Source organism: Peromyscus leucopus, chromosome 19 (genome assembly GCF_004664715.2).
Source record: "Peromyscus leucopus breed LL Stock chromosome 19, UCI_PerLeu_2.1, whole genome shotgun sequence".
Lineage (NCBI taxonomy): Eukaryota > Metazoa > Chordata > Mammalia > Rodentia > Cricetidae > Peromyscus > Peromyscus leucopus.
The window spans coordinates 72,360,878-72,432,018 of NC_051079.1; the positions used below are offsets into that span (position 1 = coordinate 72,360,878).

Sequence of the window (71,141 nt, forward strand, 5' to 3'; positions counted from 1 at the left end):
GGCAGTACAGCACAACCCCACCTGTTGTGTGGACTCTTGGGGAGACGCTGACCGGCTTACCCCAATGGGGCACCAAGGACAGACCGACCCTGCCGCAGTCCAGCTTGGGGGAACCAGTGGATTCATTAGGTTTTGCTTACCGAGTGTAAGAGAAGGATTCCTTCCAGGAGCATGGGTGACCGCTAAACAACTCCATCACTGGGCATTCTCATCCCAGCGTGGACGGTAACTTCCCCATAGCTGTGTAGACTGAGGTCCATTCAGCCTTCCACACTCTTCATGCCAAGAGACCATGTGCAGCTGACAGGGAAATTCAGGAGAAGCTCAGATCTCCCTCCTGTGAGAGTGAGTGTACCGACCCTCCCCACTCCCCTTTCTATGAGGAAACATCACTAAGCCTGATCTTGAGGATCCCCCATCAGGAGTTGCAGCTGCTCTGATGAAGTGGCAATGGCTGTTTGGGTTCAGTGGGGGACCGTAGTCCATAACACTGACAAATTTAACACAAGCAGAATTTCTGCTACAGGTACTGTCTTTGGATAAGGGGAAAAGAGCCCTCTTCCTGAGACCTGCTGCCACCCGGTGACAATGTTTGAATAGTCTCAGCGGCTCTACCTTTCCACTGATTGTATTAATCAGGGTTCTCTGGAGTAACAGAGCTTACGGAATGAACACACACACACACACACACACACACACACACACACACACTTACAGACTTTGGTCCAGCTAGTCAAACAATGTCTGTCTACCAACAGAAGGTTCAAAAATCCAGGAGTTGCTCAGTCCAGGAGGCTGGATGTCTCAGCTGGTCTTTGGCAGACAACAGAATCCTGAAATAGTAGTCTCAGTCACTGGTAAAGGAATAGACTTGCTAGCGAGAATGAGAGCAAGCAGGCAAAGAGAGCAAGCTTCCTTTTTCCATGTCCTTTACATAGACTTCCAGTAGGTGTGGCTCAGATTAAAGGTGGACCTTTCCACCTCAAAGATCTGGATTAGACGTGGGTCTTCCTACTTCAAATGATTTAATTAAGAAAAAAAAAAATCCCTCACAGGTTTGCCCAGCTACTTGTGTGTGTTTTAGTTAATTCCAGCTGTAGTCAGGTTGACAGTCAATGATAGCCACCACACTGATCCTTGGATTAAACCTCTTGTTTAAAGCAGAGCCTCCCTTCAGATTTCCTTTATTAATCAGATTCACCAAGGACCGACTCTCAGAACAGCACTGGACTGGGAGGACTGAGCGGCTCCTGAGCCTGGTTCTCCTGAGTGTCATGAGGTCTTGCTCTATATCCTGCTGACCTTCCCATTGACTTCATGGTGTGCCAAATTTGGGATGCCATGGGGGTGGCTGGGAAGAGGGACATCTGTCCATAGTAGTGCAAATGTCACCTTGAGGTTATATCAAGTCCCTGAGAGTCAAATGGACTCATGAATTTTTGTCTCATTCTGGGAAAAAATAAATGCAAGCAATGTTCAAAACAGTCTCACAGCGTTTCCCAAAAGTAGCTTTGTTCCCATTGGGCGTTTCTAAGTACAGCTTCACAGAGCTCTTCATCTTTTCCATGATGAAAAGTTATAGAGAAAATGATAATTTCATTTTTCCTTACAGAGTGTTTCTGTGTGTGAGACAGGAACTGAAGTCAAGTTGTGACATAAAAGGACCTGTAGGCACACTGGGGTTGACAGAGGCACCTTGGCAGGGGCTGGAGGCCCTTGGGGCTGTGAGCAGCCGAGAAGCACTCCAGGTGAGTGCTATTCATTGGGTTTACTCACTGGATTCAGCTTCCATGCATGCCTGCCCTGGGAACATCAGCTGGAATACAGAGGCCTGCTGTTCTTCTTAGTGGCTGATGTCTGTCTGTCTTTCTGCTCTGCTCCTGTGTTTGAGTTTGGAATTGTAACAATTTCAAACTAATTTTGGAACCTTACAAGGAACAATGCTAATTGGGATTTATCACCTGTTACAGCTTGAATGTGAAATGTCCCTCAAGGCTCCTGTATTGAAAGGCTGGTCTCCAGGTGGTGGGACTATTTTGGGAAGTTGTAGAAACTTTGGGGGGAGGGGCCTAGGAAGAGGAAGTTGGTCCCTGTGGAAATGTCCTTGGCTTGCTGTATGTCTTCATGTGTGTGTTTGGTGTGTGTGTATGGGGGGGGTGTCTCTCTAGATGCTGACCTTGAACTCTCCTTGTAGCCCAGGCTGACCTTGATATCCTAATGCCCCAAACTTGAGTACTTAGATTACAATATTGTGCCACCAGGCCTGGTTTGTGTTAACTACTGATGTTGTAAAATGCTCTTTTTCATGTCTCTTATGTTTTAAAGTATGCAAATATTTGAACATTATGTTTACTAATTCATCCAGAACATGCATCTATACATTACACACACACACACACACACACACACACACACACACACACACACACATTTACTTCTTCAAATTCATTCTGCATCAGTTATGTCAAAAGGAGCCAGATGCTGAGTTTAATTACTTTTGTTGCAGCCCACTTCAGACTGAAAAATACAGGGAATTAAACATGATAGAAATACATGCTCTCGCCAAAAATTACACTCCTTAGCCAATGTCTGTGGTGAATTTCTGCCAAAACAACCTTCAGATATTGCATGTGACATTCTGTGATTTTTTTCCTGAAACATCTTTATTTAGTCATAAGTTGGAGCAGTTTATTAAGGACAGCTATGAAATGATAGTCTGTGTTTTCTTTTCTGCTGGGTTCCTTCCTTTCTTCTTCGAGACAGGGTCTCACTGTGTATCCCTGGCTGGCCTGGAACTCACTATACAGACCAGACCAGCCTCAACCTCAGTTTGATCTTTCTGTTTCCAGAAGCTGAGAGCTGGGACTACAGGCATGTGCTAACACGACTAGCTAGTTGCCATCTTCCCCCACCCCTCTCTTTCCCCGTGTGTGTGTGTGTGTGTGTGTGTGTGTGTGTGTGTGTGTGTGTGTATGTCTGTCTGTCTATCTGTGTCTGTCTCTATGAGTGTGGTATAGGTACACATGTGTGTTCAAGTGCACACACCTGTGAGGAGGCCAGAGGAGACGTCAGGTGTTCTGATACAAGGTTCTGCCTGTGTTCTTTTGAGACACTGAATCTTGTTGATCCTGCCTCCAGCACATGTGTGTGCAGCCACACCTGGCCTTTCCTGCGGGTGCTGGGAGATTGCGTTCAGGTCCTTGTGCAGCAAGCACTTTACTTCCCGAGACATCCCCAGCCCTGCACTTCATTTTCTTATTGGAGAAGTGAAGAGCGTATTTGGGGATTTTAAAACATTCATCATTTGCATACTTTTTATTGTCATTTGGAAACTATATTCTTTTTTATAGGAAAGGGGGGGGGAATAAATCCACTATCCCGTTTCAGAATGTAAATACTCTTGATAAAGAGTGATAAAACTCTTGATAAACATAAGAAAATTGAAGCCACCTAACGTTTCTGTGCACATCAAGGGCCCTGTGTGTTTGCAGCGATAGCAATCTGACAAAGGAAGCACAAAAAGAGAAACAGGGACAAGACCTGCACATAGGGATCACACAGGGAGATTTTCCTTTCTTTGGGGCTAGCACTGGATCCCCTAGATCTGGCGTCCTGGATGTTGGTGAGCTACCATGCGGATGCTGGGAGCCAAACCCTGATCTTCCGCAAGAACACTGAGTGCTTTTAACCACGGAGCCATCTCTCCAGCCTCTAGCCTTTCATTTTAAAATATTTTTCAATCCTTAAAAGTTTTGTGAATTATATATATATATATATGTATATATATGTTTATATATTATATGAATATTATGTAACTATGCACATTAGGTTTAACTTATTTTATTTTGTGTATGTATAATATACTATATGCCCTTAACCCATCTCCCTCTCAACTTCATGTCTTTTTTTTTGTTTGTTTGTTTATTTGAGATAAGATCTCTCTGTAGTCCTACCTGGCCTGGAAGTCTCTATGTAGATCAGTCTGACCTCAAACTCACAGAGACCTGCCTGCCTCTGCCTCCTGAGTGTTGGAATTACGTGTTTGAGCTACCACACCTGATTAATACCCTTTAAAAATTTGTTAATATCCCATCAACGGAAGAATGGATGGAAAAAATGTGGTACATATACACAATGGAGTACTACTCAGCAGAGAAAAACAATGAAAGTATGAAATTTGCAGGCAAATGGATGGAACTAGAAAAAAAATCATCCTGAGTGAGGTAACCCAAACTCAGACAGTCATGATATGTACTCACTCATAAGTAGATTCTAGATATAAAATAAAGAACAATCAGACCACAACCCATAGAACCATAGAGGCTATATATATAGCAAGGAGGTCCCTAGGACGACTGTGGCTTATAATAAATCTCGGTTTTACTCAATTATTGAAAAAAATAGCCAAACGAATGGAAACACATGAACTATGAACCAAAGGCTGAGGGGCCCCCAGCTGGATCAGGTCCTCTGAATAGGTGAGACAGTTGATTGGCTTGATCAGGTTGGGAGGCAACTAGGCAGTGGGACCAAGTCCTGGGCTCATTGCATGAGTTGGCTGTTTGAAACCTGGAGCTTATGCAGGGACACTTGGCTCAGTCTGGGAGGAAGGGACTGGACCTCCCTGGACTGAGTCTACCAGGTTGATTGCAGTCCTCGGGGGGAGGATTTGCCCTGGAGGATGTGGGAATGGGAGGTAGGTTGGGGGTAAGGGGAGGGGATGGGAGGGGGGAGAATAGGGGAACCCATGTCTGATATGTAGAACTGAATGGTATTGTAAAATAAAATAAAAATAAAAATAAAAGAAAGAAAAAAAATTGTTAATATCTTCCTGAGTCCAGTTAGTTCTGCCTGAACGATCTGAAGGAAGCCAATGTTATTGAAAAGGGGCAAAGACAGGAAAAGAAGGCATGTTAATAGAGCCCAGGGTTGAGTGATGCACTTTGACAGAAAACTAAAATGACACACTAAAAATATTTATTTAAGCCGGGCGTGGTGGTGCACACCTTTAATCCCAGCACTTGGGAGGCAGAAACAGGTGGATCTCTGTGAGATAGAGGCCAGCCTGGGCTACAGAGTGAATTCCAGAACAGCCAGAGCTACATAGTGAGACCTGTCAGGTCCAGAAGAAAATGGGGACAAATTGCTAACTGTGGTCCGATTAGCATGCCAAAGTGGCATCCTGGCCTCCATGCTCTCTCAGCATCTCACTAAGTACCTGCTACAGAGTCTGCTCTGCCATCCTGGCTCCCTCCGCTCTTCTCACCCCACCCCTACCCTGTCCCCTAACTTCTCATTCTATACCCCGCCGTTTTGATCATTCATTCCCTCAGCTCTTGGCTCTCTCCACACCCCAGCTCTCTTCCCCCTCTCTTGCTCCCTACCACAGCCCTGTTCAGTGTACTCCTTCACCTCCCTGCTCTGGACTCTTTCGGATGCCGCTGGCTGCTCTCTTCCTCCTATCTACAATGAAAACCTGCTGTGGGATGGTCTGTATGTCAAATTACTCTGATTGGTCAATAAATAAAACAATGATTTGGCCAGTGGCTAGGCAGGAAGTATAGGCAGGACTAACAGAGAGGAGAAAAGAAAGAACAGGAAGGCAGAAGGAGTCACTGCCAACCGTTACCAGGACAAGCAGCATGTGAAGACACCGGTAAGCCATGAGCCATGTGGCAAGGTATAGATTTATGGAAATGGATTAACTTAAGCTATAAGAACAGTTAGCAAGAAGCCTGCCACGGCCATACAGTTTGTAAGCAATATAAGTCTCTGTGTTTACTTGGTTGGGTCTGAGCGGCTGTGGGACTGGCGGGTGAGAGATTTGTCCTGACTGTGGGCAAGGCAGGAAAACTCTAGCTACAAAAACCTTCTCTGTCATACCCTGGAGCAGCCATGTCCTCATTTTATATATGACACTGTCTCAACAAACAAGCAAACAAACAAAAAACAACAACAACAATTGTCTTATTTAATATGAACGCAGGTAATCATGGGAAGAAGCAGCCACAACACGTAGAATTCCAGTGGCTGAATGGCACATGTAAAGTCTACCTTATCAGTGCTTATTAAATGCAAATCAACTAACTGTTCTTATAAATGCAGAGTGGGTGAGACGAACTGACCCAGCTATAAAATGTATCTGTTATTGGAGATTTTGGGGAGTCCTTGCAGAGTAGGGAAGTCTGGGTCCCCACTTGAGATTCTTAGTCTTGTTAATAAAATAATTTAAAAGCAGAGTCACATGAGAGCTCTGGGACAATTCTATCACAGTTCAAAAGAGAGACAGGAGCCAACTGGAGATCTTGGCAGCTGCCTGAAGGAGCGTGATGGAGAAAGGAATAAAGGCTTGCAATTTGAGTTTTAATCCAGCATGGACTTTAACCATGTGGTAGAGAGGCAGACACATGGGAAGGGGAGCTTTGGAAAAAGGAGGAAGCCCTGGTGTTAGGGGAAGCATGCTTAGAAAAGAGAAAATCATGATTTTCTCAGAGAAGCAGAATGTCCCAACAAAACCTCAGGTGGTTCTGAAGCAAGTGCAAAAATGGCAGGCTTTCTGGGAAGGGAAGGGACACCATCCCATTTGAGGGGTAGATATTCCTCCAATCTCTTCAGGATGGCTTCATGTGACCCACCTCCCATTTGAGGGATAAATATTCCTCCAATCTCTTTAGGTGGCTTCATGTGACCCACTTCCCATTAAAGGGATAAGTATTTCTCCAATCTCTTCAAGATAGCTTTATGTAACCCACCTCCCATTAAAGGGATAAATATTCCTCATATCTTTTCAGGATGGCTTCATGTGACCCACCTCCCATTAAAGGGATAAGTATTCCTCATATCTTTTCAGGGTAGCTTCATGTGACCCACCTCCCATTAAAGGGATAAGTATTTCTCCAATCTCTTCAGGATGGCTGCATGTGACCCACCTCTCTGAGGGGTGGTCCCTTGGCCAGGTAATTAAAGGGATAAATATTACTCCTATCTCTTCAGGTGGCTTCATGTGACCCACCTCTCTGAGGGGTGATCCCTTGGCCAGGTAATTGAATGGCCCAAGTGGACTAACTCTCAAAGGAGCAGACAATGGCAGGTCTCCACCCAGAGGTAGATTCCGTTTTTTTCACTGTGACATATCTAGAGGACACATACCTTGAATTCAAAGATGTAGAGGGATGAAAGGAAAGAAAGGAGAAACTATACAGCACAAACAATATCCAAAAGGGAAACAGACTAACTCTATTGAGACAAAACAACAGACTTCATGAAATTGTTGCTACAGATAATGACATTTTATAATGGTCAGGGGTAAGACTTCAGAAAAACAAGCATAAGCATATAGACACCTAACAACAGAGCCCCTGATGACATGAAGCACAGATTGACGGAATTAAAGACAAAAGAGGCAATTCAACAGTAACAGAGCCTCTGAGGTTGCACTCTCAACAGCGGAGACCTCGCAGAAGATTGGGGCAAGAGAACAGAAGTCTTGAACATCACTATAGCCCAAGGGCACGCAGAACAGTTTGGCAAACGCATAACATGTTCTTGTCTCAAGCCCATTCTCTGGAATACACCGTATCCTGAGCCACAGAACAAGCCATAACAAGTTAAAAGAATTTATACACAGCCTCTTCTGACCACAATGAAATGGAATTGAAATAAATAAATGAAGGAAGTTTGGGAAAGTCACAAACATGTAGAAAATGGAAGAATATACTCTTTCATAAACAATGGGCAGGATTTTAAAGATCACAAGGGAAATTAGAAAATAGTTGAGATGAACCACAGCAAATACACAGCAGGTAAAATGTATGGGGTGGAGCCAACCCGGGGTGACAGTGGAGGAAGTGACTGTGAGAGAAGCTGAGAGAGGAGCCCAGGAAGATGGCTGACAGGAAAGTGCTAGCCATACAAGCATGAAGACCTGAGCCAGATCCCCAGAAAGCACACAAAAGAAAGCACACCAGGTTTGGTGGCATGCACTTTTCATCCTGCAGCTGGCAGAGACCAGCAGATCTCTAGGGCACACTAGGAATCAGCTGAGCAACTTAGAACCTGGCCCTAAAGAGAGATTTGACTCTAATAAGATGGAGAGTTCTTAAGGAACAACCTGAGGTTGATCTCTGCCTTCCACAGCCAGTGCACTCATACATGAATACACACACACACACACACACACACACACACACACACACACACACACACCTACCCTCCTATCCCCCCCAAACAGAAAAGGAGTCTTTGGGATAATGGGTCCATAAATCTATGCATGTGTCATAATTCAAAACACAACAGAGCCACACATAGCTAATTGTCCATATGTTGGTTTAAAAATAAAGTTGTAAAGACTGGAGGTGGTAGCTCACACTTTTAATCCCAGCACTAAAGAGGCAGAGACAGTCAGATCTCTGAGTCCAGCCTGGTCTATAGAGCAAGTTCTGGGACAGCCAGGGCTACAGAGGAGACTGTCTCGAAAAACCAATCAATCAACCAATAAAGTTGTAGAGGCTAATATATGCATTTTGCTCTGGGAAGAAGAAGGGCCCTTAAGAGCGACAAGGGCATTTCTGCTGATGGGCACTCACAAGACCCTTCTACAGAACTCCTTAAAGCTTTTTATGGTGGTTGCATATTTGCTTATGTTGAACAAATCAAGTATTGTATTTAGTTACAGGAAAAAATAACAAAGGAACAAAATATGGATGCCTAGTTCTACTGCTAAACAGTTTGCAAGAGAGTTTCCAAAAATAATTAAAGACATAAGGGCTGGAGAGAAAAACATGAAAACGTCATCCTTTATAAGTAGTGAAGGATGGAGCCTCCCATGCCTTCCCTACAGACAGATCTTCTGGTCTGAGGTTGACCTGAGTCTGGGAAGGAGTACATTCCTAAAGAACTCTGGATTAGCTGCCTTCCCATCTAAAAAAGGAGCTGCTGTTTAGCAACGAAAGTGACTGGGCTATGAGCAAGGCCAAAATATCAGGGTCAGGGCACTGGACGCAGCAGGTGTTATGGGACAGAAACCTGCTTTCTGGTCACACCACGAGAAGCCAAGCATTTGTCACCCTGTCTCCCACCCCAGGTGTCCAGGTCCTGCTGTGGACACTCCCCCTGGTCTCCCCTACATCCCTCCACAGTCTCTCAGGCTAGAGAAGCTGCAATCGCAGGAAATGGCCCAACTCAAAGCAGGAAAAGCACTGTCTTCCCGGCCCTCTGGGGTGGACACCACCAATGTGAGGCTTTCCCATTAAACCTGGAGTCTCTTAAATGAAGCGCATGTGGCTTCAGGAGTCCTGAAGGAAAGAATGACAGAATGAAAGGAGTTGGCAGCGTGGGTGGAAAGGTGCCCCTAATTGGTCGGCACCGATGACTCGAGCTTTGGCTCTTTGTTGTGGTGTTGTGTGGCTAGCACTGTTCTCGTGCATCAACTGGTCACATGCTGTACGCGTCTGTAATCCTGGGCCTTGGCAAGCTCAGAAAGTTTTGTAGCTATTTTTTCTAAGCCGTGACTCTACAAATTAGTTTCAATCAAGTATCTCTAGGCATGTCTTGAAGGTACATTGTTCTCTGATTTCATAGTAAGGAAAACTAACACCTGGGAACAAAAACTCCTGAAAAGAAGCTGTCTGCGGAGACTGGAGAGATTGGAATGTTGCAGGTCCAGAGGCCAGGAACAGCCACTGCTTGCCCATCTCTGTGTTAACATACTGAGACTAATGGATCATACCTTTGGAGTCTGTTTGTTGACTTAGCAGATGAACTGGCTTCCACCACCCTCAAAGCTAAGAATTGTCATCACCTAGGGTCTTAGTTAGGGTTACTATTGCTATGATGAAACACCATGACCAAAAGCGACTTGGGAAGGAAAGGGTTGATTGTATTCACAGTTCCACATAACAGTCCATCATCAAAAGCACTGAGGGCAGGAACTCAAGCAGGGTAGGAACCTGGAGGCAGGAGTTGATGCCGAGACCATGGAGACGCTGCCTTAAAAAGGACATCCAGCTGGGAGGTGCAGTGGTGGTACATGCCTTTATTTCCAGCATTTGGGAGGCAGAGGCAGGCAGATCCTTGTCTTAAAAAACTTAAAAAAAAAAAGCCACAGAGAAGTGCTGCTCATTAGGTCGTCCCTCACAGCTTGCTCAGTCTGTTTTCTTATAGAATCCAGGACCATAAGCTCAAGGATGGCCCCACCCACAATGAGCTGGGCTCTCCCCCATCAATCACTAATTAAGAAAAGCCCTACAGCTTTGCCTATAGCCTGATTATGGAGGCATGTTTTCAGTTGAGGCTCCCTCCTCTCTGATGGCGCTATCTTGTGTCAAGTGGACATAAAAAACATCAAGTTGACAGAGCCAGCGCAAATAGACAGAGCCAGCATCTTGGGCCTGTAGAAAAGCTCCTCCAACCTTGCTGTGCCTCTTCTCTTATGTGCTCACCAATAAATTTTAAGGTTGCTGTGATTTATGCCTTTCTTTGTTCGGTAAAACCATAAAACTTCATGAAACTGACTCCATGTTGGAATATGGAATTTGAGGTGGCCTATACCCGTATTCCCAGGCCATGGTCAGTCAAAATGGCTCCAGAATAAACTATCTCTTATTCTCTTTAAGATAAATGTTAGGACCAAGGGCATGCAAAGAATGGGGACAGACCACCGAGGTCTGTTAAACCAGAAGCAAACTTTGTTCCAAAAATCACTGCAGGGAAAGAGAGAATACCAGTTAACTGGGACCACAGTCAGAGTCCGAGATTCTGAAAACTGTGGCAAAGGGGTGGATTTCAAGCCCCTTTTTATAGCAAAAAGTAAGCATCAGGCAGGATATGCATGCTAGGAGCCATGTAGATACAACTACTAAAAGTTCATTTTGGTCCACAGCAGTTGTCAGCTATAAGGGAGTTATCGACTAGCTAACCCCAAACTGCAGAGAGCCATCGTAAAAACTAACATTTGGGTTGCTGACAGAGCTGCCCATCATAAAATAAAGATAGGTCTAGTTAAAGGTTAATCCCTATTTGCTGGTAAAGCTGATGGCTGTCAGCTTTCATCTCTTAAGCTTATAATTATTTTATTTCTGTATTCCTATCATTCCTGTCTTCCTGTCTTCCTATTCCTGACCCTTGCATGAGAGCTGTGGTTTTTGTGTTGACGCACAAATGGTTTATCAGAAAACTTTCCTCATTGCCTGTTTTCTCCTCTACTAAAAAGATCTGTTTTCTAGCAGAGTCAGAGAGATGTTTAGGTATGTATTTATGGTCATGCTGTTCCCAAGGCAAAGAGATCCAAATGTCCACCTTGTGAGTAATGGCTACAAACCATGATGGGTAATACATTACTCATCCTCAAAGGGAAAGATCAGTCATAGCAGTGTACACCTGTCACCCAAGAACTCAGGATGTGGTGGCAGGAGGATCAGAGATTCAAGTTGCCCTTGGCTACGTGAGATTCTGTCCAGAAAAAGAAAAATCCTGACACTTGCAACGTGAATGAACCTTGAGAACATTACACCCAGTGAAAAGGACAAGGGTTGTATAATTTTATTTACAGGAGGTTCTTGCTATCGGTCAGATTTTCATTACTATAACAAATGCTCAAGATAAGTTACAAAGAGATAAGGTTGATTTTGACCCATAGTTTTGGAGGTTCAGGCCATGATCAGTCTGTTGTTTGGGCCTGTTCTGGTAGTGTGGGTTCTTTGTGTGGCAGAGCCTTCCTTAGGTTTGGTTGGCTTTACACAGGGGTCTAAGGTGACAGATGGTCAGCTGCCACTGGAGTTACCCTGAGCCACTGGCTCTTGAATTTGTTGACTCCTGTTAACAGGGCATAAGTACAAGTATGTACAGAGAAGAGTGAGCAAGCCGAATTAAGTTGTTTTTTGTTTGTTTGTTTGTTTTCCGAGACAGGGTTTCTCTGTGCAGCTTTGCACCTTTCCTGGAACTAGCTTGGTAGCCCAGGCTGGCCTCGAACTCACCGAGATCCGCCTGCCTCTGCCTCCTGAGTGCTGGGATTAAAGGTGTGTGCCACCACCGCCCGGTGAATTAAGTTTTATTAAAGAAAAATTAAGAAAAACTGTGTGTGTGTGTGTGTGTGTGTGTGTGTGTGTATGAGTGGTGTGTGTGTGTGTGTGTGTGTGCATGTGTGGGTGTGAGTGTGGGTGTAATCCCTAGAAAGGGATACCATCACACTGCCTTGTTTAATGGCCTTTAATGGAATTGGATGGAGACTTGGGTCATCTTTATTGAGATTGGTCAGTCTTTGAGCACAGCAAGGACTGAACCAAGAGTATATCTTAGTTACTGTTCTATTGCTGTGAAGAGACGCCATGACCGTAGTACAAATTGTTGGAAGGTCTTATTAATAAAAACAAACCTGGAGCCAGGTACAGGCTGGAAGATCAGAGAAGCAGAATAAACCACAGCTTCCTCACCTCGCCAGGTCCTCAACTGATCCTGTTTTCTCAGATTGGAAGCCTCTGTGTCCTCATCTGAATGGGTCTCACCTGAACTGCTGCTAAAAGCCGAAAAGCTTAACCAGCCTAAGTTCCTGGTCCTCACGCCTTATATACCTTTCTGCTTCCTGCCATCACTTCCTGGGATTAGAGGCGTGAGTCACCATGCCTGGCTGTTTCCAGTGTGGCTTTGAACTCACAGAGATCCACATGGATCTCTGCCTCTGGAATGTTAGGATTAAAGGTGTGTGCTACCACTGCCTAACCTCTATGTTTAATATTATGGCTGTTCTGTTCTCTAACCCCCAGATAAGTTTATTGGGGTGCACAATGTATCAATCACACATGACCAAGGCAACTTAAAAGTGAAAGTATTTAATTAGGGCCTTGCTTACAGTTTTCACAGTTAGTCCATAAAAATTTTACAGGGTTAGTCCATGACCATCATGGATGACATGTGACAGTAGGCAAGACATGGCTCTGGAGCAGTGGCTGAGAGCTGCATCTTATCTGAAACTTAAAGGATGGTGTGGGGAGACGGGGAAGAGGAGACATAGACAGAGACAGAGAGAGACTGGACCTGGTGTAGGCCTTTGAAACCTCAAAGTGCACTCCCAGTGACACACTTCCTCCAACAAGGCCACATTTCATAATACTTTCTAAACTGTCCACTAACTGGAAACCAAACATTCAAATATATGAACCTACAGGGGCCATTCTTTTTCAAATAGCCACAGAGGGGCCGAATCACCCCCACCTTCACCCCGCCATCAACAGGAAGGCAATCATGCATTGTTCATCCAGGCAGGGAAGTGGTTATGAGTTGGGTCACCTTTATCCTCTCTCTCTCTCTCTCTCTCTCTCTCTCTCTCTCTCTCTCTCTCTCTCTCTCTCTCTCTCTCTCATTCCTTCCTTGTTCTTGGATTGCATGGCTATTCATGATCCACTATGAATCCTTACCTTACTTCCTATGGTAGCTGATTCCCATGCCAATGGCTCATGATGTAGGGAGCCTATGGGGGAGCAAAACCCAGAAAGAGACCATGGTCTCACCATACCTTCGGAGGGCTCACCTCCATTGACTAAATACCGCCCACAAGGTCTTGCCTCTTCAAGGTCCCACAACCTTGGTAATTTCAAGGTGGGGGCTAAGCCTTGAACATGTTGTACGACTTTGAGTGACACTTAAGATCTAAGCTATAATTTAGCTTGTGTCAACACAAAAGAGGTCCTGCTCCAAATAGAGTAAGAGTCAGCTTATTCTGCCACCATGGCCCAGAAACTTAAAGTCACATCTCACCAAGTAAGAGGCTACATGAACTTTCATAGTCTCAGAACAAAAGTTACTAGTAACTTAATGAGCTGCCAAGCACATTGGTGGGGACATCAGGTGGGCTGGTCCCAGTACAGTAGGGATATCTCTGCTGTAAGTCTCAGAACTGTCTGGTGACATTTTTAGCTTGGGGGCTATGAAAGCTGGTGGTCCGCTAATTGCTAATTAATACATTCCAAAGGTTCTACATGATAGTCAAAAGGATAGTAGATGAAGCACAGATACTGGTGATAAATGTCTATTCACAGAACTAAAGCCAGGCCAAGATAATTTGGCTCATGACCTGCAATACTCCAGTTTTCCACAATCTTGAGGTTCCAATCAGTCGATTGGTCTGTGGAATCTTTAACCTAGATACAGTTTCATTTCAGGAGATCTTGTTTATGTTTCCATTATCAAAATCACAGAGGAAAAAAGCAGAATGGAAGTTACCAGGGGATATGGATGTGGGAATGGGACTTAGTTCTTAATGAGTTTGAATCCGGGAAGATGAGGAAGACGGATGGCCGAGGCTGCTGGAGTGTGAGCATATTGACTGCCACTGCTACTTAAACTGATAGCATGGTAAATCTAATGTTATTTATGCATATAATGCAAATTTGTATTTTATAATGGGATGCTATATCTCTCTCAGGCACTTGCTTTATCATTAAATATTAATGTCAACAAAGGAAAATATATAATATCATTAATTTATTATGAAGTGCTTTCACAGTTCATCTTTCAGCGATGATTTTTTTTAATCCTTTGTCTCAGTGCCAGGATCTTTAGGAGATTTAGCACAGTGCACATGGAATCAGGGAGTGGCTGGGAGGGGCTTTCCTAGTCCTCATAAAAAGCTCGGTGGTCAAGAAGAAACTGTAATGAGCTTTAGGGTGGGAGCTGACGGCCACAGAGCAACGGCGGAGAGCTGACATGCTCTGAGAGCCACAGAGGCGTCTTAAGGACCAGCACAGGACCAGTGCAGTCACAGCTCATTTTTTTGTTTCTTTGAGACAGGGTCTCACTATGTAGCTCTGGCTGTCCTGGAGCTCTCTATACACACTAGGCTGGCCTCAAACTCACAGAGATCCATCTGCCTCTGTCTCCTGAGTGTTGGGACTAAACATGTGTGTTACCATGACCAGCATAACATTTTTTTAAAAATAAATTATTTATTTTAATTTATGTATATGTGTTTGTGCCTTCTTGTCTGTGTGTGCACCACATGTAGGCAGATGTCCACAGAGGCCAGAAGAAGGCATCGGATTCCCTTGAACTGGAGTTACAGCCAAGTTACAAACCCCCCAATGAGGTCCTGGGAACTAAATCTGGGGGTCCTTTGTGAGAGCAGCAAGTGCTCTTAACTGTTGAGCTGTCTTCAGTGGACAGGTTGTGTGTGTGTGTGTGTGTGTGTGTGTGTGTGTGTGTGTGTGTGTGTGTGTACCTATGCATGCACATAGAGCTTGGAGATCATCTCCCATTGATGCTATCTATATACCTCAGGATCTGTCCACTTGTTTTGTCAGGCCTCCCCTCCCCTCCCCTCCCCTCCCTTCCCCTCCCCTCCTCCCCTCCCCTGCCTTCTCCTCCCTCCCCTCCCCTGCCTTCCCCTCCCCTCCCCTCCCCTCCTTCCCCTTATCTCCTGTCTCCTTCCTTCCCCTGTCCTTTCCTGTTTCTACTCTCTCTTCCCTTCCTTTCTTCTGGACTCCGCCCATGCTTGGGATCGAACCCAGGAATTGTCACTTGCTACTCTGTCACTAAGTTACACCCCAGCCTCTGGGTTTGTTTAGTTGTGAGACAGGTTTCCCTGTGTAGCCCGGGTTCACTTCTAACCTACGATCCTGCCCCAGCATCTTAAGGCTGATATTACAGGTGTGTCCCACTAGGCCTGATATAAATTCCACTGAAGCAAATTTTACCTCCTTTCCTCCTTGGGGATGTTTTCTTCCACAAGTTTGCCATTTTCATGGTCCAGTGTTCTCCTGGGGAGTTTATATGGCTCTGAGTCTCGAGGCTGGTGAGGGGGAAGGGCGGGAAGGACATTCTTCTCAATAACATCTTGAGATGTGCTAGGAGGCATTGTGTTTGTCTTCAAGAAGCACTCTTGTCCCTCTCACACACACATGCACGCACGCACGCACGCGCACACACACACGCATGCACACACACACACATACACACACACACACACACACACACACACACACACCCCACAGGTGGTAGAAAATGAAGGGGTGGGGATAGGAGGAGTCAGGGGAGAGCACCAGGAGTTTGTCAGGAAGGGCAGGGTCACAGGATCCAGAGAGGACCAGGGGTTCCACAGTGTTAGAGCCCGAGGGACCCATGGGTACTGTGGGGACTGCCAGCCTGGCTCAAGAGAGGTGGGAATGGTCCCGAATTTGAGCTGTTTACAAGACTGTCAAAGATTCCTAGCTTCCTTTCCCCAGGTAGCAGCTCAGAGCTTGGCAGAGGCAGGAGAGAAGAGACTGAATTTAGAGACTATGCAAGGGCGAGCAAGTGGTAGTCCTTAAGAGAGGGAGAGGTATTGCCATGATGCCCTGGACAGAACTTGCTAATTGGAGGTGAGGCCAGAGAGGGCCAGCCCGGAGCACTTAATGCCAATGGCGCTCCTCAACACAAAGTCAACATAAAATAGTTCTTAAAATAGATCAAGGCAAAGGAGGTCTAACAGATTTAGGTTTCTGGTGGTGACAATTTCATTGCTTTTCATGAAATATTCCAAACAAATTATTTAGAATACTTTCAACAAGCCTTTTGTTTTTGGGCTGTCTTTGTACCCTAAGCTCGTGCCGACAGTGCTCATTACAGATCCACCAACATGTGTTGTCAGGGAGCTGCAAGTTAAAACAGTGAGAGACACTCCCCGTGGGAGCACAGATGCCACAGATGCCAGACTGAGGGAGCAGTGAGGGAGTCTGCCGTCACTGCTGGGGATGCGACATGGTGCAGTGGCCTGGGAAGTGCGCTGAGAAACTCCTCACGAAACCAGCCATGTTCCGCTGTGTGACCCAGCCCTCTCGTTTGGGCGTTTTTACCCCATGAGCTTCGAACGTATACCTACATGCAAATCCGCACGTGGATGTTTGCAGCAGCTTTAGTCATAGTTTCCAAAACTTGGAAGTAAACAAGAACATTCACAACAGGTAAGTGTATAAACTAGTCCATCTCCGTCATAGCATACTGCTCAGTGCTAAAGGTAATGAGGATTCAAGCCACAGGAAGACATAGAAGAAAGGTGACCCACACTGCCAACTTGAAAAGCTACCTATTGCTTGATTCCAGTGAGAAGGTCGGTGGTCACCAGGGGTTACGGGGCAGGGTGGAGTGACTAGAGGATCACCTGGTCTCTGAGAACTCTCATCTGCATTTTGGGTTCCAGGGCAATATGCCTTTGTAACATACCCAGAGTGGACCTTCCCAGGAACCATGGGCGCTGGGTAAGTATTGTTAGAAATAAGTTACAGAGAGAGAGAGAGAGAGAGAGAGAGAGAGAGGGGGAGAGAGAGAGAGAGAGACAGAGAGAGAAAGAGAGAGAGAGAGAGAGAGAGAGAGAGAGAGAGAGAGAGAGAGGACCTCTCCATCTGAAGAGTCTTGTCCAGGCAAAACTTTCTCCTGATGGAGAGGCTGCACTGGAAACAGCAAGCACACCAGCACAGGGAGCACACCAGCTCAGGGAGCACACCAGCACAGGGAGCACACCAGCTCAGGGAGCACACCAGCTCAGGGAGCACACCAGCACAGGGAGCACACCAGCTCAGGGAGCACACCAGCTCAGGGAGCACACCAGCTCAGGGAGCACACAGCACAGGGAGCACACCAGGGCAGGGAGCACACAAGCTCAGGGAGCACACCAGCTCAGGGAGCACACCAGCTCAGGGAGCACACAGTACAGGGAGCACACCAGCTCAGGGAGCACACCAGTACAGGGAGCACACCAGCGCAGGGAGCACACCAGCTCAGGGAGCACACAGCACAGGGAGCACACCAGCTCAGGGAGCACACAGCACAGGGAGCACACCAGCTCAGGGAGCACACCAGCGCAGGGAGCACACCTGCTCAGGGAGCACACCAGCTCAGGGAGCATACCAGTACAGGGAGCACACCAGCGCAGGGAGCACACCAGCTCAGGGAGCACACAGCACAGGGAGCACACCAGCTCAGGGAGCACACCAGCGCAGGGAGCACACCAGCTCAGGGAGCACACCAGAGCAGGGAGCACACCAGCGCAGGGAGCACACAGTGCAGGGAGCACACCAGCTCAGGGAGCACACAGTACAGGGAGCACACCAGCTCAGGGAGCACACCAGCTCAGGGAGCACACCAGCGCAGGGAGCACACCAGCTCAGGGAGCACACCAGCTCAGGGAGCACACCAGCGCAGGGAGCACACCAGCTCAGGGAGCACACCAGGGCAGGGAGCACACCAGCACAGGGAGCACACCAGCACAGGGAGCACACCAGCTCAGGGAGCACACCAGCCAGGGAGCACACGGCAGGAGCACACCAGCAACAGGGAGCACACCAGCACAGGGAGCACACCAGCTCAGGGAGCACACCAGCACAGGAGCACACACACCAGCTACAGGGAGCACACCAGTACAGGGAGCACACCAGCTCAGGGAGCACACCAGCACAGGGAGCACACCAGCTCAGGGAGCACACCAGCACAGGGAGCACACCAGCTCAGGGAGCACACCAGCACAGGGAGCACACCTGCTCAGGGAGCACACCAGCACAGGGAGCACACTCAGTTTTTATCCATCGCTTCCCGTAGCCTGTGTCACACCTCATAGTCTTTTGTCTCTGGCTGGTTTAAAGAGAATCAGTACAAAGTGATGAAGGGGAAGGGATCGGCCACTTTAACCGAAGAATGTTCCAGGGCCTTTGTGCAAACAAAGGTTTTATGGGCTGGGGGAGATGAAAAGATTTGAATTCTTTGTCATAAAACAGTTTTATAGAAAGGATTCATGTTCAATGGTTCTTAGAGTCTGAAGCGTCAGTACTTTTCCCGGTGTGGACCTGTGTGAGGTGATCGTGGAGGATGAAGATACAGTGGGCCAGGCCGGTGGGGGGATGGGTAGGAAATCATCTGACTCTCTTGTTTGTACTATAAAGCTAACGCTTCTCAAAAGCAAGCAAACAAACAAACAAACAATAACACCCCCCCCCCCCACACACACAAGTTTAAAATTGGTGTGGTGGCACTTTTCTGTAATCCCAACCATCCAAAGTGGAGGCAGGGGATGTGGAAGTTTAAGGTCATTATCCAAGTCCAGGGCCAGCCTGGGGTGCGTGAGATCTGTCTCAAAACAAAATACAGCAAAATAAAAGAACAACCCCCCCCCACCAGAACCAAGTTTATTTAAAAAATAAATAAACAACAAAAAAGCACTGTTGCATATTCAGAGAGGGTAGAAAGGATGCTCTGGGGGTTGGGGCTTTACTGTGATCACCGGGGGCTTCGGGGACCCCAGGAGTGTGCTGTAGGAGAGCAGATCAAAACTCCGTGAACTTAGAAAGACCGTGAGACCTGGTCCTGAGAGGCACGGACTTTTCTGTGTAATTAATAAAGCACTCTCCCCTCCCCCATCTATGTGTGCATGTTCTGGGGGTCAGAGGTCAACTTCCAATGTCATTCTCTGGGGCAGGGCCTATGCCTTGTATTTTCACTTAGGCTCTCCCACTGGCCTGGAGCTTGCTGGGTATGCTAGGCTGGCCAGTGAGCCCCGGGATCTGCTTATCTCCGCTTCTCCAGCACGGGGATTATAAGCACATACCCTGCCTGGCATTTTTTAACCTGGGTCCTGGGGCTCACACTCGGGGTCACACTCAGCCTGCGCACAGCTGCCTTTCTGTCAGCCGTCTCAGCCTCTGAAGCAGTCTTTCCCTATCAGGGCTGACAGCATCTTCCAGCAGCGTTAGCGGTATGACATCGGCTTCTCATGTTGCCACCCGACAGCCCCCTCATCCCTTGGTAAGGAGGTTCTTTAATTTCAAAGTCCACTTATTTGAAGAAGCAGCTACAGGGAAAATATTTAGGCTTTTCTGATTTCACACCCTAGGCCCAGAGGATGCTGGAGGGCCAACTCTCACCAGGAGAGAGTCCTGGCTGCAGACTCCTTCAGGCATGGTTTATGGCTGAGCTCAGACCTTGGCAATGAGTTTCATACCATTGCCAAATGAGAAATGACAATTCTGGGATGTCACTTTTTCCGAAGGATGCTTGCATAAGCATTTCAACGCCAAGTGGCGTGACACATTCTTTCCCTGTGCATCCCTCTCGTGTGAGCCTAGTGGGCTTGATGTGCATCTCTGACAAGCGCTCTCAGGAAGACACCCATGCTCGAAGGTTAGCATGAGGGTGACTTAGGTCCCCACTTTGCTGGAGCGGAATCCAAGGGAGCAGCTGTGGTCGGGGTGAACTGGAGACTGCAGATGGGAAATGCAGTTAAACCTTATACAAGGGCAGGCCAAGGAAAGGTTACAGATTTTCTAAAGTTTAGTCACAGAAATTTCAGCTCAACTGTGGGTGGTTAGAAAACCCCAGAGGCTCATCAAACTGAACTAAGCCCCAGAAGGAGCCAAGTGATTCACTCGGTGAAAGGCACTCTGGTCAAGTTCAGCAAACCATGAAGGCACCAGCTACACAGAACAGCAGCGGCTTCATGAACAGACTCCCTCTGAGTTCCTCAACAAGGAGGAAACGGGCAGGAAGTGTCTACCCTTTCGCGACTTCTGGGCCTTCAGCAGTGTTGCTGGTGTTCTGAGACCAAAGGGTAATCCCTCGTAATCCCAGGAGCTGGCCCGACATTCTGACCGTGCCAGGACCTGTACTGGCCAATGCATTTCTTCCTTCACAGACTTCGCCTCTGACAAGCTGGGCCCTGTAAGGCTTGAGGACTTGAACTGGGACTCCTATATTGTAGTTCTGTCACAGATGGACCTAACTGTGGGACCACAGAACCGGTTGTTTAAGCTGTAGGGCCACTTCTGACCCTCGAAAATAGAAGCAATGACTATTCACGGGGAAATGCACTTCACAATCCCAGGACACGCCACTGGATTGCCTCTAGACTGTCTACAGTCAATTTAATTAATGCCTGTTGGCAGGGACACAGGGAAACTGGTGTCCTTGATAAAGCCAACGGGAGTGGGAAATGGCGCAACCGTTCTGGAAAAATGAGTTGTTGGTTTCCTAGAAAGTTAAGTCCAGGGGATGGAGAGATTGCTCAGTGGTCAAAAACACTTGTGCAACCACAGGACCTAAGTTTGAATCCTGGCTCCCACTAGTGTGCTGAGCACGGTTTTGAATGTGTCTTGTTGCCCCAGTGTTGTGGAGGAAAGACTCAGGACAATGGCTGGGGCTTGGGAACTGCCAGCCTGGTCAAAACCTATGAGTTCCATGTTCAAGGAGAGACCCTGATTCAAAGGAGTAAGTCAGAGAGTCATAGAAGAGGGGATAGACATCATTCTCTGACCCGCGCTCAAGCATGTGTACCTGCACACACACATACACACTTGCACATATACAGCCCCCCTCACACACAATGCACATATACCCCCCCCACAAATATACCTCTCTGTCATGCACACATGCACACATACCCCCTCATACACATGTGCACACATGCCCCACATGTACACATGTGCACACATACACCTCTCTCTCACATACACATACACTATACACATGCACACATACCCCCTCATACACACGTGCACACATGCCCCACATGTACACATGTGCACACATACACCTCTCTCTCACATACGCATACACTATACACCTGCACATATACCCCCTCACACACACGTGAGCACATATACCCCCTCAGGCACACACAGATGCACATACAACTTAAATATAAATTTACTATAAGACGTTGTAGATGCAACAGTCATTAAATAACAAACACAGAGCCAAATGCAGAGTTAAAAGCCCAAGAGGTCAGAGCAGTAGCTAAGAGCTGAGACTTAAAACCACCTTCTTACCCTTCCTGCCACTGCTGTCCTTCCCCTCAGCAAGAGACCTGCTTCCTGTGTGTCTGTCTTTTTATTGTCTTTCTGTTCTGCCTTCTCATTGGTTGTAAACCCAACCACATGACCTCCTTGTCACTGCCTGTCTATATAGACCTCCAGATCTCTTTGGTTGGTATTGAGATTAAAGGCGTGTGTCTCCATGCTGGTAGTATCCTTGAACATACAAAGATCTGCCTGTCATGTGATCGGGATTAAGGGCATGTGCCACCACTGCCTGGCTTCTGCTATGGCTTGCTATTAGTGCTGACCCCCAGGCAACTTTATTTTTAACATACAAATAAAATCACATTTCAGCACAAATAAAATATCACCATAAGACCTAACAATTCCAGAATCCAGGAGAAATAAAAACACATCCACACAAAGACATGTACACCAATTTCCATAACAGCACCATGTGCAATGGCCAAACTGGAAACGTTCAGATGTTCATGAGCTGGCAAAGAACTAAACATTCAGTGCTATATTCTTACAATGGACTGAACTGTAATGTAAAAGAAATAAAATGTTGATATATGTTACCACACAGAGGAACCTGGGGAAGGCTAGGGAAAGGAGACCAGTACAACAGACATCTGTCATATGATCCTAGTACAAAATGGCTACAGGAATAATAAAATCAAGCACAGCCTGCCTTGCCCAACAGTTCTGCAAAGCTTGAGGAGAGTGTCCTTCTGGCTCTGACTGGCCTCGTGTGCCAAGGCTGCCTTGACCAGCCACGTGGTTGGGAGATGTGAAGCCCTTACAGGCTTATCACAGTTCACCTCGCATTTGTGGAGTGGACAAACACTGGGGTAGCCGGGGGACAAGTGTGTTTTTCCCAGGAATGACAGATTTGTCCTGTAATATTTTCCTAGAAACACAGTCTGCCACAATTTTTATGCCATATCTTTTGGCAGATGGATGACTAAGGTTTATTTAATCCCTACTGTGCACATTCAGGTCGCTTCCAGTGTTGTGCTATTATCAGCTGTATGCCAAGGAACAGCCTGATGCCAAGCGTGGCCCATGCTCAAGTCACTGCAGAGCAGCTATCGGGGTTTGCACACTGGATGGTTCTAGACTTTCTCTGGCAGTGCCACACGTCCACTTTTCCTCTCACCTCTTAGACATCTGGTATACCAAACCCTCAGTATCCACAGTTTGGAACCTCACCAAGACAAGCCATGGACCATCAGACAAAAATCTCATTATTAAAATTGGACCCATTTCACTTAATGGAAAGCAAAGTAAGAATTAGGAAAAGTAATCCCCAAATGATGATATCATCAACATTTCTAGTGCCTGGGCTATACCTGGGGTGTGACAGTGTTACCAGCTCTGATGTTCTCTGGGCTTTCTTGCCCCCTCCAAGGTGGCCAGAAACTTGTTTCTCTTCTGTCCCTGCACTTGTCCCATAGGAATGTGGTAGCCACTGCCACCACAGCAAAGAGGACAGAGCAAATGTAGCATAACTTAAAATCTTGTTCTATACAAACTTGCAAATGTCTGGCAAAAGTGGTAACTGTTGGAAATGTCCTAGCCGGGGGCAAGATAACTGTGTCAGCAGCAGTGAGTGTGGATAGAGTGTGGCCAGCAGTGATGTGGATAGAGTGTGGCCAGCAGTGATGTGAATAGAGTGTGGCCAGCAGTGATGTGGATAGAGTGTGGCCAGCAGTGATGTGGATAGAGTGTGGTCAGCAGTGATACAGATATAGTATGGTCAGCAGTGATGTGGATAGAGTGTGGCCAGCAGTGATGTGGATAGAGTGTGGTCAGCAGTGATGTGGATAGAGTGTGGCCAGCAGTGATGTGGATAGAGTGTGGCCAGCAGTGATGTGGATAGAGTGTGGCCAGCAGTGATGTGGATAGAGTGTGGTCATTTAGATATACACTTGGTTCCTGCTGCAATGCTCAGGGGCAGGACTTTTTGTGAATGCCTGGACCTTGAGTGCTCTGTCCTAATCAATGGATTGGTGGGTCCATAATATGAAAGCATGACTTAGAAATGGTAGAAACCATGATGTAGGGCCTAGTTTGCAGAAGTAATTCACTAGGGTGTGACCCTGAAAGGTCTACTTGGTCCCTAGTTCTTCCTTTCTCTCTCTCTGCTTCCTGGCCATATGAAATGAGCAGCTTTGCTCCACATTATGTGGTCACCATGATGTGCTATCTCATCAAGGGACCAAAAGCACCAGCCAGCAGCCATAGACTAAGACCTTTGACACTAGTGGTCAAAATTAATCTTGCTGTGACATGTTGACTCAATGTCCTTCAGGTCCATGCCCAAGAGTGGCAAACTTGGTAGATCTAGTTTTAGCTTTTTGAGAAACCTCCATACTGACATCCACAGTGAGTAGACTAGCTGGCACTCCAAGCGCAGTGTGTGAAGGGTCTCCCTTTGCATTGATTTGTTTCTGGATTTTTGTCATAGTGATGAAAAGTGGATTGTCCAGAGTATTTTCCATGCTCACTTCAACAGCAGTCTATCTATCTATCTATCTACATTGAGAACATTGAACTGAGCAATAAGTAAATAGGCTCCTAGCAGTGTCCTTTCCACTGACAATCGTACAGAGAATAGAGAAGGTCTTCACCCGGCATGAGATACCACTTCTTCCTCAGTCCATGCATCTGTGTCTCCAGCAGCCATGAACGAGCCAATGAATATAATTAAATAAAGTGCTTTGTAGTTGCAAGTGAGCGTTCTTGTTGTCAGAAACTTTTTAGGAGTGTTTTTAAGTTCGTAGAATTTAGGAGGATGAGAATTAGTAAACCCACATGTCTAGAGAATTGCAGAATTAGTTTCTTCCAGTCATGGCCTACCTGCAACGTATTTGTACCCTGCCCTGAGTGACAAGCTCAGCTGTCAAGGGACAAGTTCAGACCCCAGAGGATATGTTCAAACCCATTCCTCACCCTGCAATGTGTCTGCACTGTTCAGCTTAGCCTCCAGAAATCAGCTAGGAATGTTTACCTGTTCGAAGCACATTCTCAAGAAAAATTCTTTAGGGTGCTCAAAGCTTTCTGGTCTTCTGGAGGAAATGCTAGCCCTGAATTCTACTGTCCTGTGCATCAGGCATGCCAGGGTGAATTATACATTATTGAATTTACATTACATTTTACCATATTGAGGACTATAGAACACAGTAAGATACAGCCCCACCACTGAGGATCTGCAGTTCAGTGACCATGCTGCATCAAGGCTGTGCCAGGGATGCTCAATTGAAACAGAACATCTCAGAAGCAGGATGTGTTCATTTTGCTGAGTGTCAGGGAGCCGTTACTGTGGCTTGTGTATGAGGTATCCCCCCAAAAGGCTGGTGTATTGAAGGCCTGGTCCCTAGCTAATAGCTGTAATCATTGAGAAGTGATTAGGTCATGGTAGTCCATGGATCAATACATTGACTGGTTGATGTTCTGATGGAGGTATTGGAAAGTGATAGAAAGAGGGCTGTAGGGGACTGACTGGAGAAGGTAGGTCACTGGGGATTGATCTTATCCCCTCCCCTTCCCATCTGGCTTTTGTTTTTTGGCTGCCATATGCAGAACAGCCATTTGCTACAGTAATAGTCTGCCTCATGGAGCCAGGTGACTGTGGACTGAAGTCTCTGAAACCAGGGACCAGAAGAAATTCTTCTTCTTTCAATTGTTTTTCTCCAGGTTTTGTCACGGCGATGAAACTAACAGAATGATAGAGACTCGGGTGTGGGCCATGAGCGCTGAACTCTAGGATCTGGGGGTGTCTTGGGGTACTTCTGTTTGCTTGTAGGACTTTTGACTTGGTAATACGGAGTTAAATTTGCATTGTCTTCAAGGCAAAGGAAAAGGACTTCATGAAGATCTGCGGAAAGGAAGTTTGCTATGGTGATAGAGTTATTGTCCCATTGATTCTCAGTATTGCGACTCCAGTGTTGCTCTGTGGTAAGGGGGTGGGGGACAGTAGGTTAGGTTTCATAGTTTCTGTAAGGAATTAGAACCTGTTTAAGTCGAGTTGATACGACGCCCCCCCCCCCCCATATCGCACTGTCGATATCGTACACTATTTTCCGACCCCTAGACCTTCATCACCTGGCCTCATCAGGCCCATCAGTCATTTTGAATTCTACAGAATCGATACCCCCAGGAAAAGGGCACAGTGAGCTGAGCTTTTCTGGCTTTGTGTGGGTAGAAAGTGCACAGCGGTATAGCAGTTCTGTGGAGGGCCTTTAGTCTAAGGCTCTGAAGAATGCTTGGACTGCTGTGTTCAAACAAGGTTGAATGTTAAATGGATCTCTTTATTGTGGAATTGCATTTTTTTTGTTTTGCATACTTCATAAAATGCCAAGTTTGCTTAGTAATATATTTTAGAAGTCACAGAGTAAAACTTAATTTTAATATTAATTTTAATTTCAAGGTTTGCTTCCCAATCTCCATAGGTTGGTTGGTTGGTTTGCTGAGACAGGTTTCCATGTAGCCTTGGCTGTCTTAGACTTGCTGTGCAGACCAGGCAGGCCTTGAACTCACAGAGGTTTGCCTGTCTCTGCTTCCTGAATGCTGGCATTAAAGGTGTGCACCACCATGCCCTGCCTCCATTCCTCATAGTTTTTATTCTTTAGTTTTAAAAAAATAAAATAAAAAGATTGGGAGAAATACTCTTCCCCAGGAAAGAGCACACCAATTGGTTATTCAATATGAAATGGTCAGGCCTGAAAACATAGTATAAGTAACATTATACAGAATGAGCAGAGTATTTAGGAACATATGTTTACACACACAGCAGCAACAACAACAGCAACAATAATTAATGAAAAAGGAGGCCATGGATTTGAAAGAGAGTAAGGAAGGGTATCTGGAAGGGTTTGGAGGGAGAAAAGGGAAGGGGGAAAAAGGACATATTTATAATCTCAAAAAACAAGAAAAACTCAAAAATTTATTTTTAAAAACTGTGTCTTTGTCTCCTCTGTCCCAGCAATTGCTTGCCGGGTTATGCGGTCACAGGGACGCGCCTTCCTGAGTCTTGTAAGTTTTGAAAACTTCCTGAGTCTCACAATCCATCCTCTTCCTAAGAAAAGTGGTGACACCTTTGTTCTGCATTTCCTTTGTGACAGGGGGTGGTGGGGTGGGTGGGAGGGGGATCCTCACTATATGGTCTGCTCCAAGGTTCCCCATGCCCCTTCCTCATCTTCCTGAAGGTGGGATTACGCACATGCCACCACTGTGGAGGGGCTGAAGCCTGTACTCTTGGTTCTGTTCTCCGGAACCACTGGTGAGATGGGATCTTTCCACAGGGCTGCCTCTGAGAACGTTCACATGGTCACATGTGTCCCGGGGGAAGCAGAAGGTGGTGAGGACTCACTTGGAGGGAGCTTATGAGGTAGTGTTGTGATTGACTGGGTGGTCCCAAATCCCCAGAGTCTGATGTATTCAGGGGATACTTGTTTGTGGTATATCCGAAGTGCGTCTTAAAGCTGAGTATTCACTTCGTTTTAAAATTCTGGGAGGCAGCTACCCCAGAGCCAGCCACAAAGCGAAGTTTAAGTAGATACTTGCAGAACAGACCAAGTTAGGACGCTGGTTTCCTAGAGGCCATTAGAGAATGCCCAGTGAGGGTGAGAAATGGAGCCTGAGAAGTTAGGGGACAGGGCAGCTGGAGGGAGCCTGGGATGGGGCTTCCAGCAACCCGGCTGAACATGCTTTTGTCTGGTGAATGCCTGAGCCGGAGGCCCTCTCTTTCAGTGCCCTTCAGCGCGGACAATGCCAGGCAGGACTCTGAGCACACCGCCCGCTGTGCATTCTCTTTGCGCCGGAGAAAGGTCTGGAGAACAGGGGCTCAAGAACACACCAACAGGCGCAACCCAGACCCAAGCTGGGGAAAACGCTTTGGTGAACCCTTTTCCGGGCTGCGTTAACGCTGACAGTTCGCCCCTCTTTACCCCAGGAAGGAAGCCCTCAAGTCCCGCGGTCGGAGTGACTGCCGTTTGATCCCGCGCTCCCTGGAAGGGCGGTCCGGGTATTGCCGACGGTGGTCCCTCACTGTCCTCATTTCTCCCAACACCTCAAAATCTCACTCCTGGAAGCCGGGAGAGACCCTAAACTGAGGTCAGATTTGGTGGAGAGGATGGGGATGAGCAGAGAGCAGCAGCCTAGAGGGTGGAGGGATCCAGCGGGGTCCTGGGAAGGGGCAAGTGCCGGGGCTAGACAGAGGGCGGCGGTCTAGGAGAGAGGGAAGAGGAGAGGCCATGCGGAGAAGCGAGAGGCTTAGTCTTGGGGAAGAAAAGCGGAAAAGAAAGTGGAAAAGGTGACCAGGGTGGGTAGGTCGCAGAAGCCGGGAGCGGATCCCCACGCAGCGCCGGGACTCCGAGGCTGTGCCCCGAGGCCAGTTTCCCCTCCCGCCGCCCCTCCCCCTCCCCGCCCCTGGAGCTGCGGAGCGGCGGCCCGAGCGCGGGGCTGGCGATGGCGCGGGCGGCGGGCGCGCGGGGCCGGGCTGCACGCTGCGGGCGCTGGCGGCGGGGCGCGCTGCTCGCCTTCGCCGCCTGGACCGCCGGCTGGGTGCTGGCGGCCGCGCTGCTGCTCCGCGCGCACCCGAGCGTCCTCTCGGAGCGCTGCACCGACGAGAAGAGCCGGCGCATCCTGGCCGCGCTGGTAGGTCCCGCCGCCGCATTGCCCACTGTCGCGCGTCCGGGTTGGGTTCCCAGACACCTCCCCCCGGGTCCTCGGCCACCGCGTCACCTGTGATGCTGCAGCATCGTAGCGACCATCCCAACCGGGGAATGGGGTGGCCGGGGGACACCTGCCAAAGGGAGTGGAGGTCCCTACACGTGCCTGAAATACCGAGGCAAAGGACTAGGGGTCCGCTGCAGGGATCCGGGACATCCTTCCCCTTTTCTCCAAAATTAGTTTTGCACCCCGGGACAGTATTCCGGCGGGACACCCTGAACCTCGGCTCCAGAAGAAAGTTTGCGGGTGATTCCTGGTCTCTGGTGCCTACAACCAGTTCAGGTGGCCAGGTTTGGAGGATACGCCTCCTTCCTGGGCTACCTCGCCCCTTAGGCCACTGCTCTTAAGTGTTTCCACCTGGGCTGCGGGACCCCCCCCCCCCCACACCTGCTCAGACCTCGTGATTGCTGTTTGGGCTCCTTCTCCCAGTGACTTAAAAGACAAGGACTTTGGCTGTTCGGGTCCTGAGGTCCCCTAAAGCGAGCAGGTCAGAGGATTCTCACAAAGCTGCTCCATAACCTGGCCCGGAGCTGTGGTGGATAGAAAGAAACATCTCATCAGTGGACTGCTGAATGCCCTGGGCCTTCGTCCCTGAAGTAAAGTGCTCATCCCCACCCCACTCCCCTAGTATTCTGCTTGGGAGTTTATGCTTAAGGGAGACCTGAGCACAGGCAGCCGTCCCAGGCCTTTAGAAAGGAGGAGAAAGTAGCCTGTACTTGCTTCCAATCGGTGACAATTCACGTCCTAAAATAGTGACCACCTGCTCATCTGGTTTGAACCCTCGAAGAAACAGTGGTGTGTGTGTGTGTGTGTGTGTGTGTGTGTGTGTGTGTTTCAGTGCACTTGCTTATAAAGGTAGTTTTTTCGTTTTTGTTTTGTTTTCAGTTCAAAACGTATTAAGTATTTTTTTAAGGCTCTTTCAAAGGAGATTGGAAAAAATTAAGCAACCAAAGCATGTTTCTGAACTAAATGGTGCTGCTGTCACCCTGTTAACCTGTTTCCTTGACACAGGGACATAGACTTTCTGTCCACTGCTTACTGCTTAACTGAACTTCTACCAAGTTTTAAGTTGCAAGATCTCATTGATTTTTCCTGATAACCATCTAAAAATCCCTTCCCTTGTAGAGATCTTTCCCTGCTATTTTGGTGAAGCTGGCTAAGACAACAAAATTTAATAGTTTGGCTAAGACCCAGGTCCCGTTTACAAAGTTAATATAATCTTTTAGATTAAAATAGGACACAAAGCCCATTATTTATTTATTTACCTTTGGTCATGCTGAGAAAGGCCTAATGGAAATTAAATTGACTGATATAATTTAAGTAATTGGTAGTCATAACTTTCCCAGCATTCCAGGCTGTAAATTAAAACCAATTCTGTTTAGAAGCTTTACCAATATGTCTTCAGTGCAGCCATATGGGATCATTTTTAGTCTGACAGAGAGCTGAAAAGATTGATTCTGTCTTTGACAGCTCTCAATCTTAACTCTTGCCAAATTCCCAAAGCCATTGCCCCAAAGTTTGCTGGAGTCCCAGGTGAACTGCTGTGGGGAACGTTGTGGATGCCTGTGTGAATGCTCCACACAGCAAATGTCTCTCCTTACGTTTGCAGCTCCTTTCTTGATGCTTTCACTCTGAATCTGCTGAGGCAAAACTGAGAAAGTACCCTGACTCAACGTTTACCTAAGACCCTAAATTAGGGCAGACTAGAATGCTATTCCAGCCAGGCGGCTGCCAAGCAGAGGTTGGCACTGTGGCTCCTGAGGGCTGGATCTGAATCGGGCCTCTGTGTCCTGGCTCCCCCAGCACTTTGCATTTTGCCTGGCTTTCATCCTACATAATAAAACCGGTTGTTATTTTTCTGACTGGCCTCCAGACTCTCATTAGCTTTCACTCTGAGTACCCAGAGCACACAAGACGTTAGAGCCAAAGGGAGGTTCTCTCTGGCAGAGCCCGGAGTCCTGGTGAGTCTCCCATGCTGGCAGCCTGTGTTCCCAGGCCCCGGAGTGGCAGGTGGCATTGCCGGCAGCGGCGGCGGTAAGGAAAGCATACCTGCAGAAGACAGCAACCAGGTGGTAAAAAGCTGGTTGGAGGGTGGATGGGGTGAGGGTCTGCAAGTCCCCCTAGGGTCCCCTGCACTTGCAAAGATAAGAGTTCCTTGGAAAGCCAGCTTGACTTGTTTTGACAGCTTCAAGCCCTGGGTCCTTTGGATTTCCAGAGTCTTCCCTGCTCCCTTTGTGTGACTTTTCAGTTACCCTGTAATTGAGGAAGGGGTGCTCCTTCTGGGTTGGCTGTGAGGTTGTTGAAACCTTATTTCTCCAGGGAGCTGTGTGTTGAGGCTCTGCTGGGCTGGGAGGAGGCTGGAGAGAATAATCGTCGATACCCTAGCTTCTGCAGACAAGCACCTTCCAGAGCAGAAACAAGAGCGGAGATGCTCACAACCAGTACCTGACTATGTCCACTCTGCCCAGCAGCGTGCTCACTGGTACAAGCCATATTCTTACACTTAATCTTCTCAATGAACTCTATGAAGTATTCCTATTGGAACCTCCCATCCTGCAGATGGAAAATTAAGTCTGGGAAGGCGACATAACATTGTCCTGCTTGATAAAATAGATGTGTTGAGGGTCCAAGATGCTGTTCTGCGCCTTCGACAGTAGAAACCCCGAGGTGGTAAGAAGCCTGTATACGGCAAACCCTGAGAAGCAGCTTAGGGGATTCCTCACTCTACATAGCTGCTGTTTTCAAAGCCTCAACAATCTCCCCATGATTGTGGTGTTCAGAAACCTTACCTGTCTCAGGACTAGTTAGGTGCTATGGGATTTAGTACTGTTGCCTATGGTAAGGGTTCCCTCCCTCCCTCCCTCCCTCCCTCCCTGTCTCCCTCCCTCCCTCCCTCCTTTCTTTTTTTTTTTTTTTTTCTTTCTTTCTTTCTTTCTTTCTTTCTTTCTTTCTTTCTTTCTTTCTTTCTTTCTTTCTTTCTTTCTTTCTTTCTTTCTTTTTAAAAGGGTAAGCCTATCTTATTTTGTGTGATGATAGAGCCCCAAGGGGACCCAGCAGCCTGGGCCTCTGCCCAGGGAGATTTCATAGCAGTGAGCAGCCCTTTGTACAAAGCTTCAGCCACATTTGTAGAGGAGGGTTGGCATGATTGGCAGGGGTGGGGTGGGGAGTGGAGGGCTTCTTTCTGAGAATCTGCAACACTCAGGGCAGCTTCTTGGGGGAGGACTATCCTCATGAAGTCTGAGTGCTGTTAATTACGTAGGCACTTAGTGCTTCCTAGCCTCATAGGTGATCCAGTCTCAAGTGGTTAGCCCTGGACATGTGTAAATGAGCAATGCCAAATGTGCTCAGTGAGTTGTGTACACGTGTTACATATGTACTATAATATTTAAGGAAGGGGTCATGACTTTGGGAAGGGGCCATGGGAGGAGTTGGAGGGGGAGGGACGTGACGGCGTGTGTTTGTGCACATCCACGGGAAACACAGACTTGCTGTGTGTTTTATTGCTATAGGACTGTGCCAGCCGAGCTGTCAGGGAAATTAGCTCAGTTGGTAAAGCACTTTCTTCACAAGTTTGAGGATCTGAGTTCTGTTCCCAGAACCCACTTAAAAAGCCAGGCATGGTGGCAAAGGCTTGTAATCTTAGAGATGGGGAGGGAGAGAAACAGTCCGGTTTTTAATACAGACTTAAGCAACTTTTGTTGAAACAGTAGGATATGCTGCCAATAAAAGGACCCAGCCAATAGCACTCACGTAAGGAAAGTTTCCAAATTACCCTCTAAGCTTGCAATTTGTATGTTGAGCTTATTGGTTTCTTATTTGCTGGACTGTCTCTCTCTGTATCCAGCAGACACAGGCATGCCAAGCTCCAGAGAGCGTAGTTTAGCACGAGTAACTAGCCAGTCACAGGCAAGCGAGCTCTCCATCCATAGAAGACACGTGGGTGCTCAGGTGCAAAGCATGCACCAGACACAAAGTAACAGAAGCTGCCTGGCAATAAATGCACTTGTGTGCAAAGCATGCATCAGACATAAAGCTACAGTGGCTGCTCTGCAATAAACACACTCACTTATGCTTCTGAGCACTCACTCAAATGTGAATTTCTCTTTCTTGGCCATTGGGAAGTTGTAGTAGCTGGCAAGCTTGGGGGCCTTTGGTCACCCCACTTCACACCCTGCCCTTTCTGTCACTGGGCTTCCCAGCAAGCCAATGCGCTGATCTCCAGAAAGCAGCCGGCATGACCGCCTCCCCTCAACATCGGAGCCTGTTACAAACTCAGTAATGATGTCATCACTCAAAGTATCTCCCGACTCAGATTTGCTGGGTGAATTCCTGGACATTTCAATGGCTTTTGTTTTATTTCACTGCTGGAACCGATCTACATATAAAGCAATATGCTGGTGGGCCCAACACAGATAACATTCACATGGCGGTTTAATGAGAGCTGGGAGCAGAGAGAGAGGCCAGGAGTGAGGAAGTTTTCTGAGAATTTGATAGAAGCAGGTTGGGAAGCTTGTCAGTGAGATGGGGACAGGAAAAGGACTTTTCTGGAGGTGAGGTTTGTTTGAGACTGTCTCACTACCGACCAGGCTGGCCTCAAAATATGGCCGTCCTCTGTCCCAGTTTCCCCGAGCTAGGATCAACTGTGCCAAGCTTGAAATAGCAAAATTTTAGACTTTCTTTTTTCTGTGTGTGTGTGTGTGTGTGTGCATTTATGTGTATGTGCATGTATGTGTGTGCATGTGTATGTGTGTGCATGTGTATGTGTGTGTATGTGCATGTGTGTGTGAGTGTGTGCATGTGTGTATATGTATGAGTGTGTGCATGTGTGTGTGCATGTATATGTGTGTGTATGTGCATGTGTGTGTGAGTGTGTGCATGTGTGTATATGTATGAGTGTGTGCATGAGTGTGTGCATGTGTGTGTGCATGTATATGCGTGTGTGTGTGTGTGCATGCATGTGTGTGTGAGTGTGTGCATGTGTGTGTGTACATGCATCCTTCAGAGCATGTGTGGAGTTCAGAGTGGAACCTTGGGAGTTGGTCCTCACTTTCTACCTTGTTTGAAACAGAGTCTCTTCACTGGTTACCACCAGGTGTACCAGAGATTTTCGTTTCTGCCTCCTTGCCGTAGGAGCACCGGGGTTACAGATGAGTGTTAACACATCTAATGGGGATCTAGACTCAGACTCTCATGGTTGTGCAGCAAGCATGCTACTCGCTAAGCCGTCTTCCAGGCCCTGGGATAGCAGTTTTGATGGACTATTCCAGTCTGGCTTTAACTTTAGCTCTTTGTTCTGAAGCGCCCGTTCACTCGGGCCGCCACAGAACCACACTCTGCTTCGCTGCCTGACCAGGCTTCCTTCACCGTTAGCGCTGAGGTCAGCCCTTGGCCTCCAAGAAGGAGTCCCGACCCCACTCTCTCACAACCGGCTCCGGGAGGCTGGAGGGGGAGATTGCATTGCCCAGGGCCACATGCTAGGGATGGTGACTCTGACGGTTGGACCTTGTGACACCTCCCGTGACGCTGGACAATTGTCCTGATTGTACACCCTTAGAAACAAGCTGCACAGCCCGTGAGGGGCGGAGCCGAAGCTGACCTGCTGTGCTCACGCTGTGCCCTGCGGTTACTCAGGAGCCTCAAAGGTTCCGCTGTGAACTGAGTCTGGGAGATGTGGCGGGAAGGTGGCCCCGTGAGAGCTCGCTCACAGATGGGTTAACCTGGACAGTCGTCTGTGTTAATTTGTTTGTGGCAAGCTGGGGACAAAGCCTTAAGGCCTTATTCCAGACTAATCTTGATGCTTGCTGGCTCCGGAATCTGCAGGTGTAACTCCTGGTTTATGGAGACGATAGCCACAGTTTAGATGAGAAGAGTGAGGGTCCTGGTAGTCAGATTCCCCTGCCACACACACTTTTAATACGTAAGCAAAGGAGACCAGCTCGGTGGCCTGGCTGCGGTGTTACCTGTGACCCCGTCTCCAGGGTCTCTTTAGGTTCCCCAGGGACTGGCTCCTCTCAGGCCCCTTTGCTGCGCTGTGAGATTCTGCAGCTCCCGGCTCAGGTCCTCTCCCCCCCCACACCCACCAGTCCTTCTTTCTCAGTTCTGCCCCGTGCTTCATGCAAGAGCATTTTCAATTAAATTCCTAATGCGGTGACTTCAGAGAAATGCTTGTGGAACTGATCCAAGCCACGCTTGGGTGTCACACAGTTTCTCTTGTTCAATTCGAAAGGAACTCAAGAAATTGTTGCATTTTCTTATCTGGTTCCTTAGAGTGATGTGAAACTGTAAATACCAGATAAAGCAGGACACAGACACAGACACAGACACAGACACAGACACACACACACACACACACACACACACACACACACACACACACACAGACATACAGACAGAGACACAGACAGACAGACACACACAGAGACACAGACAGACAGACACACACACAGAGAGACACACAGACATACATACAGACACACACACACACACACACACACACACACACACACACACACACAGACACGCTGAATAACATTTACTGTTGTATGACCACATCTTCTCACTCACCGATCCTCTCAGTACCTACCCTTCCCAAGACCATCCGGGAAGGCCTCTGAGAAGCCTGACTGGCTGTTCGTTCCAGAGTGCGATGGGACCACATAAGCAGAGTGGCTAACACGAAGGTTCCCAGCCTTCCCATGCTCACTTCCTGCCCCCGTGACCTCTTGGAAATCGGTCTCAGAGTTGGGGTTGAAGAACGGCACCTGAGCACAACTCCAGGCAAGACCTTTTTAAACAGTGTTACCTGGTTACGTTGGTACAGTTGCATTGTGGGTGCTGGGGAAATGTCTCAGCGGGCAAGTGCATGCTGTTCAAGTGGGCGGACCTGAGTTTACCTCCTCACTGGAAGTCAGGCGTGGTGGCACGCACCTGTGACCCCAGCACCGGGGGCAGGGCAGAGACAGGCAGAGCTTGGGCCTCCCAGTTCATTGAGAGACCCTGTCTCAAGAAAAAAAAAAAGGTAAAGAGTAATACAGGGCCGGGCGGTGGTGGCGCACGCCTTTAATCCCAGCACTTGGGAGGCAGAGGCAGGCGGATCTCCGTGAGTTCGAGGCCAGCCTGGTCTACCAAGTGAGTTCCAGGAAAGGCGCAAAGCTACACAGAGAAACCCTGTCTCGAAAAACCAAAAAAAAAAAAAAAAAAAAAAAAAAAAAAAAAAAGAGTAATACAGGAAGAAACCCACAGTTGACCTCTGGCCTCTATATCCATAGGCATACACACACCACCACCACCACCACCACCACCACCACCACTACCACCACAGCCACCAATGAAACTCTGGGCATATGGTGCCATTCTCTAGCTTGGAGATCAGGGCCAGCGCTTTCTTTCTACTTTAAAATTTGATTTCATCTATATGAGCTTCGACTACATTTATGTACATGCTCCGTGTGTGTCTGATGTCTGAGTCAGACCCCCTGGAATTGAAGTCACAGATGGCTGTGAGGTGCCATGTGGTTCTAGAGTCTGAACCCAGGTCTCGGCAAGGCAAAGGGTAGACTGCGAGCTACCACCGCTCCAGCCCTGGGTCCCAGACTCCATCTGTAGAACTGTGGTAAGAGGGCTAGTAAGTTGGTGTTTGACTAGCCTGATCTTCTGTCTCTGTGATCCAGAGAGTTCTAAAGTCCACCATAGCAGGAGAGACCTCTCAGCCGGAAGCCACTGGGGAGGGCAGCCCAGACCTTGAGGCTTCAGGTGATAAGGTGGCCTAACAAACCAGGGACCAATGCAAAGATGTGTTCTTCGTTAACAGGCACTTTGAACACTTTGCCTTCAGTTTTCATGAAAGTCCACAGTTCTTACGGAGTGCTCAGTGGTTCCATAGGGTTTGGAATTCACACTCTGCATGGTACTGGGACAGGGTAGCAGCAGTTGTCAGGCAGATTAGGAATTCTTAGCCAGATGTACGCAGTCACAGCATCAAACGGGCTGTAAATGCCTCATCATCTCAGCCGCTCTTGACACCACATGTGGCCAAATGAGTCAGGAAAGCTTGTGGTTTCCAGACAGTTTCTGGTTTCGAAATTATTTGTGTCTAAGCACTAGAAGTTTATTTTCTTGACTTTAAGGCACATCTTATAAGCAACTCAGGAACAATAAAGCTGGCTGATGTGAAACAACCCTAGGCCATCTTTGAGAAGAACTTGCTGACATGTCTGAGTGTGGCTCAAAGGCCGTCTTGTAGGCCTGGCCTTGGGACTCCCTTTTTAATCTCTGCATGTGCCTCTTACTGTGCAAGGGAGGCAGAGCAGTAAGATACAGAGGGGGTGCGAGTCCCTGGCCAGGGAGGCAGCGCTGGGCACACGGCAGCCCAGCCCGGGGAGGTCAGACTTCAGGCTTAACGGCTATTGGTCCAGGGATTTGTCCACAGTGCCACACTGCATGGTGTCCACCGTGGATCATTCAGGCATGTTACAATAAGCAGAGCAGGGAGAAAAGACACTGTGGGACTTTGTTCCTGTCTTAGGACCATATAAGGAATAAGGTGAATGGGGGTTCATATGCTGTAGATGTTTATGGAGTGGCCTCCAGCACTCTTCATCTGGACAGCCTCTCTCCTCTACTAATTGCCAAGCCTTGAGTGCAGGATGCCACTATGTGCTGCCCCTTGCCCCCTACCCGTGCCCTGTTGTGACCCACTGTTCCCTCCGTTCCAGTGCCAGGACTACCGCGGAGGCTGGCTCACGGGCGCGCTGTGCGAGGACCTGTGCGTGGCCGGGGAGCTGCTGTACCAGCGCTGCCTGTATTATGAGCGTGGCAAGAAGGTGCTGCAGGCCCAGTGGAGAGGCCGGACTGTGGTCCTCAAATCCAAGAGGGAGGCTTTCTCCAGCTTCCCGCCCCTCCATCTGCTGGAGGAGGAAACGGGGCCAGGTGCCCCGAGCATCCCCGAGGCCGAGCTGCTCCTGATGGTGGCTGGCGAAGTCAAGAACGCGCTGGGCTTGGAGCTGCCCAACAATAGCATAGTTCCCCTGTGGCCTGCCAGGCAGGGCCCTGGCTGGCGGCAACAGCTGGCCAGTGCGTGGTCACTGCTCCAGCAAGAGGAATACGTGTACTTCAGCCTGCTGCCAGATCTGAGCCGCCACATCCTCCCCGTGCTGGGGTCCTGTGGCCACTTTTACGCCGTGGAGTACTTGGCTGCCGGCAGCCCTCACCACAGGGCTCTCTTCCCACTGGGTGATGCTGGCCAGGCACAGGCGATTAGCCACATTGCTCTCAGCTTCCTGGACATGGTGAGCCATTTCGACAGTGACTTCTCCCACCGCCTCCACCTCTGTGACGTCAAGCCTGAGAACTTTGCCATCAAGAGGGACTTCACGGTAAGTGGAAGCAGGCTGCCATGTTTGCGGGGGAGAGAAGAGACTCTGGTCTGTCTGTGTGGGAGGGAATGAGGTGTCGGCTTCCAGAAGGAGGCCAGTGTAACTTCGGGCAGCCTTGTGGCTCCTGGTCACTCCCGTTCCAGACCACTTCCTTGCCAGGCAGACAAGAGGATTTAAATAGCCCCATCATCAGTGAAGGAGCCCACAGGAGGCAGAGGCCAGGCAGGAAGCAGAGGAAGTGCCTCATTTTCTTGAGGGCAGCTTTGATGGCTGGTTAGTGCCAGCACAGGATCTGTGTGGTCTGCGGAGGGTAGGCTTCCGGGAGGGCAGATGGGGAGAACTGTCCTTTCCAGGCCAGGCATTCTGGATCCACAGCACCTGGATGCTGAGATAGTCACTGCTTCCAAACAGTGTTCTTCCGGAGAGATTCTAGTCAGTTTCAAGTCTGCGGTAGGACCTCTAGAGAGGCATGAGAAGTTCTGTGATCTTACTGGGGACGACACCAACTCAGTGAGCAGAAGCCTGCAGCAGAAAGATGAGCAGGTGCCCTCCACTTCCCAAAGTCCTGTCACAGTCACCTGCGGCATGGATATAGCCATTATGAGTTCTGGGGACATAGCCACCTGAGGTGCGGCATATAACCACCTGAGTCTTGGGGACATCGTAATGTGGAATGCTGTACTCTGGGCACGACATAGCCATTGTCTCCTTGAGCTCTCAACAGCTGTGATTACCTGCACGAGAGAACGATGTTGGGTCCATTTGTGACCCACAGTGGAGGGGAGGGAGGAGCTTGTGAGGAATAACACTTACTGGGAGGCCCACTCCTCTCTGAAGACTTATTACTGGTTATCCTTACCAGAGAACTTGTTAGCAATGCAAATTCCATTTTCTGTTACATTTACTTATTTATTTTGTATGTGGGAGTCATGAAGGCCACAGCATATGCAGAGAGGCGCAGTGTCAACTTGTGGGCGATGGTTCTGTCCCTAATACCATGTAGGTAGGGTGCATTCAGGTCCTAGGTTTGGTAACAAGTGCCTTTACCAGCCCCACAATGTAAATTCTCACACTGCACCTCAGACCTGCTGAATCTGAGACACTGGAGAGGGTTGAGGCAGCACCTATGATCCAATCCAATACGCAGGAAGACCAAGCAGGAAGATGGTGAGTTCAAGGCCAGCCTGGGCTACATACATGATGAGATCCTGTCTCAAAAACATGCAAACAAGCTATCACTTTCCCAGCGGCTCTGGTCTGTGTTCAAGTTTGAGACCTTCCTTCCCCCGACTCCTGCTTCCAGAAGGTCGGTTTTATTCTTGAGCCTGGGCTGACCTCCTGCCCTGAGGAGAGGGAGGGGGTCTTATAGATGCAGCAAGAGAACGGAAGATTCCAAGTCACACAGCGCAGGCCTTCAGGCCTTATGCAGTACTTGCAAATGAACAACTGAGAAATGAAGATGACCCCAAATCACACAGGCCCGCCTTTCAAGCCGGTGAGATGCTTCCTGCTCAAGAGAGGATTGTCACCAATGTTTCCAATCTGGTGCCCTGAGGAGGAGGTGTGAGCAGAGGACACCACTTGGGTCATTTTGTTCAGGATGAAGTCTGTGATTCTCTTGATATTGAGAAGTTTTAGGAAGGTCCTGCTGTTCTTATTTTAGGTACACAGGAGCAGCAATCCATTCTAGGCTACATAGTATAAATTAAAAAATAAATCTGCCTCTCACTGGGAGATGAGAGGAACAGTGTCACAAATGGGGGGAGGAGGAGCCCCGAGGCTGGGGAGAGTGCCAGAAATCAAGAGAGAATGGTCCTTGCCCTAATAATAAATTATAGAGACAGTAGGTTCACTAGCATAGCTCTCATTAATTTAAAAAATTAAGTTATTACATTATCTTATGTGGTGATATAGTGTGTACCCTAATAAAATTTGCCTGAAGATCAGAGAACAGAACAAGCCACTAGATTAAACATAGAAGCCAGGCAGTGGTGGCTCACACCTTTAATCCTAGCACTCAGGAGGCAGAGATCTGTCTGGGTCTCTGTGAGTTCAAAGCCACCCTGGACTACATAAGATTGACTCAGTCTAAGAGAGAAACAGAGCCAGGCAGTGGTGGCACACACCTTTAATCCCAGCACTTGAGATCTCATGCCTTTGCTTGGGCATGCCTTTAATCCCAGGAAGTGATGACTGGGCAGAGAGAGGTCTATAAGGCGTGAGGAGACAGAACTAGAGTTTTTTCAGGCTGAGGTTTCCTCCTTTGTCTCTCTGATCTTTCGGCATTTGCCCTAATACTCTGGCTACAAGTTTTTTATTAAAAGACCATTTAGAATTTGAGTTGCGATTTTATGTATATGGGTGTTTTGCCTGATGTATGTCTGTGTACCACTTTCGCTGTTTATTTTAGGTGTATGAGTGTTTTGCCTCCATGTATGTATGTGAGCCATGTGTGTGCCTGGTGCCCATGGAAGTCAGAAGAAGGCATCAGGTTCCCTGGAACTGGAGTTATAGATGTTTACGTGCTACTATGTGGGTGCTGGGAACCGACCTGCGTCCTCTGAGAGAAAAACAAGTGCTCTTGACTGACAAGCTATCTCTCCACCCTCAGTTCTTAGTAATTTTTAGTGTTTTTAACCAAGCTAAGTGATGAGATTAACTATTAATGTCGACCAAATAATGACAGGAAAGATTGATAAATTGTATAGGCTTGGGATGTAGCTCAGTGGTAGGGTTCATCCTGGTGTGCATAAAGCCCTGGGTTCAATGCTCAGCATCACAAAAGAAAAAAAAAAAAAGGAAAGCAAAACACCCACTTTTAATAGGGTTAGGGGTGTGGCTCATTGGTGGAATGAATTATCAGGCTTCTGTGCTGCCCCTGGGCTCCCAGTATCTCCCCAAAATAGCAACAAAAGGAGAGGACACCAGGTAGGAAGGGGAAATGTTGGAGTGTGTGTGTGTGTGTGTGTGTGTGTGTGTGTGTGTGTGTGTGTGTGTGTGTGTAGGAAGAGAGAAGTGGGGGTAGATATGATCAAGACACATAGTACACATGTATGAACTTGTCAAAGACTAAATAATAATATTTTATGAAAAATTTGAAAAAAAAATCAACTCTCTCAAAACAAGCAACAGCAATGAATTGTTTGCCATGCCTGAGTTTATCATCAGGTAAAGATCATCAAAACGGGAGAAGTTCTCTGTGCTTTGTTCTCATTATTCTGCACACATTTTTAAATAATTTATGTCCTTCCTGCTGTTCTACTGATAGTCCCTGGGAAGCCAGTCCACTTCCAGCATTGATCCTGAGTGAAAAAAACAAAAGTAGAATCAATGAACATGCGTTCTGAAGCTGAAAGATACCAGCAACCGAGCCCTCTCAGAGATGGTACAGGGGTGGGAGCCGGGGGTGGGGGCAGGGGTGGGGGTGGGGACCAGGGTGGGAGTAGGGGGCTGATACTTCACAATGGCCTGTGAGGGCTTGTGGGATGCCAGTTCCATCAAAGATGTCACATTCTGTAATGACTTCTTATCTCAAGGCTATCAGCTGTTGAACTTGGGCAGACTCCAGATTTAAGAAGATTTGAGTTCATTTTTTTTTTTTTTTGGATCCAGGTGGCGGAGGAAAATCTGCATAATTTATAAGTTTTTTTAATTTTTTTTTTTAATTTTTGAAGCCTATTTGGTTGGAAGCCAGAAGGCTACATCTGAAATTCCAGCAGTCCCCAAGTTCTTCCTCTGACAGTGGAATTCGTGGTTGATGCTGTTGAATTAATCTGATTTCAGCTGCCATTTTCCCATGGCTCATCTGACTGGTCAGTTGACTTGGGTACCAGATGTGCCATAAACAGAGCAGCCTGCCATTGTTCATAATCTTGGGGCTCAATTACCTGTCTCTCATGGCATTTATAATCCCTACCCTCAGGTGTGATGAAATGTGAAACTTAGCAGAGTCAAAAGGAATTCTCACCATAAACATAAATAAGTGGAAGGGTGGGGGAAGGGATGTAGGAGGCCATCTGGGAGACCAGCTCCCACATTTTACCCCAGGATACTCTTGAGGAGTGAGAGATAAGAGATTTAGATAGAAGGATAGAGGGGAGAGAGAGCACAGAATAGCCTCCAGAGGGCCTGGATCCTTATCCACTGGCCCCTCTGTCTCTGCTAAAGGGCTATTTATAGGAATGCCAAGGAGTGGAGCAAAAGACCTTCCCCCTAGCACAGCCAAGTGCAGACCCTTTTAAACACCTGGTTACCATGCACGTGGTCAAGCAGTCCTCTAACGCAGCTCTGCTGGGTAAAGCAAGCTCAGATCTCACTAGGAAACTTTTGTGGGCCTCCACAAAGGGGCTGTGCCTGATGCCTGATAGTGACTGTCACATGGACTCTGACAAATCTCCAGTCTTTCACAGAAGCCAGCACAGGCTTCAACGGGACACATCCGCAAGGACACAAGGACATCTGTTCCACTACTGCGTGTTTACCCTTGGACAGACGCAACGCTTGTTGTCAATCATTGTGACCAAGGATGATTACTTCAAAATCTCTGATGCTAATCTCCTTACTCTTGTCTTATGCGTTGGGTTGTTTGCCCATGTGTGCGTGTGTGAATGCGTGTATGCTTGTGTGTAGTCCAGTGTCATTCCTCAGGAGCTGTGCACCTTTAAAGCTTTATCATCATCACCATCACCATCACCATCATCACCATCATCACCACTACCACCATCACCATCATCATCACCATCATCACCACCACCATCATCACCATCAGTATCATCACCATCAACATCACCACCACCACCATCACCATCATCATCATCATCACCATCATCACCACCACCATCATCACCATCAGTATCATCACAATCACCATCAGTATCATCACCACCATCATCACCATCATCATCACCATCACCACCACCACCATCATTATCATCATCACCACCATCATCACCACCACCATCACCACCATCAGTATCATCACCACCATCATCACCATCAGTATCATCATCATCACCACCACCACCACCATCATCACCACCACCATCATCATCATTACCACCACCACCACCATCATCATCATTTTAGATGTGATTTCCTTCTAGCCTGAACCTCACCAAGTAGATTTGGCTGGTTGGCCACTGAGCCCCAGGGATCTATTTGTTTTTGCTTCCGCAGCTCTGGAATTATAATGCTTTTTATTTATTTATTCATTCATTCATTCATTCATTCATTCATTCATTCATTTATTTATTGCGGTGCGCTCCTCGGCCAGCGAGGAAGAACGACCACCATGCGAGGATCCGTCTCAGAACACACTTTATTGGAGCGCCTCTTGATCAAGGGAGAGTGGGAGGTGAGGGGCCCCGAGGACTAAACTGCAGCTGCTTATATGGGGAATCAGGCAAACATGCCATACTGTGATTGGGTCCCGCCAGAATGCTAGCACGGGGAGCCACGGGATAGGCTGAGGACATAGAGCCAATTACCATACTCGTACATCATAGCCAAATATGGAGTTGTTTACAGCTAGGCTACCAGGAAGCCAGCGCCATCTTTGAATAGCGGCTCCCTACATCTCCCCCCTCTTTATTAATTAAGCCGCAGGAGAGAGTATAGGTCTGATTTCTGCAGCACAAGTATTTCATCCGATCAGGTCCCCACCTCATGATGTGTTGACCGATCGAGGATGAGTTCACTGTGCATAATTGCCTGCATACCTTCCCTCGTGCAATGGACCAACCAGTCCCTGGGGTGCAAAGGCTATGCATGTAACAATTGTCCACATACCTTCCCAAGTGCAATGGACTAACCAGTCCTAAGGGTGCAAAGGCTATGTGAACCCATATGCAGTCAGACTTGCTCTCCTTGAAGGAAGGAAAATGTCCTACACTTCAAGTGCAGTGCACGAGCCTGGCATCCTGTGCTTAATTGTCCACACACCTTCCCGAGTGCAATGGACTAACCAGTCCTGGGGGTGCAAAGGCTGTGTGGATATTAGGTATCTGGGGGGAGGCGCCACACTCCAAAGCGGCCAGTGCTTGAGTGATAATGCCCTTGTCCTTTTTGTAAGTGCTTGCAAACGACAGACCAACCACAGACAAAACACGCATCCTCCAAGGCAGCATGCCAAAAATATACCCTACCCCCACCCATTCTTTAAACAGGGAAAAGGTAGAAGCAATCCAGGAGGACAATCCCTCTGCCACGCTGATTTCCACTCGTGTGGAGTTGATGGTCACCACTGCCACTCTCAGTTTTTCCAGCGTCTCTTCAAATTCTCCAGACCAATTTCCTATAAGATAACTGGACAATCGTTTAGACAAATTCGCTGCTCAGGAACCATTCTGAAACTGCACACTAGTGACACACAAACCAGGCATTCTCCACTCACAGCCCAATTGGACCAGCTGCCAAAGGATGTCAACTTGTTCTTGTACCAAGTCAATGCGCTGGTTAAGCACCTTTCAACTGTGTATTTAGGGAAGTAGAGGTATGAAGGATGGTTTGGAGCCATCAACTCCTTCCACCTGAAGAGGCTGAAATGGCCAAGCCTGCATCTCTGGAGACAGGGACCAGCTGCAGCAGTTTGAACCTCCACTGCAAAGGTGATGCCTAGCACCTGGCCCCCAGCCAGCACAAGGATTCCCCATAACCTCTCTGAGAATGATTAGAATAACAAGTAATGTGTGAACACCATAATTCCCTCCTTGGAGCATAATTAAAGGAGCTACATCAGAGCAGCTACCATTAATACCACTTATTTGTTGATAAACCTCAATAGGATATGCCATCTGATTTACAGTCCATTGTCCTTGACCCAGTAGCATGTCAACCGTCCATTGTGGTCGATTATTCTGGAGGTTGATTCTAGCTTGTACCTGGGCTCTATCTGTAACTATAGATTTGAAATCCAGATACTGTCCTGTAGTTAAACATGCTCTGGCTATTTCGAACCAATCTGTTGGAGTCATAGCCTGAGTAGTGAGCCTAGTCAATAATGTTAAGGTATAACTGGCTGTTATTCCGTAGGCTTGAGCAGCCTCTACCAGGTCTTTTAATTGTTTATAAGGCACAGGTTCATGATATCTGTTGTTTGTTTGCGGATCTTCAAAGACTGGAAACGCGGACGCTAGCCGCGCCCAGGTGTCTCTCCTGATAAAATGACAACCTCCACCTGTTTGCAGATACGAAGGTGTTGCCGGGGGTGGATGTGGTCCCGAAGGCGCCGTTGGTTCCACATTCACCCCAGCAGAAACATTAGGAGGAGGCCGCCACCGCCACCCGTATTTCTCTTCCTCATATTCAGCGGTGGCTTTCTCTAAATTTTCCTCCTCATCTGAATCTAATTCATTATCAGATAAATCGAGTTTTGCATATCTCTCTAGTACTAGATACAAAGGATCCCCTTTCTTTTCTGAATTTTCTTCCTTTTCTTCATTCTTTTCTTTCTTTTTAGGCCTACTTAAGTTCTCCCCTTTAAAGTCTGATTCTGATAGACTATCCTGGTGCTTAATTAATGCCTTGCGTCCCTTTCTAATGATTTCCACATTGCGTCCTTCCTTGAGACATGCATGTACAAAACAGCAAAGAAGAACAACAATTGTCATAAGAATGAACACAAGAGCAAGCACAAATGGATTAATCCCAGCAATCAGCATACCTGGAGAACTTACCGACGTCATCGCCGTTCCTGGCGACTTACCGACGTCACCACCGTTCCTAGAGAACTCACCGACGTCGTCGCCATTCCTGGCGAACTTACCGACGTCACCGTTCCTGGAGAACTTACCGACGTCGTCGCCGTCGTCGCCGTTCCTGGCGAACTTACCGACGTCACCGTTCCTGGAGAACTCACCGACATCACCGCTCCGTGTGCTGAGTTCTGAATCCTCTTCGACCCCTCACCTGGTGTCCGAAGTTTCCGTCCCGTCCCGGGTTTCGGCACCAGTTGGTGTCCGAAGTTACCTTTCCCAGGTTTCGGCACCAGTCGGTGTCCGAAGTTACCTTTCCCGGGTTTCGGCACCAGTTGCGGCGCGCTCCTCGGCCAGCGAGGAAGAACGACCACCATGCGAGGATCCGTCTCAGAACACACTTTATTGGAGCGCCTCTTGATCAAGGGAGAGCGGGAGGTGAGGGGCCCCGAGGACTAAACTGCAGCTGCTTATATGGGGAATCAGGCAAACATGCCATACTGTGATTGGGTCCCGCCAGAATGCTAGCACGGGGAGCCACGGGATAGGCTGAGGACATAGAGCCAATTACCATACTCGTACATCATAGCCAAATATGGAGTTGTTTACAGCTAGGCTACCAGGAAGCCAGCGCCATCTTTGAATAGCGGCTCCCTACAATTTATTATTTATTTAAAGCGTGAGTTCTGGGGATTGAACTCGGGTCCTATTGCACACATTACTGACTGAGGTGTCTCTTGCTCCCTCGTTTTTCACTTTGAAGTTTCCCCTTCTCCCGGCCTCTTTAAGTGAGCCCATCTATATTTTACCCGTGTCTTACTGTGGCAACACTTGGCTGTCTTAGTCTCGAATGTCAGTTTCCTCTGGAGAACTTCTCTGATGGTTTTGTTATTCATGTTGACAAATTTCATAGACAGTTAAAAAAGAAACAGAAGGAGGGGGCTGGAGAGGTGGCTCAGTGGCTGAGGGTGCCAGCTGCTTTTCTGGAGAACCTGATTTTGGTTCCCAGAACCCAGGTCAGATGACTCACAACCACCTGTAGCCTAGCACCAGGAGAGCCAATGTCCTTTTTCAGCCTCACAGGTACTTGCACACCTGTGGCATATGTGTGTGCAAACACACACATACACATTAAGTACAAATAAAAACAAACTTTAAAAAAGCAACAGAAAAATCCATTTTAAGTTATTGTACATAGTCTACCTTTAAAGTCCAGGGAAGGTCCAAAGATGAAGGTGGGATGGGTGGGTACAGTCCCAAAACCTAGGCTTAGGTTAGTGACACCAAGGATCTTTTACAGTCAAACTTTGGGACATGGTTTATGATTCCAGCTTGTGTCAAAGGAAGCACTTGTGAAGGCTCTGGGGAAATAAGCTGTTTCCTGCATGGCCTGGGCATGGCCTCCCGACAGGTGGACTCCGTGGTCACAGTCATGTGGACATCAGGACAGGAAAAGGAGCCATGGACGGGTTCCCCTACAGGGCCCGTGCTATTGTTTGATTGCTGTCCTTATTGCCCCATGCCTCTTTCATTTCAGGTGGTAGCTATCGACGTAGACATGGCGTTTTTTGAACCTAAGATGAGGGAAATCCTTGAGCAAAACTGCACAGGAGATGAAGACTGCAATTTCTTTGACTGTTTTTCCAAGTGTGATTTGAGGGTGAACAAGTGTGGATCCCAGCGCGTGAACAGCAACCTACAGGTGAACAGCCCTGAGAGCAGGGGAGGTGACGTTTGTGTCTGTGTGTCTCTGGGTTCATTGTGTTCCCCCAGGGCAGGATGGGAGAGCTCTTCACCACTCCTTGTTTCTTACTGTCTGGGTGGTGGTTGCCCGAGTGGCCAGTGGGGTCTGATGGGTGGAGGTCCCAGCACAGCCCCCTGAGGGCTGCTCCCTCTCTCTGCAGCTCCTCCTGAGGATGCTTCTGAGAGATCCTTTGGAGGTTCTAGCTGGGCGATGCAGCTACTTGCAAGCCGTTAGTCAAAGAACCATCTTCCTTCTCTCTGGGACAGTTGAGCAGCTTACAGCGGCAAGCAGGATGCCTGTGGAGTTTCGGAACAGGAAGGGGACACTCGCCTAGCCAGCCAGCAGCCACATCAGCCTTGGTGATCCCTAAGGAGGAATGTGCTCAGCCTGATGGCCCTCCCACAGAAGGAGATCTGTTCTTTCTGCCAGTGTCTGTAAATTCTCACACAGAGAGAAAGAATGGGAGCCAGAGCTGAGGCCAGGGAGGCTAAGACCCACGATGCAAGGCAGTCCTGAGGAAGGAGGCCAAAGGGGAGGATGGACAGACATCATCACAGACAGGCAGGACAGGTGGCAGGGGCTATCACAGGGAGACTGAAGATGTGGGTCCAGGAGGTCAGAGATGAGTAGACGAGTAGGAATTGCCTCTGGCTTTGTCACAGTGCGTCTGCAGGTAGGGAGACTGCAATCCCAGGGCTGAATTTCTCTCCCATCAGTTGGAAACCGTCCCTTCTCTTTGGAGGAACCATCCCTCATCTGATGCCTTCAGGTGGGTGGGTGTGAACTTGGGCCCCCAGGTGCCCAGGTGCTGAGTGTAACCAGAGGATGTCCAAGCTGCTCCCGAGGGTGGGCTACCTCAAGGCTGCCTGCCACGTTCACTCTCTCTTCTGTGCTCTTACCTTATAAATTCTATTAAGTTTATCATTCAGCCCACTCCCCCAGCCACACCTCCCTCTAGTCCATCCTCCCAAGGTGCTCAGGGTGTGTGTGTGTGTGCGTGTGTGTGTGTGCCCACGCACGCAGGGGAGACTTGATGGGACCCAACCTGAAGCAAAACAGTTTAAGCCGGTTGCTCAGGAAAACACAGCGTGGGGCTTTCGTGCCATGAAGATGAGACCCGGGCAGCAGGGTTATCAATCTGGTGGATCTGCCGAGGTCAGGGAAAAGCCCTGGCTCTAACACCACGGTCTACTCAGACTGCTGCACCAAGTGCCAGAATAACTGGGTGCTTCCACTTTCAGAAGGCTCATTGGGGATGTGGCCTTTTGGGATGCTATCCCAGCCCCTTCCATGTGGAGCTACCCCTTGATGGGTCTGTGAGGCCCCTGTCTTTGAGCCATGCAGACAATATGGTTTTCACCTGCGTCCTCACTGTCTCTGATCTCATCCACACATCTTGCATTAAGAGAAACTACAGACTGGCAGAAACGGTTCTGTGGGTACAGAGACTTGCCAAGCCCAAGTCCGGTGTCGACTCCTGGGACTCACACAGTGGAGGGAACGGACTCCTGCAAACTGTCCTCTCTCTCTCTCTCTCTCTCTCTCTCTCTCTCTCTCTCTCTCTCTCTCTCTCTCTCTCTCTACCTCACACACACACACACACACACACTACACGTATTAGATAAATAAATTTAAACAAAGAGCGAAGAACTAAGGTTGTATCCTTAGGACACAGAGGGCTCTTACAGATACATTGAGAAGCAAGTGGAACCTTTGAACCAAAGAAAACTGGAGGGAGAGGACAGAATCCAAACAGCTGAAGGATTTAGGAAATTATTTCATCTCATTTAAAGACATAATTAAAATTATGATAATTAAAACTCAACAACAATATGCTTTTGCCAGTGGGGAATAGTCGCTAAAATGCTATTAATTAATAGTTGAAGCTTCAGGGAGTTAAGTGAGTTGCCTCCACCCTTAGCAGGATACTGCATTGTGGCTCTGGATCACGCACACTCATTCCCGTGTGTAACTATTGTCTTTGAATACAGATCCAGAGGTGAAAATGTGCTTTCTTTGTGATGTAGTATAGAGCACTACACAGAAAGAATCAGGTTATCAGCCAGCATTTATACTATAATATTGTGTTTACTAAATAGTATTTTATTGGAAAGACAGATGCGCTTGGCTGTGTTAGCGTTCAGTCACTGTGACGAAACACCTGACTCCATCTGCTTATGATGAAGAAAATTTAATTTGGGGACATGATTCCAGAGGTTTCGGTCTACAGTCCGATAGCTCCTTTGCTTTTGGGTCAGTGGTGGGGCACAGCATCCTAGCTGGGTCGTGTGGCAAAGAACAGCTGTTTACCTCAAGGAGGCAGGGAAGCCAAGAGGGAGAGAAAGAGCTCCATCCCAGGATCCTTTGCAAAGCACACACCAGTGACCTCACTTCCTCACACCTCTTCAGATCCCCACCACATCCTAGCAGCACCACAGGCTGGTGGCTAAGCCTTCAGCGTGTGGGCCTTTGAGGCACACTTGAGATGTACTCCGTTTACATGACTGATGGGTTCCGATCCAGTTTCTGAGGACATTCAGAGGAGCTGTGCCCTCTCAGGGGAGCCTGGCGTTGAGGCTTACTTGTTGCTCAGAAGCTCCTGTCCGTGACTCTGCTGGAGAGGACAGAGCTATGGTATATTTTCCTAGAAATTTAGAATTTTGCACAGGAAAAGGGTGATTTCTAGTCAAAAGAGAATTAAAAATATTTTTCTAAAATAACACCTTTGCCAGGAGAGGGACATAAAAATCAAGGTTTTTTTTTTTTTTTTTTTTTTGTTTGTTTTGGAGACAAGGTTTCTCCGTGTAACAGTCCTGGCTGTCCTGGACCCTTTGTATAAAGGTGCTGCTTGCATGTGAAGGTGTTTGGTAACGAGGCTGACAGAGGTAAAGGAAAGTTAAGCATGTTCTCTGTGCCGCTCCCAAGCAGTGCTCCCCACCCGGGGTGGGGGGGTTGGGGACCTCGAAACCTGTAGGCAAATAATGTGTGAAGAGTCTGAAGAGCTCCGTTCCTCAGTGGATTTCATGGCCTATTAGCAGCAAAGCCTATGACATTGCAGCTTTTTTTTTTTCTTCCTTCCCTAAAATAAAGCCGTACAAACGCTCCTTACAGGGCCTTGTGCCCGCACAGCTTTCCCCTGGAATGTTCGTTTCCTCCTGGGCCTCCAAGGACTGTAAAGATAAAAGCTCACACTTGCATGCTACTCTTTACTAATGTTCTGTTGACTCTCAGGATTCTGCTGTAGGCAGCTATTGTTTTATCCCACTGTGAGTAGGTCAGTCCATCTAGATGACAGACAGAGCAGGCTGCCTTCTGCCCTGCCATGGGCCAACTCCTTACTCAACAGCTCCTGCCTATGTATGACTCTGCTGTGATTTCTTTTCGGAAATGTGGTCAGTCCTTTCAGACCTGCAGAGGGGCCGACTCCTCACACCGAGATGGCTGCCTGAGACTCTGCTGTGGGACGTTCTGTATGTCAAATGTGCTGCTCTGATTGGTTAATAAATAAAACACTGATTGGCCAATAGCCAGGCAGGAAGTATAGGCGGGACAAGGAAGAGAGGAGAATTCTGGGAAGTGGAAGGTTGAGTCAAAGAGATGCTGCCAGCTGCCGCCATGAGAAGATGTTAAGATACCAGTTAGCCATGAGCCACATGGCAACTTATAGATTAATAGAAATGGGTTAATTTAAGATATAAGAACAGCTAGCAAGAAGCCCGAGCCATTAGGCCAAACAGTTTAAGTAATATAAGTCTCTGTGTTTACTCGGTTGGGTCTGAGCAGCTATGGGACTGGTGGGTGAGAGAGATTTGTCCTGACTGTGGGCCAGGCAGGACCAGGAAAACTCCAGCTACACGACTCTGCTTTGTCTTTGGAAATACGTTTAGTTCTTTTAGAATGATTTGCTTCCCCGAATCAACCTCTCACTTTCCCCCCTCAGGTCATCTGCGATAAAATATTTCGACACTGGTTCTCCTCAACTCACAGGAGTCCTGCCGCCTCCCCCCAGCTTCGGCTGCAGCTGCAGCAGGCTGTTCAGGAGTGTGCTCACCACGGGGGCCCCTCTGGGAACTCCTGGACTGCCTCCTCCAGTGTGTTCTGGAAGCTTCGATGGCTCCTGCAGGCCACTCTGAGAGAGCTGCAGGGGGTGGAGAAGTAGCAGCTGGCTTTCTTGCCTTCATCATCAAGAGTGGACAGAGGACATGACCTTCAAGTGATTTCTCCTGTTGTCCTATGCAGATGCGCTGTCTGTGCCATTGACCCGGTCTTCTGGAGTGTGTGATCGACTTCCCCTTCTGGGGCTGCGATGTGGACCACCCTTGCTTCTGACCAGCTTGGTGGTTCGATCTGGGTTGGTGCTGACTTCTGTCCCGCCACTCTCTCAAATGTGAGCAGAGGGAGAAGATTCAGAGTATTTGACTTGTGGAGTCGCCGGTGTGCAAACCTCTGTGTACCTTGCCATTAGAGACAAAAGGCAGCTGCTCCCTGTAGCCATTAGCAAGCGAAAGTGTGAGTGTGAGCGTCCAGATGAGCATGTTTGCAAATAAGTGTGTGTATATGTGTGCACCCATGAGTGTGTGGACGTGTTTGTATATATGAATGTGTACTGTGCATATATGAGTATGTCTGTGTGTGTAAATAAATACACATGGGCTTGTGTGCACATGAGTGGATTGCACAATAGTCCCACAGTTCCTACAAGTGTTCCTGCATGTGTGTGTATATGCACATGAATGAGTCAGTCTGCCTGTGAATCTGTGCTCATGGATGAACCAATGTTGAGTATACCCAGGCATGTATGCATATACAAGGGTGTATACATATGGAGGTGAGTTAAGTGTGGGCATGCGGAACCTGTGTGGAGGGGTGGCTTTCTAAATGTGCCCTCAAGAATCTTGCTGGCAGAGAAGCGTTACTTTTCTCCTGTAATTAAATGCAATAAAAAGTTGTGTCTTCAGGAGCATGATTTGCACTGGAGAGTATATGGAGTGGCAGCTTTTAGTGCCTTTCATTTTGTAGAATTTTAGGAGCACTTTACCACACATTACAATCTTCCTTCTAAGCAGGGACCACGTGTCTGCAGAACGGAGTGTGTCTTGCCACCACAGAGACAGTTTAAGTAGAGTGCTGGGGTGATCTCTGACCACAAACAACTGGGGAGCAGTGTGTTGGGCCAATGGACTGAAGACCTGGCCGCGGGCATCAGGCTATGCTGTCGTGCCGTACGCTCTTTGGTGGACTTGATAAAGGTCTTCTGCAATGGCCAACTCATACAAAGCAGGCCAAACGCTGTGTTGCTCCCCAGCAGAGAGTACCGGGTGGAACTAGCAAGCCTTGTACTCAGCAGGATCTTGCTTCTGCTCAGAACAGGGACCTCTGTGTCACAGTGAACCCAACCTCTACAAGTCTCAGTAGAAAGGGACTCAAGAAAGATGTGATGTCTTGAGGATTTGGAAGGTGTTACAAAGAGACACAGACGAAATTTGAAGTTTTAAACATGTACAAAATGACAGACACCTCAAATTTTCCTCTTCACACAACACCTTTCCAATCCAGAGAACTGTTGCTCTAACTCCTATGGATGCTCTTCTCAGGATTGTGCACCCAGGCTGCATCCTGAGAGGATTCAGGACACCCAGAGGTCACACCAGCCTTGACGCTATGATCCTGAAGGCTGTTTGGAGGTGCAAGTTCCCTGCCTTTCCCACCCCCTCATCCCACTCACCAGCAATTTGCTAGACAAAGCTGACTTTCTTAAAGGATGTCCTCCACCCCGTACCTGAAGTCTTGCTTTCAGTTTGTGGGTCACTCTGGCGGAAGTAAGTGGAACCCCCAAGGTGCTCAGGCTAGTGGGGTCTCACAGGTGGCCTGGCCTGCCGAGCAAGGCTCCCATTTCCCAGCAGGATCTGAGGCAGCTGTTCCTCCGCTGGGGCTGGGTGGGTTCCATGGTGTGGAAGAGTCAGAGGGAGGAGGATGGTGTGAGATAGCCTGGGATTTCTTTCCGGGCTTAGCTACCTGTGGACTGATGCTCTGCCTCTGTACTGGGAGTCAATTGAGCCACCCTGGAATGGCAGGTCTTCCTTCATGGCCCCGAGCCTCCCGGCCAGCAGCTATTCTCATTTAATTCCGAATGGAAATAAATGTTTTTGTTGGCTGTGGAGATTATGCAATATCTAATCACCCAACACAGTAGCATCCCTTTCTGCTTGTTTTTAGCTACCCATTTACACACACACACACACACACACACACACACACACACACACACACACTGCTTGAGGATTCCTTTTAAGGCAGTGGTTCTTAAACTGTGGTGAAATTCATTTTTTAAAAAATGTTTAAACCTTTGAAAATACTGCTTTTATGTAATATAATAAACAAATATGGTGTTTTCAGTATTTAGGTTTTTGTTTTGTTTTGCAGTACTGCGGGCTGAGCACAGAGCCTTGGGCACGCTAGGGATGCACTATGCCACTGAGCTAAGCACCCACCCCATGTTCAATATTTTTAATGTGACAAATGAGACTGGCTGTTGTCAACCCGACTGAGCAACCATACTCATGAGGAGAAAATATTTGTTTCAATAACACTCGTAACAGACAAAACACTGTCGTCAAGAGTTTTATCCTAATTAAAACCAACTTGTTTTACTCTGAATCTTTTGGTCAGAAATCAATTTTCAGAGTTTATCCTGGTTAGCACTAACATGATCTTTTTTTTTTTTTTTTTTTTTTTTTTTTTTTTTTGGTTTTTTGAGACAGGGTTTCTCTGTGTAGCTTTGCGCCTTTCCTGGAACTCACTTGGTAGCCCAGGCTAGCCTCGAACTCACAGAGATCCGCCTGCCTCTGCCTCCCGAGTGCTGGGATTAAAGGAGTGCACCACCACCGCCCGGCCTAACATGGTCTTTGGACGAAAGGATTCTGGACTCACACGTCTGTTAACTTACGGCTGACATATGAACCGTGTTCCTGTTCTCTTCCATGAACATCACAGGCTGCTTGAGTTCCCGGGGCTGGTCACTGAGTGGGTGTCTTGCCCATATCACACAATAGTGAAAATACAAACACTGCTAACACGGCTGGACTCTCAGCTCCTCACAGAAATCGAGGAGTCTCCCCTTAGATGTCCATCAGGCTTGTCTCCAGAGGGCTCTACCCTGTGCTTCCACCCCACTGGCTGGTCCTTCTGGAGCACCCAGAACGCATGACCGGGATGTCACCCTAGGTACTGGAAGGGGCGGCTACTCTAAAACTTGACTGGGAAGCTCTTCCTTGAACAGCTGGATGTGCTGGAGTTTGGCTGAAATTTTCTAAAACCAACATAGAAAGAGGCTCAAATTGCTGTCCTGGTGTTTCGAAGTCGGTAAGCAAATGCCGCTCTGGTTCCGACATCCAGGAGGTGAGCGTGAGAAAAGTGCTTTGGAAAGAACGTGTGTCTCCACAGCACACATGTACGCACGAATGCACGCACGCACGCACGCACGCACGCACGCACGCACCCGGCTTCCCTTTCCTGACATTTGAAGATGCATCCTATGCCAAGGGCAGAGGCTGATGGAGCCGGAAGTCACTTTCATTTGAAAAACGCCTCTCAGGTGGGTGTGGTGGATCTTATTACTTAGGAAGGAGAGGTTGAGAGGCTGCAAATATGAGGGCAGCCTGAGCTACATGATGAGTGGGAAGTCAGTTAGAGCCGTACAGTGAGTTCCAGACTAGCTGGGCTACATATTCAAATCACACAAAACCAAGAAACCAAAGACCAAAACAGAACAAAAATTCCTCTGGTGACTCTCTGCTAGTGAGGCAGGGGAGCGAAGCTGCCTGCACAGCAGCCATGCATCCTTCTGAGCAGCCATGCATCCTTCACAGCAGCCATGCATCCTTCTGAGCAGCCACGCATCCTTCTGAGCAGCCACGCGTCCTTCACAGCAGCCACGCGTCCTTCACAGCAGCCATGCATCCTTCACAGCAGCCATGCATCCTTCTGAGCAGCCATGCATCCTTCTGAGCAGCCACGCGTCCTTCACAGCAGCCACGCGTCCTTCACAGCAGCCATGCGTCCTTCACAGCAGCCATGCATCCTTCACAGCAACCATGCGTCCTTCACAGCAGCCATGCGTCCATCTCTTTGGTGGATTTCCTGTGCCTATACTGCACTCATTTCCCATCAGGCCATCTGGTTTCAGTGAGAATAACTACCTGTGATGGCCATTTTTTGTTGTCAATGTGACTCCATCTGGAATTAACTAAAACCCAAGTGGCTGGGTACACCTGTGAGGGATTTTTCTTCATTAAATCATTTGAAGTGGGAAGGCCCGCCTTTAATCCAGGTCCTCCGAGGTGGGAAGATACACAATTAATCTGGACCACACCTTCTGCTGGCAGCCTCTATATAAGGACATGGAGGAAGGAAGCTTCTGCTCTTTGCCTGCTTGCCCTCAATATCACTGGCAAGCTCATCCCCTCACTGACAATGTGCCCAGTGCACCTTGAGGGTAGATAATCTCTTCTGGGAAGATTTACCCTTCTCACCACAAAGGTTAAAAATGTTATTTTTCCTCTCATTCTCACCAAGACTATAAATTATTAGTTGATTGTTGTTATCTGCTGGGTAGGAAAGGCCAACTCAGGTCTCTAGTTTTTGCCGAGGGATATTTGATCACACTGTGAACCCCAAGATTGCATTAACTAAATAAAACCAACCTTGCATCAAGAGGCAGAGACAGCAATTAGTTGACAGGAAGTAGCCTTAGAGAGTTAGAGGGAGTCTGGAAAACAGATAGAGAAATACACAGGTGTGGTGGTATTGTGTTCCCCAAAATATTGTGTACCTTAATAAACTTATCTGGAATCAGAGAACAGAAAAGCCACTAGTTAGGCAGTGATAGCACACGCCTTTAATCCTAGCATTCCAGAGGCAGAAATCCAGCTGGGATCTTTGTGAGTTCAAGGCCACATTGGAAACAGCCAGGCATGGTGACTCATGCCTTTAATCCCAGGAAGCAACCCTTTAATCCTAGGGAGTGATGGTAGAAAGCAGAAAGGTATATAAGGCGTGAGGACCAGAAACTAGAAGCATTTGGCTGGTTAAGCTTCAGGCTTTCGAGCAGCAGTTCAGCTGAGAGCCATTGGGATGAGAACACAGAAGCTTCCAGTCTGAGGAAACAAGACCAGCTGAGAAGTTGACCAGGTGAGGTTAGCTGTGGCTTGTTCTCTGATCTTCCAGTTCACCCCAATACCTGGCTCCGGGTTTGATTTTATCAATAAGAACTTTTAAGATTCCTGCTACACACAGGAAGTAGGAGGGACGGCCTTTGAGTTTGGCGGTCTTTTTTGGTTTGGGACGCAGAAGAGAAGCTGTCTTTCTGAGATGCCGGCAAAGGAGGAAGGTCATCTGGTTGCTCCTCTGCCTCTCTGAGATGGCAGGTTTTCACCCCAGCTTCTGACTCCTGAGTCTTTATTGCTAAAATTGTAAGACTGAGATTTAGTTTAAACACAACATGTTTTCTTTCCTACAGCACAGGTGAGGCCAAGTCCTCACAGTAGCTCTGTGTCAGTTCTTTGGTTACTGTGCCGTGCATATACTTTGCCTAGTGTTCATGGAGTTGCCTCTCTCTCTCTCTCTCTCTCTCTCTCTCTGTGTGTGATCTCATCCACATGTATGTGGAGGCCAGAGAGGTTGACATTCAGTATCATTGCTTCCTTTTTTTTTCAGAGAGGTAAAGATTTATTGATTTCTATGACATATAGCTGACTTCTCAGACCAAAAAAAGGATTTGGTTTTTCCCATCTCAATTGCTTTTTCACATTGCTTTTCGAGGCAGGGTCTCTCACCGAATCTTGAACTCAGAGCCCAGCCGTCTGACCAGCGGGCATCAGGGTTGCTTCTCCCTTTTCCACTGCCCCAGTGCAGAAGCTGCAAGCGTGCATGGCATGCCTGGCCTTCACTGGGGTGCTAGCAACAGAACCCAGGTCCTTAGGTACACAGAGCAATTAGTTTATCAGCTGATCCCCTTCCCAGTCCTCATGAGACGGCCCTTACACAAGGATAATGAGTGTAGCATGTATTCTGCGCTGTTTCCTTGTGCTTCTGCCTTCTGAGAAACCGCTGGTCACCTGTTGTCAATGGAGATGAATGAAGTGGCTCCTCTTTGCTAGAAAACAGGTACTTTTTATTTCCACTGTTTAGTGAATGTTGACCTTCAGGGCACAGCCCTGCCTGCCCATTTTCCCAACGGAAGATGACGGTGTGTTAGTCAGCTTCCTGTCCTTGTGACAAGAGATTGGAAAGGAAGGAAAGGCTTGTGGTGGCTTTTCGTCTTGGAGGTTTGGTTCAGCCATGCTTGTTAGGCCTGGTTGCTTGTGACAGGTCAGCACAGCATGGCGGGAACACAGGGCAGAGGGAAGATGTTTGAGGGACAGGAAGCTGGAGGGAAGGAGGAGAGCTTTTCCACATAGCTTTCAAGGGCATGCACTCAGTGACCTTTCCCATTAACTGGTTCTACCTGCTGGCATTTCCACCTCCTCCCAGTACCACCATCAAGAGAACCAAGCCGGAGGATGCTGGCTTTTGTTTAACGGTCAGAATTTGGGGAAATGGAGTTTCCTTTTGGACCTGACACTACCAAGCCTGCCCACCAGCCTCTGATCTCCCTGGAACTCACAGCTTCTCATTCTCCTTGTAACCCTGCTGTTTCCTCTGTGGCTCCCTTTGTCCTCTTAGTCTTCTCTCTGCCTCCATCTCTCACCCCTCCCCCTCCCGCCTCTACTCTGCTTCTCTCCTGGCCAGGTCCAGTGGCCATATGCAGTCTACTACTCTGTCTTTCCTCTGGACTCTTTCAGGTACCTCTGGATATTCTCTCCCTCATATCTACGATAAAAACCTTCCCTTTAACCATGCCTTGGAACAGTCCTGCAGACAGTTTACACAGATAGCGAGTGCCTTTACCAGGTAAGTCATCTTCCCAGTTCTTCTACAGCATTTCTAATGAACCTCGGCTTCAGCAGTTTGTTAACGACACTCCCCCTGAAAATATAAAAGGGGCTGGACCAAGATCAGTGTCAATGATATTAAGAAATTTATGTTAAAAAAACAATAAGATTATTTCTGCATTTTTTTGGTAACTGGATTGCTTCGTTCTTGAATGGACAGTTTAGGTGACAATGTTGTGTCACAGTGTCAAAAGGTTGGGCCCTGTTGTATGGTTCTGTGGTCTAGGCCACATAGGATTCTATCACATCCAGAAGCCATCATGCATCTTCATAACACTGCAGCGTCCTTTCGGGAGCTCCAGGGTTCCTTCAGGAAGCCTGGGACTTCTTCTGGCTGTGTCTCTTCCCTTGCATTGCTGAGGATGCCCAGTGTTTCCCTCTGACCCTCAAGCAGTGCTGATGGAATTCCTGTTGTTGATCTTGCTTCTGTCTCTGAGGCAGGCATCAGCTGGGACTCTGTTTGGGCCATCACAGAAGACCTGAAGGTTTTACTAGAGCAGGGCCACAGTTTCCCCTCTATAAAAGCACATTTTCCAGGTGTTGAGCTCACCTTTGAGAGAACATATAGGAATACGGAGTGTGTGCACTTGCAGGCTAGCCTCAGACTCCCAGACCTTCCTTCAGGCTCTCCCAGCATTCTGAGCCCTCCTGTGGTGCCATCCTCTTCTCTTTAATCACTTACTCCCCCTTTCATCCTGTCCAGTGTCCTAGCATTTCTTTGAAGACTGAGAGATGAAACCAAAGTGAGCAGCGTAATAAGAGGTTGTATAATTTTGAGAAAGCTGCACCATCCTTTAAATTGGCGCTTTTGATCAGTGTTCTAGCTTATTGTAAACATTCCTTCTGCTGAATTGTAAGCTTGGCTAAAACATCTTTCTTAAAACATTTGCTGGGCCGGGCGGTGGTGGCGCACGCCTTTAATCCCAGCACTCGGGAGGCAGAGGCAGGCGGATCTCTGTGAGTTCGAGGCCAGCCTGGTCTCCAAAGCGAGTTCCAGGAAAGGCGCAAAGCTACACAGAGAAACCCTGTCTCGAAAAACCAAAAAAAAAAAAAAAAAAAAAAAAAAAAAACATTTGCTGGAATCATCTGTAGGCCAATTCTTCTCTAAATCTTAGTTATTCCAGGCACAAAGAAACACTCCAAACCCTCACCCAGCAACCAGGTGACTGCATGGGTACGAAGAGGTTGACTTCTCAGGGCGGCTGTCTGTGGGAGAGGAGTGAACAGTGCCCTGGGAACAGCACTCCTTCCTCAGTCATCCCGGGGCGGTTTAATGGCCATGCCCCCCATAGGCTCACACATTTGCCTGCTTAGTCCCAGCTGATGGACTGTTCGGGAGGATTAGGAGGTGTGGTCTTGTTGCAGGAGGCATGTCACTGGGGGTGGGCTTTGAGGTTTCAAAATCCATGTCCAGGCCCAGTGTCTCTCTTTCCCTGCCTGTTGCCTCTGGATCAGGATGTAAAGCCCTGGGCCACTGCTCCCGTGACTGTCTGCTTCCTGAAGTGATGATCGTGGACTGACCCTCTGAAACTCTTAGTCAGCCCCAGTTAAATGCTTTCCTTAAGAGTTGCCTTGGTCATGGCATCTCTTCACAGCAGTAGAACACTGGCTAAGACAGACTCTGACCCCACATCCTCCAGGTTCCTCTGGCCTCCAGAGTCCTTTTTCTGTGGAGGGTCTTGTGTTGAGAGCTTCATCCTCAGCATCAAGATCCAGGAAGGCCCATGAGGGAACGCTTGGAAGCAGCCTCTGACTGCACTTTGTGAGCACTCATTTGGGGGCACTCATTTGTTTGTTGTCTCTGAGGGTGTCAATTGTACAAGAGGTCAATTTTTACAGCAAGGGTTGAGAGGAAAGAGACACAGCAAAAATGAGTGTCTTGGCTTGCACTGGAAGAGCGAAGTCAGCAAGCCCGTGTTTCCTTGTCCTGGTGGCAAAGTGTACACGATCGGTGCTCCTGCTTATTGTAAACATACATGCAAAGTTTGCCGCTTCACCAGAGGATTAGGACAGCAGGAGGCTTCCTGGAGGCTGGTAAGGCTGTCATCTCCCAGAAGGGAAACGTGACGTAGTGGGAACCTGATGCCGTCCTAACACGTCGTGTCTGTGATCTCGGGCAGTGGCAGTACTGAAATGCTGGGTGTGGATCATGCCTTTCGTCCCGGCACTTAGAATACCTGGGGACGGACTGCGCTACAGAGGGAATGACAGGCTGCTCTGGGCCACAGGGTGAGGCTGTCTGAACAAAGCAAAGCAAAGTGTGACAGGAGACTCTAAGTCTCTGTCGTCAACAATAGACAGAGGCCAAACCAAAGACCTGTATTATCTATGTTCTCACACTCACACTCCTACACGTGTGTGCACTCATACACACACACACACACACACACACACACACACACACACACACACTCCTCATTGACTCTTTGAAACAAGATTAGGTCCGACTGTGTCCACGATGAGCGGACCCTGGGCCTGAGCCTGCCTCTGACTTTCCTCTCCTCTTACCCGGCTCATCATGCTCCCCCACTCAGGGCAGAGGATCATAGGAGGAACCACCAGAAACACCCCCGAGGCTCAGGCTGCTTAGAGTACTTATCTAGAAGCACTGTTGGTGCAAATCTCAGCTCCTGGCAGCCAGGAAAGCGGGCTTAGGTGTGTGCAGAGGGGAGACAGTGATCTGCCGGAGCAGTGCAGCCCGACCACCGGGTGACATGCACTCCGAGGCCTGCGGGCACCAGCCCTCTCTCTTTCTGCATGGGCGCCTGCATGTCACCACTCACAGACTGGGCATGCTTAACAGGCTACGGTGGGGCTTGGCAAAGACCTGCCTACACCCCACCCCCATTCTTTGAAAGCCAGTGTTCTACCAAGTTCTTGGCGTCTCATGGCATCACAGGTCCTGAGAATGTTAGCACATGGTCTCACATTGCTTAAGCACCGAGCATGGGCTAGGCATGTGAGCATGACATAGGCATGCTGCTGCTGTGAATCACAGTTTGGTCCATGAGAGATTAGTGACTTCCATGGGTTCCCAAGGGCGTTAGCAACTGTGCTTCTATGCCTGAAGTCACTAACTCTAAGTACCAGAGTTGTCCCTACCCACTCACTCTGCCTTGCAGCTTTCCAAGGCTGCGGCACTGTTGGTGAGATGGTATGGTTGTTTGAATAGGAATGCCCCCCCCATAGACTCATTGTTTAAGTGCTTGGCCCACAGGGAGTGGCGCTAATAGAAGATGCGGGAGTAGGTGTGGCCTTGGAGGAAGTGTGACGTTGTCGGGGGGCGGGCTTTGGGATCTGAGATGCTCAAGCTAGGCTTAGTGAGGCATTCACCTCTGCTGCCTGCAGATCAAGGTGTAGAGCTCTCAGCTCCTTCTCCAGCACCATGTCAGCCTGCACGCTGCCTCGCTTCCCACCATGACAATAATGGACTAAACCTCTGAAACTGTAAGCCAGTCCCAGTTACATGTTTCCCTTTGTAAGAGCTGCTGTGGCCATGGTGTCTCTTCACAGCAATAGAAACCCTGACTAAGACATGGTTCAAAACAAAGTTATAAGGCTCTTAAAGGTCCAACCCATCCCATCTCACCCCACACCATAGACCACCACCATCAGGCTCCTTTCAAAGATTGTGAGGAGGGGATGAAGTCCTGAGTGAATGTGTATGGACAGGGGCACAGCCATGTCAGAGACTCCAGCGCCTTAGAATCATGGGGATGTCAAAGCCTTCTTCTGGTCCAAGTGAAGAGTTGATCAGTGTGTGCGAAAACTAGCAACCACAGCTTCCTCCTCCTGGAAGACTGCAACCCGAGATGACTCCCCTGCAGAGACCTCCTACCAGATTAGCTACACCTGCCTCCTGTTCAACTGTGTGCTGCAAATCCACCTCCCTGCCTGAGTTTCTGGGCCGCTGTTGTTGGTGATGTGTCTCCAGCTTTTCTGCAGCAGTGTTTGATTTTCCTTGTTCCCTGGTCCCCCCAGTCAGGTGACTTCCCTAAGCCATCAGGTCACAGTGGAATGGTGACTGCCCAGTGCTCTCCTCCAATCTTACACTTTTCCAGGAGGAAAACCCAGAGTTTGGAAAAATGCATGGATTGGGAACAAGTATTTTGGTTCTGAGTCCTGACCCAGAGACGCTGAGTTTCTAGGTAGCTCCTTCATGCTCTTTGGAGGCTCTAACTACCCAGCTCCCCCACCACCTTCATCTTTAGCAGCCTCTGGCTCTGCTACTACAGAGACAGAAGAGGATACCACACAAACAGGCAGCTGACAGCTTCCAGGCACCGTGGTTGCGGTACCAGATCAGTCAGCCCATAGCTTGGGAGCTCAGGACATAGAACAAATCCACCGTCAACAGGACTTTAGACAGAATCTGCCTGGACACCAGAGGTCTTGTAGCCAGGGTAGTATTGGAAGAGACCGGTTTCTCCTGGTGGCAAGCAAAGCTTCATTACTCAAGCAGGGCATGGGAGATGTCCTTGGAGAGGGCATGGACAGGCAGAGTAACACTGTAGACTGAGGACCAGCCAGGGTATAACAACAGGAGTGGACTCAGCATGCCTGATGGAGACCCCACTCTGGACGCTACAACCCACTGCTCTCTGCGTACGACCTGAGCAGCCAGGAGCTGATGCTACACAGAGGTGAAGCCCTGCCTAACCCGGGGAGGGATCATCTTGGAAAGAAACACCGACCCCCCTCCCTAATTCTACAGTGAGGGATGTCAGGGATGTTTAGAACAAGAGAGCATGTGCGAGGAGGGCAAAGGGGCAAAGCGATTGATACAAAGTTAAAGTCTTGCCAGAGTTGAAAGAGCTGCGAACTTCAGTTCACTGGGTGACTCAGAACCCCGGGAGATGCAGCACATCACAAAAGCTACATCGTCCCTAAGTGGTTTGGAGCCTGGAAACAATCAGGATGTTCTTTTTACAATAAAGAAATTTATGCAGGCTCTTCAAGGCAAATGGCCAAATTCAACTCCTGAATAGCGTAATGATGAACCACTTTATGAGTGCAGAACTTTAGACTGTTTGGGGGACATTTACAACCAAGATGGCTAAGAGAAAGTGTACCCCAGGCTGGGTCAGCTCACTGGCTTTTCTGGCTCCGAGGAGAGAATTTCTCACTCGCAGGGCCGGGCAGCCGGGGGGTGGGGGAGATAATGAATAACAAGCATAATGTATAGTGAATTATGTACTAGAGTAGGGCATGCATGATAAGACATGCTGAGTACTCCGGGAAGGAGCAGAATGGGACAAATGGGTGGCCATTGGCCAGGAAGCAATAGTGTGCCGGAGATGTTGGACAGGAGGGTGTCCAGAGAGCGAGGATCACGAAGCTGGCCCATCACGGCATGAGAGGAATGGGGGAGGGACTACATGTAACCAGTGGGGAGCAGAGGGAGGACTTGGAGGAAGCTCAAAGGGTTCCTCTGGGGACTGGGCTTTTATGAAACGCCAGGGGATAGGGTTTGGAGCTCTGTGGAGAACAGAGCTGAAGGCACCAGGAAGACAAAACGAGGCTTTAAAAGGACTCCCAGGCATGCCCAGTGAATGGACAACTTCTGGAGAGTCTACCGGCTGGCTAGTGGTGGGCAGACAGAAGTTCTGGAACTTCTCCAAGCTTTCCAGCCACCAGAACTGGAGGATGGGGCTACTATTCCTGAAGATGTGGACTTTGGGTGGAGCAGCAGCTAGTTAAGTCTTCAACAAGCTAAGCGCAGCTGGCTGTCCACATTGGAACATGACTTCCAGGAGACGGATGCTCCTGGAGAGGGCTGCTGGGATTGAACTCTGAGGTGGCCGGCAGAGGGACTAACGCAGAGACTTTCTGGCCTCTCTCAGTTCTCAGTTTCCCAGGGAAACTTATTTTGAACTATTCCGCTTAATAAGATTATGGGCCAAGGCCTTGGGAAAAACATCCTAGTCTATAAAAATCGAGGTTATTTTTGCTCTGGTCATCAGTGTAGAACTGTCCTGTGTGGGAAGCCAAGAACTCTGCCCTACATGCAAGTGAGCACCTCGCCTGGAGTGATCCTTACCTGTGCTTTCTGTGAAAAGCCTTGTATGAGTGACCCTTCAGAAACAAAGCTTCTCTGGCACGTGATGCTCATCTTGGGGGAACAAAACCCCCATATTTGAACCAAGCACTCATTCTCTGGGTGGTGTAATATCTAAGGCCCTACTTACCCAACCTACCCAAATATGTCATCTAGCTCTATTTTAACTTGCCTTCTGCTATTTTTTTAAAATTATTTTAAGTAGCTTTCTTTTTAAAGAGGAGTTACTTGTTTATGTGTCCCATGTGTGTACCTGAGTGTATGTATGTGTATCACACGTGTGCGGTGACCCCAGAGGCCAGAGGAGAGCATGAGGTTGCACAGAACTGGAGTTTCAGGCAGCTGTGGATACCATGTGTTCGCTGGGGACTGAACGCGGGTCTTGTGCAGGAGCAGCAAGTGCTCTCAATGGCTGAGCCGGGTCTTCTGCAGGAGCAGCAAGTGCTCTCAATGGCTGAGCCGGGTCTTCTGCAGGAGCAGCAAGTGCTCTCAATGGCTGAGCCGGGTCTTCTGCAGGAGCAGCAAGTGCTCTCAATGGCTGAGCCAGCTCTCAAGTCCCTGTCACACAGTTTTGTCTTCTACTCTTTGTTTCTTTGAGGCAAGGAAAGCTGGGTAACAAAGATGAGTGAGGCTTGAAGCCAGCGAGATAGCGCAGTGGATAGAAGCACTGGCCACCATGCCTAACGACCTGAGTTTAGTTCCCAGGACCCACATTGTGGAAGGAGAAAACTGACTTTCACAAGGTGTCCTCTGGCCTCCATACACACACTACATCATACATGTTCCAATACATGCAACATATTGCACATGAGTCCATCCATTCTCACAAACATGTTTATCCTCCGGAATAAATAAATGAATGAATAAATGTAATTTTAAAACAGAGATTAATAGGGCTGTATCTTAAATATAAGCTAAGTAGAAACACATGACATGGCTTTTAAATTCCCTTCCTCTCTCTTCAAAGATGGAGCAAGCTTGTGGTTGGTGGCTGCGATTACAGAGAGATTGATGGTGGACATGGAATTTTTGAAGTCTTGTTCTCAGGCTTTTAAGAAAGTCAGAAGACACAGACGGGTATGTCAGGCAAAGAAAGCGAGAGGTGGACTTTCTGATGGTGGTCCACTGAGGTCGTTGCTGGAGGCTTTGCTGCTTGCTTTTGGTTTATTGGCCCGAGGACTCTTGAGACAGTGTGTTGGTTTCTGAACTCTGAGGACAGCTGTGACTACAATCTGACCTACATCCTTTCTGTTCTAAGGAGAGGTGTGAGCACACACATCCCTTTGCATCCAGCCCGAGCTGGTGTGAGGTCTGTTGGACGTGTGCTTGAGCACATCTGTGTCCTGGCTCTATCTCTTGTTCTTGGATCCATCTTCTGTTGTGTTCTCAAACCTTCCCAGGACTGTGAGCTCCCTACCAGGGGCCAAATGGGAGGGGCCTAGGGAGGACAGGAAGTGCCAGATGGTGACTTGAAAACTTCCTGTGGGGATTGGGGGATGGAGAAGCTGCTACTTCAGGTCAGGGATGTGCTGATTTTCAGGTCCTTGGCAAGGGTCTCAGAAGACAGCTGCTCCCTCTGCTGTTCCTCGGGCTCCAAATGGGACCATAATAAATCCTAGTGTGGATTTTCCTTGGAACACATAGGTCTGAGATCCCGAATGAAGTTGTCAGGGAAGCCATCTCCTCACTGTTGGAAGAACAGCTGTGTGAGAGTGAAGGATGGAGACAGGAATTCTCGGGCTCCTGCTCTGAGAGAATGGCTCAAGTATGTCAGCTTTGGAGAGAGTAACTATTAACTCTTTATGCATTGATGGGTTGTATACCAACCCATCTATTCTTCATCCATAACTATCTACCCATCGATTTGTTTGTATCTAGCTAGCTATCATCTACCTATCATCTATCCACCCCTCCATCTCTTCTTCCCATGGTAGTATTTCCTTGAAAAAAAAATCATATGTGGCAGTTACTTTAGTTTGAAATACGAGGTAAGCTGTAACTGTTCTTTGAAAATTGATTACTGGTGTATAGAGAAGCACACGTTTCATGGTGTGTATGTGTGTGTGTAAGCAAGCATGTATGTGAATGTGGGGTAGTGTTTGAGAGTGTATGCATGCACATATGAATGTGTATTAAAGTGTTAAATTTCATGTGAGCGTGCTTGAGTGTGTGATCATGTGTGAATGAGTGAGAGAATGTGAGAATGTGTGAGTGTGCATTTTCTACCAGTGCCAGCTTGCAGTTTTCATGGAAAGAAACATCTGGGGTAGAGGAAGAGGCCACAGGCATGTATGGGGCGCTCACACAGCCCAGGTCACTCTGGCACACCACGTGTATATTTTGAAAGGGACTCTAGCTGCAGGAAGGGTGTAGAAAACACCTGATTATCTCCAGGTGGGAGTGGGTGACACTGTTGGGGTCTTGGCCTCTTTCTAGCGCCTCCTGGCCCTGAAGAGGTAGTTTCTGCATGGCACCCTGGAAAGACACCCTGCCCCATTTGCACTCAATCCCTGTTTTCTCTTTTAACCTTTTAGGAAAACCTACTCAGCTCCATGTGCTGGTGGTGTGAGAGTGACGGGCTGTCATGACAAACCCCTGCCAGCCTCTGCTGAAGGGTCCCTAAAGCTAGGAAGGGCTTATAATGTGAGGTAAGAAAAGCACTAACAGGGGGACCTGGGAAGTCCTGGAAGAGTCACTGGGTTGCACAGTTGGAGCAGAAGCCACCTAAGACTTCCTTGGTCAACTAAGGTGGGGTCTTAGCAAGTCAACTAGCAACTGTGAATTGCTCCTAAATTGCTGAGGTGGACAGTGGAGTTGTCAATTTGCAATCAGCGAGAGGGAAATGAGATGTTGATCCACAGCTGGCAGGAGGAGGCAATGGAGTGCTTCTGGCCAAATGGGCTTCATTAGTTACTGGCAAAGCGATAATGACATCCACAGCCAATGGGATACAGGGGCAAGGGCAGCTCTCTGCTCCTTTCAGCATTTGTGGCCTCTACAAAAAGACCGGGTAGAGGGAGGAATGACTGGTTTTATGTCTCCGTGTTGCAGCCCTATTGGCTCCTGCTTCTTCATAAAGAAATCATGTGCCAAGTCATTATTAATTGCTCAGCATCAAGTTGAGAGGGAGTATTGATCTGAAGAAAGCTTCTTTCTCAATTGGAAGCTGAAATTGACATTCCGCCTTTGAATTCCTTGCAAGAAATAAATGAGAATCAATAAAAGAAGGTTTATTGAGGATTAAACAAAGAAATTAGTTGGGAAAGAAAAGCCACCACTATTAAAATGGACACTGGCAAAGACAGAGTACACACCCACGGCAGCACTGGGCCCTTCCGTAGGAGGGACTTGTCTTTCCCAGTCCCTCCAGTAGGGCTGGTCCATGTGAAGAATCCTGTCCCTGCCCTCAATCTTCAAGGGCCAAAAGGTCCCTGAAGTCTGTTAGGGATAAATGTCGTACCTCAGTTAGGTTTCTACTGCTGTGATGAAACACTGGCCAAATCAAACTCGGGGAGGAATGGGTTTATTTATAGTTAGTTTATAGTCCACAATTAAAGGAAGCCAGGGCAAGAACTCAAGGCAGGATCCTGGAGGCAGGGACTGAGGCCGAGGCCGTGGAGGAATGCTGCTTCCTGGCTTGCTTCCCATGTCTCACTCTGTGAGCCAAATAAAACCTTTCTTAAGCTGCTTCTATCAGATGCTTAGTCACAGGAACAGAAAAGTAACTAATATGCATGCTCTGTATTAGCCTCCTGTCTTAGGGTTTCTATTGCTGTGAAGAGACACCGTGTCCATGGCAACTCTTACAAAGGAGAACATTTAATTGAGGTGTCAGCTTACAGTTTCAGAGGTTCAGTCATTATCGTCATGGTGGGACATGGCGGAGTGCAGGCAGACATGGTGCTGGAGAAGTAGCTGAGAGTCCATCTTGCAGGCAACAGGAAGTGGCACTGGAAGTAGCTTCAGTACAGGAGAACTCAGCGCCCACCGGTACAGTGACACACCTCCTCCAAGAAGGCCACACCTCCTCCAACCAAGCCCCACCTCCTAATAATGCCACTCCCTGTGAGCTTATGGAGGCCAGTTACATTTAAACTACCACACCTCCCACACCTGATGGAACAAATGCCACGCCTCTAGGAGCGCCAAGCAGCATTAGTGACTCTTACCGTTCTGATGGTCACAAGTCCAAAGTCAGAATCACTGGGTCAGGGTCACAGGTCACAGGGTCACAGGGTTGGCTCCTTTGTGAAGTAGCGGGATCAACCTCTTTCCTTGCCTCCCCAGCTTCTGGATGTATCGAGTGTCTCTAGGATGGTGGCCCTACTGCTCCCAGGTCTGTTTCCACTGCTACGTCACCTCCTTCACTTGCTTTAGTCACACCTACGCTCTCAACCCTGTTGTCTGGAAAGTCTGTCTGTCTCAAAATCCCTGTTCTAATGTAAGGCGCACTCCACAGCATGGAGCCCATGCTTGGTACTGTAAGCCTTGCAAGAACTGGTGCCTGGAGGCCACAGACCAGAGGGGTGAACTTACTGGTCTATCGCTGAACTGACACAGTATCAAAACTGCCTTTAAGTACTTATCTCTGCACCCATAGATTAGTGCACATTTTAACTATTATCAGAGGAGTTTCTTTTTGCAGTAGACACTGATTAATACAGAGCCCCAGCTAGTCAGAGTTTGGAGAATGAGAAACTGTGGACTGCTCAGGCCCAGATGGAACATCTTTATCACACCCCTTCTCACATGGCTCAGAGAACACTGAGCAAGAGGGAGGCAGACAGACCCAGAGCCAGAGGCTGGGCAGAATGTCTATGAAGCTGTCTTCTGGACACAACAGGGTCATAGCACTCATGAACTCACGGTGGCTCTGGTCGTCCAAACGGGACCTGCAGAAGATGAAGCCCATCAAAACTCTAGCACAGGTGAGTGAGGGGCCCATGATCCCGCACCCCCAGCTGAGAAGCGTTGGAACCTGAAGGCCCCTGGGGTAGGGAGGGCCAGTATTCTTTAGAGAAGTGGCAGCTATTGTTGCCCATGCAAATATGGACATCCCTGATTGGACTCAATGGGCTGTGAGGAGAGAGCACCAAGTTGGGAAGGGGACATGGCAAGGGGGTCTGGGAGGAGAGTGTGGGGTCGATTTGACTAAAATGCATTGTCTACCTGTATGAAAATCTCCAACTCCCATGGGCTTCTTGGCTTACTGGAATGAAAGGGCAAAGATGTCTTCATTCCTTCTGCTTTCTGTCTCTACAGTCTTTGGTCACACTGGCCACTTCCTCGGTGTTTCCTGAATATACCAGACATGCCCCTTCTAAAGCCTTCAGTGTCCCTGCCTTGAGATTTCTGCAACCCTCTTCCTTCTTCCTCACATCTTCACAAAACAATGTCTTCTTCGTTGTCTTGTGCTTGGGATAATGCTCTTGTACACTGGTTTAATAAAATGCTGCCAGTAGCCAGGCAGGAAGTATAGGTGGGGTAAGCAGGAGGAGAATGCTGGGAAGAGGAAGAGTGGAGTCAGGAGTCACCATCCAGACACAGAGGAAGCAAGATGACAAGGCAGAACTAAGAAAAGGTACCAAGTCACGTGGCTAAACATAGATAAGAATTATGGGTTAAGTGTAAGAGCTAGTCAGTAATAAGCCTGAGCTAATGGCCGAGCAGTTATAAAGAATGTAAGCTTCTGAGTGATTATTTTATCAGTGGCTGTGGGACCACTGGGCTGGAAACTTTCAACTATAGTTTTGGGGTTGTGTGGCCATGTAGCTCTATTTCAGTCCTCAAGTCTCCCCATCATTCCCTACACCTGTCCCTGCTTTACTTTTCCCCTAGTATTGTTGGTATTTTTACTGTCTCTTTTCCCACTTGGAAAGAGTCTCATCAGTGCAGGAATTCATGTTTGCTTTGTTCATGGCTGGATACCCAGCTGTAGACTAGGCCAGCATATTATAAACAATACATATTTATTGAACGCATAAAAGAAGAATCCGCAATCACATCTGCAAAGTGCCTTTTGCTGTATAAGTCTTTGCTCATGGGACTAGGACTCAGGCATCGTTGCTGAGGTCATTCTTCAGCAGGCAGCACACCTTCATCTGAATGAACGACAAAAAACCGCACCATGGGCAAGTTTACCTCCCGACATAACCGGGATGAGCTGTGCACCCTGCAGGGGAGCTTTGCGGGCTCAGTCAGAGCAATGTAAAGCTGAGGAGACCACTGAGCCCTTACGGAAGGGTGAGGCAGCTTCATCCTCTGATATCAGTGGACTCCCCAGTCTGAGAAACCAAAGCTCATGTGACTGTCACCTGAGAGAAAGGTGGAGTCTCCATCTGCCTGGCTCGCAGCCTCTGTGTCTAATCCAGAGGCCCAGAGTAACAGAAGTTGAGACCTGTGTCAATTACCGCTGTCACCCATGCCCTGAAGGTCATGTCTACACTCAAGCATCATGGGCTCAAAAGGAAACAGTTTTCACATGCTTATTTTTCCCCTTTAACCCAAAGTCACATTGTTCTGAGAAACTTTATTCTCCTGTGAAGTAAGAACTCCCTAAAGTGAACCTGGGGGCGTTTCTCGGCTTCCCAGCTGCAGCTATTGAAACCCAGCCTCACAGATTACAAATCACTGCAAGCCTTGACAAGGGCTGGGTGGAAGGTGGAGAGGAAAGGTTTTTAAATGTGCATCAAGACTGCAAATAGAAAGGTACTTAAAGATTGTTTTTACAAACAGGAGTTCTTTTCTTTAAGGAAAGGGTGAATAACACATTTGTCTTTCA

The 71,141-nt window shown here is 48.2% G+C and overlaps 2 protein-coding genes across 3 annotated transcripts; one reads left to right on the plus strand and one right to left on the minus strand.

Annotated features, from left to right (window-relative positions):
- Positions 1 to 17,623: 17,623 nt before the first annotated feature.
- On the minus strand, positions 17,624 to 27,828 carry LOC114696250 (keratin-associated protein 5-1-like). Its single transcript, XM_028873852.1, has 4 exons — positions 27,719 to 27,828; positions 18,447 to 18,497; positions 17,956 to 18,363; positions 17,624 to 17,837 (listed from the first exon to the last, which is right to left on the minus strand). The coding sequence occupies exons 1-4, from the start codon at positions 27,826 to 27,828 to the stop codon at positions 17,624 to 17,626; spliced, it is 783 nt and encodes a 260-aa protein (XP_028729685.1).
- Positions 27,829 to 28,238: 410 nt separating this feature from the next.
- On the plus strand, positions 28,239 to 53,709 carry Dipk1c (divergent protein kinase domain 1C). Of its 2 annotated transcripts, none has more exons than XM_028873871.2 (4): positions 28,239 to 28,427; positions 37,217 to 37,876; positions 47,105 to 47,269; positions 51,252 to 53,709. In XM_028873871.2, exons 1-4 carry the CDS (start codon positions 28,239 to 28,241, stop codon positions 51,468 to 51,470), a joined length of 1,233 nt encoding a protein of 410 aa, XP_028729704.1. In that variant the 3' UTR covers positions 51,471 to 53,709. The 2 variants fall into 2 exon arrangements, with proteins under 2 accessions (XP_028729704.1, XP_037053126.1); XM_037197231.1 differs by lacking the exon at positions 28,239 to 28,427 and adding an exon at positions 30,427 to 30,574.
- The last annotated feature ends 17,432 nt before the right edge of the window (positions 53,710 to 71,141 follow it).

Coding starts and splice junctions, on each gene's coding strand:
- Dipk1c (XM_028873871.2), top strand. CDS start 28,239: ATGGCGCGGGCGGCGGGCGCGCGGGGCCGGGCTGCACGCTGCGGGCGC. Junction 37,877..47,104: donor CCATCAAGAGGGACTTCACG/GTAAGTGGAAGC, acceptor CTTTCATTTCAG/GTGGTAGCTATCGACGTAGA. Junction 47,270..51,251: donor GCGTGAACAGCAACCTACAG/GTGAACAGCCCT, acceptor TTCCCCCCTCAG/GTCATCTGCGATAAAATATT.
- LOC114696250 (XM_028873852.1), bottom strand. CDS start 27,828: ATGAGGACAGTGAGGGACCACCGTCGGCAATACCCGGACCGCCCTTCC. Junction 18,498..27,718: donor TTGAGGGCTTCCTTCCTGGG/GTAAAGAGGGGC, acceptor CTCCCTGAGCAG/GTGTGCTCCCTGTGCTGGTG. Junction 17,838..17,955: donor CTGGTGTGCTCCCTGCGCTG/GTGTGCTCCCTG, acceptor CTCCCTGAGCAG/GTGTGCTCCCTGCGCTGGTG.